Source organism: Simochromis diagramma, unplaced genomic scaffold (genome assembly GCF_900408965.1).
Source record: "Simochromis diagramma unplaced genomic scaffold, fSimDia1.1 OVJJ01000426.1, whole genome shotgun sequence".
Lineage (NCBI taxonomy): Eukaryota > Metazoa > Chordata > Actinopteri > Cichliformes > Cichlidae > Simochromis > Simochromis diagramma.
Genome location: NW_024387170.1, coordinates 2,267,445 through 2,334,926, shown reverse-complemented (window position 1 = coordinate 2,334,926; position 67,482 = coordinate 2,267,445). Strand labels below are relative to the sequence as shown.

Sequence of the window (67,482 nt, the reverse complement as noted above, 5' to 3'; positions counted from 1 at the left end):
CTGATAGCGTACCACACGGTGATGGAGGAGGTGAGGATGGACTCGATGATTGCAGTGTAGAACTGCATCATCGTCCGTGTTGGCAGGTTGAATTTCTTCAGCTGCCTCAGGAAGTACATCCTCTGCTGGGCTTTCTTGATGACGGAGGTGATGGTGGGCTCCCACTTCAGGTCCTGGGTGATGGTGGTACCCAGGAAGCGGAATGAGTCCACAGAGGTGATTAGGGTGTCAGTCAGGATGATGGGGGGGAGTGGGGCTGTGTGCTTCCTGAAGTCCACAATAATCTCCACTGTCTTCTGGGCATTCAGCACCAGGTTGTTGTGGCTGCACCAGGACACCAGACGTTCAACCTCCCTCCTGTAGGCAGACTCATCCCCGTCCGAGATGAGCCCAATAACGGTGGTGTCATCTGCAAACTTGATTAGCTTGACAGACTGGTGGGTGGAGGTGCAGCAGTTGGTGTACAGGGAGAAGAGCAGAGGAGAAAGAACACAGCCCTGAGGGGAGCCGGTGCTGATGGTCTGGGAGTCCGAGACATTCTTTCCCAGCCTCACATGCTGCTTCCTGTCCGTCAGGAAGTCAGTGATCCACCGGCAGATGGGATCAGGCACATTCATCTGGGAAAGCTTGCCTCGGAGATGGTCTGGAAGGATGGTGTTGAAGGCAGAGCTGAAGTCCACAAACAGGATCCTGGCGTAGGTTCCTGGGGAGTCCAGATGCTGCAGGATGAAGTGTAGGGCCATGTTGATGGCGTCGTCTACAGACCCGTTGGCTCTATATGCAAACTGCAGGGGGTCCAGGAGGGGGGCCGTGAGGGTCTTGAGATGGGAGAGAACTAGGCGCTCAAATGACTTCATGACCACAGATGTCAGAGCCACGGGTCTGTAGTCATTTAGTCCAGTGATCCTAGGTTTCTTGGGGACAGGGATTATGGTAGAGGACTTGAAGCAGGCAGGCACATGACATGCTTGCGAGTGGAGGAGTTGAACATAGCAAGGAAAACACTGGGGGCCAGCTCGGTTTGCACAGTTGTCTGAGGGTGGCAGGAGAGCACACCGTCTGGGCCCGGGCGCTTTTCGAGCATTCAGACTCTTAAACTGCTTCCCCCATCAATGCTTCCTGACTATGCCGAGTTGTGGTGGAGGAGGTGGTTTTGTGAATCCTCTTTTGTGTGGTTTGGAGGCGGGGGGGGTTGTAGGTGAAACAAGTTTGAAGGTGGTGATGGCTCTATGCGAGGGGGGAGCTGTGGGGGGAAAGTTAGTGTCCAAAGTGCCTCTATTGTTGGGGCCGTTGGAGGTGTGAAGGCTGCCTGATGGCTCGTCAAAACGGCAGTAGAAGTCGTTAAGGGTGTGGCCAAGAGCAAGTCATCAGTGGCGGGGGGGTTTTAGGCTTGTAGTTGGTGATATTCCTAAAACCTTCCACACAGAGGCCGAGTCATTCTCTGAGATCTGCTGCTGCATCTTCTCAGAGTGCTGATGTTTAGCAACTGTCCACTTCTTTAGTGAACCTGTACTTGGCCTCTCTGTAGCAGTCCCTGTCTCCGCTTCTGAACGCCTTTCTCTTTTCCAGCCACAGCTTTTTGAGTTTAGGAGTAAACCAGGGTTTGTCATTGTTATAACTCACCCTGGTGCGTGATGGCACAATGCTGTCCTCACAGAAGTGGATATAGGAGGTGACAATGTCCGTAAACTCGTCCAAGCTGTTAGAAGCAGCCTTCAATGTGTCCCAGTCTGTGGTCTCCAAACACGTGTGAAGCTCCTCCACAGCCTCGTTGCTCCACAGTTTTTTAGTCCTCACGACAGGTTTGGAGAGCTTCAGCCTCTGTCTGTACGCAGGGGATCAGGTGGATCATGACGTGGTCAGAAAGTCCGAGTGAAGCGCAGGGCACCGCGCGATAGGCCCCGCTGATCGTGCTGTAACAGTGGTCTAATGTCCTCTCCTCTCTGGTCGAGCATTTAATATACTGCTTGTATTTGGGAAGCTCATGGCTCAGATTGGCTTTGTTAAAGTCCCCAAGAGCAATGATGAGAGAGTCCGGGAATGTCCGCTCCATGTGGAGAATCTGCTCCGCGAGTGCGCTCTGAGCTGCCTGCGCATCTGCGTCTGGCGGGATGTAAACAGCGGCCAGGATGAATGAAGCAAACTCCCGCGGAGAATAAAACGGTTTGCAGTGGATAAAAAGATATTCCAGAGAGGAAGAGCAGTGCTGAGCAATCACTGTCACATCTGTGCACCAGCCACTATTGATGTAGAAGCAGACACCTCCACCTTTGGACTTACCGGAGAGAGCGGCCTGCCGGTCCGCGCGCAGCAGATGGAAGCCCTCCAGCTTGAGCGCGCAGTCTGGGATGTTCTCACTGAGCCACGACTCCGTAAAACATAAGACACAGGAGGAGGCAAAGTCTCTGTTCATGCTTCTCATCAGGGCCAGTTCGTCAATCTTATTCCCGAGTGAGCGTACATTAGAAAGGAAGATCCCAGGAAGAGCAGTACGCAGTCCGCGTCTCCTCAAACGCACGAGTGCGCCGGCTCGCTTCCCTCTCTTCCCACTACTAGTTACTCCTATCAAAAGTAACTCAGTTACTTCAAGTTACTCGTTACTTTCAAAGTAACTAGTTACTAGGGAATGTAACTTTGGTTTTACCCAGAATTCTCTTATTAATGTGTTGCTTCCCTAACTGGATGCCCAGCAAGGATGCCAGTCTTCTAGCTTGCTTACATGTTAGCACTATCCTGCCACAAGTACACTGTGCCACCTAATGGCCTGAACCTAAAATGGTTAAAATGGCAGTGTAGTAGTGCGAGTGCAAGTTAATGATGAAATGAATGAAACTAAATTAGAAATTAACAAAAAGCTGAAAATTTAAATTGTTAAAAGTTGAAATGTGAATAGTTGTTTTTTGTATTATATGATTTATTTATTACATTTTATGTGGAGTGAATAAATAAAAGTTATATAAAAGTTAAATAAAAGTGCATATCTTTCCCTTAGTATTTAGTATGAACACAAAGCAAAGATGATCAAACCAGCACAAAGAGATTTAAAGTGATTCTACTGTAAAAACATGAACAGGTAGAAACAGAGGCTGCAGCCTGACTGTTCATCAGTTTGTTACCTGTTGAAGTTAAGCAGTGACTGGCTTCACTGCAAATGATGGTTCACTTTATCACAGTGCTGGGCTAGGGCCAGCATTCATTCAGCTTTATCATCACTCTGGGTTCTTGGCTAGCCTAGTGTTAGCATGCTAAGTACAGGTGCTTTTACATGAACCATAACAGGGGTACCAAACATGAGGCTTAGGGGCTAGAATTGCCCCGGCAAAGACTCCTATCCACTCCAGTCCCACTGCATGGTTATGGAAAATGTAAAGGAAGACATACATTTATTCGGTAAAAAAAAAGTTGCTGTGAATTAACAAAAATGTTCTGTTTTCTAATTAATAAGCAGCTTTCACTGCTAATTACAAGCCTGTCTGGACAATAAGCTACTGAAACTTTTTCTGCAATTTTACACAATTGGTTTAAGGCCCAAAGAGTCATGCCTGACATCCTTGAAGGAGAGAGAGAGAGAAATAGACATGGAAATAGAAATAGACAACATAACAAAAACTGTTTCTTTTTTTTATTGAAAGATAATTCCTTTCTTGCCTTTTTCCTTTAGACCCTGATATGCTTACCTAAAGTGTACTCCAAAGGTCAGTTGTTAAAACGGCTCCTTTGAAACATACAGCAATAAATCAGAGAGACTTGACTCTCTGATTTATCCTAAAGAACAATTTCAAGGTATTACACTGTATAAGCAATAGTAACTTGATTTCAAAATAAACCTGCGCATTTGTTGCAGCAGTGAGTTATTGTGCTTTGAAGATCATCATTGGGAGTGACTAGGATGGACAAGGTTAGACAGGATTATTGAAGAGGAAGAATTCAGGTTGTGTGTTTTTTTTGGGATAAAATTAGAGAAGCAAGACTGAGATGGTTTAGATACCTGCAGAGGAGGGATAGTGGATATATTGGACAAAGGATATTTAATATGGAGCTGCCAGGCAGGAGGAAAAGAGAAAGATGATATTAAAGATTCATTGATGTAGTGAAAGAGGACATGCTGCTACTGACATCCTCTTGGTCCTTTTACACCAGCCCTAATCGAGCCCCACTTGTTCCAGCCACCTCTCATGTGGAGATCGGATCATCTTATAACTCCTGATCTCCATGATCTATATTTACAAAGACATCAGTATATAACTCTCCCAAGCTAATTTAGCATATTAAAGAAAGAATTAACTAAGAAAATAATTAATCTAAGCACTCGGGGCAGTGACCCCCAAACTGGGTGCGTGGCTCGAGCAGATGATCTGATCTGAAACATAGGTGTTACAAATGTGCAAAAACACGAAGCCATCAAGAATGGGGCAAACGGTTTCTAATGACACGAAGACTCCTGCACGCCTTTTGGGCAATGTTTTGAGGATGTAGAAATCCATGTTGTGAAGTGAGATTTGGGCCGGTTATAAGTCTTTTCTTCCACGTTCGGGGGACTTCCCTTGGTTGCAGTCTTTTTTCAGATCTACCCACATCTTAATGTGTTTACATTTTCTACATTTTTTACCTAAAGCACATTTAGACTAGCTTTGTCAGACAACCCAAGAAAGACTGATGAGCTGACGAGTGCCTGATGCTGTGCAGTGACACAAGCCAACGCAACCACTACCCTCGAGTTTTTCATCAATTGTCCCGCTGAGCCAACATTCAGCCAGGAGAGAAACAATCTGCACGCAGTGGAGATGAGTGCCCTAACAGATGGGATCAGATCAGGCCAGAAAGCAGTAGGATTGGTCTGAAGTCATCATTTTAGCATTTATACTTCAGAATTTGCTTTTGAGGTGATATCTGTCTTCCTAGAAGATTTGTTTTATTTCTAAAGGTTTGGGTCATTTCTAAGCTTTAGTTACAGTAACTGGACAAACTATAGCTGCAACTATAGCTGAACTTTAAAAAACACCCAACCAATAACATGATCACAGATTGTGGAAACAAGCCTTAATGAGAACTACAAGTACAGTTATTTCATTCATTGTCTGCTGAGGTCACCCCTTACAGTTAGAGCCACTTCGTGCTTCAGCATGGATGTGTCAGGTGTCATTTAGTTTGAACTATTGTCCTAGATTGAAGGAACTTCATGAACTAAAAGAAATGACAGGATACTATACTAACTGCATACTATAGCTCCTCTGAAAAGAAAGCCTCAAATCAGAAGTATTTGACTTTTTGCACCTTAAAACAGATAACTGGTGTCCTTGAGAAGAAATGGCGCCTAACTAATTTAGAAGATCATCATTATTGTTGCACTTAGTATAGAGGAAAAAATAGTTCCTCTATTTAAAAAAAAGCCCTCTGTGATGCTATATAAAGAAATAAGAACGAGTTTTTATTCAGCACGGTAGCCATGGTTTTTTATAGCTCTGTTGAGCCAAGGATTCCTTCAGTAATTACTTCCTCTTTTAGACCCCATTCCTACAAGACTGCTCAAAGAAGTCCTGCCATTAATTAATGCTTCAATCTAAAGTATGATCATTCTATCTCTATTGATAGGCTACGTAACACGGGAGTTTCAGTCAGGTTTCAGAGCTCATCACAGCACAGAAACAGCTTTAGTGAAGGTTACAAATGATCTTCTTATGGCCTCTGACAGTAGACTCATTGGCGTTTGTTACTTTTGACTATTTTATTACAGCAATTAGAGCACGCTGTAGATATTAAACATACTGTGCTGTATTGGTTTGAATCTATCTGTCTATCTAACAGACTCCAATTTGTTCATGTAAATGGAGAGACCTCTTCACACACTGAGGTTAATTTTGGAGTTCCACAGGGCTTCGTGCTAGGGCCAGTTCTGTTTGCATTATACATGCTTCCCTTAGGCAGTGTCATTAAAAGCCACAGCATAAATTTTCACTGCTATGCAGATGACACCAATCTTTATTTATCCATGAAGCCACATAACAAATACATATATTTACACCACAGGAATGTCTTAAAGTCAGAAACACTTGGATGACCTCTAATTTTCTGCGTCTGAATTGAGATAATCCTTAAAAATCTTAGAAATATGGTATCTAACCAGATGCTTAATCTGCATGGCATTACCTTGGCCTCCAGTAACATTGTGAGGAACCTTGTAGTTGTTTTGGACCAGGATATATCCTTCAAAGTGTATATTAAAAAATGATGACAGATGACCACAACTCTGTGAGCCTGGTTCTGGTGGAGGTTTCTTCCTGTTAAAAGGGAGTTTTTCCTTCCCACTGTCACTAAAAACCTGTTCATAGGGGTCATCTGACTTTTCTCTGTTTTCTCTGTGTATTGTAGGGTCTTTACCCTACAATATAAAGTACCTTGAGGCAACTGTTGTGAGTTGGTGCTTTATAAATAAAATTGAATTGAATAGCTTGCTTCATGTGACCACTTTTCCTGACTGCTGATAGTGCATCGCAAAAACAGAAACACACACTGGGTATGTTGTACTCATGTCATAGTATACGTCCCTAAATGTGGGTGTTTTTACACAAAGTGTCATTGCTTAGACAAAGTCCCACCCTTGCAGCTCAGATGTTAGTCAGGCAGTTGGGTGTAGCTCCTCATAAAGCTTGCATTTGTTGTGTAACACAGTGATCCTGGTGTGACATCTAGCATTTGGCCTCAGTGGCCACAGCAGTAGCTTCTGAAGGGAAAATCAAATCAATGCTTCATTGACTCTGTCAGAAAGTGATGGAAACCTAATTAAAGGCCCTACAGGCAAAGCTGGTCATTTTATGCAGGCAAGCAGTAGGGCTCTAAAATCAAGCTAGTAATATGCATTATTACTGCGATCTGTGTTCTATGGGAGGGAATCTGTAAGCACAAACATGTATGAGAGACAGTTAAAAGTTAATTGTCAGGGAAAGTATAGAAACCTTTCAATTTCATTTTTTGCTGTGGAATTTTCAAAAAGCTGCAGAATGTTTGTTTGCTACAACTTTTCAAATGTCCACATAACTGACTAAAGAATTCCTCACAACATGAAACAAATATGCAATATATGAGAATGTTTCTGCAGCAGCTCAAGTCAGGAGACTGCAAAGACACTGCAAAGACACTGCACCTGTCCATTTTGCAGAGACCCTTCAGTCACAAGATAATAAATCAAATAAGAATGTGAGTCATTAACTCAAAAAAGTCAGCTGGTACAACATACCTTAGCCCTTGTTGGAGATTTAAAGCACCTCTGCAGTTGCTTCACTTCAGACACTGAAGCTGGGCATCCCCATTTTTATATTGTCTATGTAATTGTGTTTTTCATAATCACTATGTGTAACACGACATACTAGTCCTATTGCACACTGCATTGACAGTGTGAGATCAGTGTTTTAATATCATCGTGACATAAATGCAAAAACATGTGCTCACTGACTGGATCTGTGGGAAATCGTTCAATAGTTAAAATATCATCTAAGCTAAATGTTAAAGTATTTTTATAAGAAATAGAATACATAGTCAAAATATGAGTGTCAGTGTGTTTTTGGCCAAAGTCATGAATATTCTTTCATTACCTTCATGTGAGAGTTTACAATAAGCCTGTATGCACTTTGTTGGATTGAATTTACACAGCAGGGTTTGTAATGTATCTAATCACATGCATAAGACAACCCCTAAAGTATAAGTTGTTTACACTGAGGCAGGTAGGACATAAGCCATAAAACCACAGTCTCTACATTAGATGAGTGAACTTTTAACTTTGACGTTAAGATGTCCATGCTGGCTCAGTTATCTTTATGTTGAGTATACCAGAAGCAGGCCCTGTGCGAAAGACCAGCCATAAACATAAACATAAACTCTCTCCACATGGAAGAATTATATTGAATGCACTGTTTGGAGTTGGAACTGTTGGCGTGGGAGAAAGGAGTAGGGTGGGGGCAATGTCCCGTCGAGAGGCAATCAATGCTTACATCCTGTGAACTCTGCATGTAACACGGGAAAGCACTCACAACAAACAACCAGCCAGAAAACGCACAGCCATATAGAACCAAAGAGAGAGGAGAGTTCTGGGATGTGGACTGGAGTTTTGGATGGGCACAAAAGAACCTCTAGATAGCTCAATGGGGTAGCCGTACAGACCCATTTGGTTCCCAGGATAAACATAAACACAATGAAGTGCATCAAGAGGCCAAGAGGGAAGCCATACCAGTGACATGTAAGTGCTTCTGAAATGGTTGATGCGTTGAAACGAAAAGATCTGTTATGTCATCCTCTCCAATGAGGCCCTGAATGACTCGCGTAAGCTAGTTTTCTCAAACGACCAAATTAGTCTTCCCATATGGAAAATAAAGAAAGAAATTTTAGTAAATGTTTATGTTTAATATATGTATTGTGTGTTTTGTAAGACCTATATTCTTTATACTGTGATTTACATTAAAATGTCACCTATTTGATTTTCTCAGGCTACATAATTATAAGAACAGGGATAACATAACATAAATTAAAAAACCTATTATTGGATTGAATGGGAAACATTTTTTCACTCATTGTATGTACAAGTTTTGCATTTTGTTGTGGTTATTGTAAAGCAACAGAACATTTTTCCAACTGAATTTATGACTTTGTAAATAATAACACGAGAGCATTTAGTTCGCGTATCTACAGACACTAACATCCAGTGTATAGTATGCATTTCTATTGCCAGTCCCTTTTTTTCTCAGGCCCTGAAGCAAACCAGGTATGGTTTAAAGAATAAAATCATTGGCTCAAAGTTATCTTGCTTTCAAACAGATGTTTCTGAGCCCTAGACTCTTGTGTGAATTTCTATGAGGATAATGATAATATTAGTGGAAATGGACTGCATTTATATAGAACTTTTCAAGTCTTACCAACCATTTAAAGTGCAACATGCAACATTAAACAATATATTCATACACACACATATATATATAACCATATATTCAACTTTTGTCTACCTTTCATCCATGCTCAATTTAGAATCCCATTTGACCTAACATACATATCTTTGGATTGTGGTAGGAAGCTGGAACACCCAGAAGAAAACTGCGCAAGCTAGTCATGGGTCTCCTCACATTCCTTATTTTTTTATGCTTATTTATGTTAACTATAAAGCTGCTGTGTTATAAAACAGCAAAGTCCCACTGTATCTTCTCTTAGCTCTTCACCCCACATTTGATGCAGTTTTGTTACTGTTTCTTTTTAGTTTATTGCTGAATTTGTACACAAACAAGTCAAAATTATATCAGCTGGGTTCATAGGCTGGAATCTTGGTTGTGCGTTGTCCTGCATATAAGGGCATTGATGTGCATGCTCTGCGGGCCAAAATCTGTGCAGAAAAGTGTGCAGGCCATTGTTTGTTTGCAACCATTCTGTCTTCTTGTGTTTTTTGTATTTTTGGCGCTATTTTAATGATTATCAGAAAATACAGTAATCACATTGGTATCTATAGAATTGTCATAAATAGTAGAATCTGTTGATACAATGAACAATATTTAAAAGTTAATTTAAAAGTTAATATTTAGAAGTTAACTGTGCATGGTTCTAGCCAACATGCACAGCGGCATGGTGATTAGCACTGTTTCCTCACAGCATGAAGGTCCTGAGTTCAATTCTGCCATCAGGCCTGCGTCTTTCTGTGTGGAGTTTGCATCGGGTACTCCAACTTCCTCCCACAGTCCAAAGACATGTAGTTAGTGGGGATAGATTTACTGTAAACTTGGATTTGCGGTAGAGAATGGATGGATATTAAAATGTATTGTGTTTTGTGTGATAATGGGTTGTATTTGCATGCTGTATCTCCACAGTTTGAGTATGTGACAGTGACATGGTGAGAAGCTGACCATGGGTGACTGGAACCTGCTGGGCAGCATCCTAGAAGAGGTCCATATACATTCCACCATTGTGGGAAAGATCTGGCTTACTATACTCTTCATCTTTCGCATGCTTATTCTGGGAGCAGCTGCTGAGGATGTATGGGATGATGAGCAGTCAGAGTTTGTCTGCAATACTGACCAACCAGGCTGTAAGGCAGTCTGCTACGATCGTGCTTTCCCCATTTCCCTAATTCGCTTCTGGGTCTTGCAAGTGATTTTTGTGTCTGCGCCTTCACTCGTCTACATGGGCCATGCTCTTTACTGCATTCGTTCATTGGAGAAGGAACGTCACCGACGACGGGCCCAGCTAAAGGAGGAGCTTGATGAGGCTGAGTTGGCGTTGGATGAACAAAAGCGGGTGGAAAGAGAGCTGAGGAGATTGGACGAGCAGAAGAAGGTAAAGAAGGCACCTCTGAGAGGCTCTCTATTGAGAACATACATCATCCATATCCTTACACGCTCCGTGGTGGAGATCTGCTTCATCCTGGGCCAGTATATACTATATGGTGTCCAGCTGGAGCCTCTCTATAAGTGTGAGAGACTGCCTTGCCCCAACAGCGTAGACTGTTACATCTCTAGGCCCACAGAGAAGACGATATTTATGGCCTTCATGATTGCCATCGCTGGTGTCTCACTTTTCCTAAACATTCTAGAAATATCCCACTTAGGTATCAGGAAAATCAAACAGGTGTTGTATGCAGAGAGGTACACAGAAGATGACAGTTTGATTTACAAGTCCAAGAGGAAGTCGTCCTTACCACATCTCTGTGTAACAAGCAATGTATCACCTCACGATGGGCCTTTAACTCAAACCTTCAAAGTGATTCCAGGGGCGGACCTGAAACCGAGTCATTACAACAGTGGGCTCAAAGCCAATCAGGACGCACCAAGACACAACAGCTTGGCTCATGTGGGGCACAGTCAAACCATCTATATCTATCCCCAAGCAAGGAATCCACCCACGTCTGCCCTGAGCTGTGCAATCCAAGCTCCCCAAACTAGTGAGGGTTCAGAGGTCCCCACAAACCTGGACCTCAGTCAAGCCTGGATCCCTGTCATGTCCACTGCAGATGGGACTCAAACAAGCCACAAGGACATTCATGAGGAAGACCATCCTCACCCCAGCCATTTGGAAGCTCTGCTGGCCAGTAGCAACGTCAGGCCCAGAGCTATTCCAAATCTTAATGAAAATGAAAGAAGGGAGTCAGTGGGGAGCGAGTTCCTGATCCCCAACACTAGGAAGACTAGCTTTATGATCAGGCCGCCATCTGAGAGCTTGTCGTCCATGACTGGCTCCACAAGTCCCTCCTTACATACATCAGAAGAGTCAGATGAACTGGGGTCCTTGCAGGGAGACATGCCGATGATGCCACCAGCCGGAGGCCGAAGAATGTCAATGGCAAGTAAACAGCAGTCTCATGTGCCTAAATAACAGAACACAATTGTCCAGAAAGTTGACCTCACCTATTCAAAGTCTAAATTAGACTGTACAGTACTATAATTATATACACACAGAACTGTATGTGTAATTGTAGATACTCTACTTGTGAATCTAGCTAAGGCCCAGTACTATCGATTCAGTATTCTGTGGAAATAATGATTAGAATTCCAAATTCCCCTAAATTATTAGAGATAAAGGCATTAAATGGCTTCTCATTTGTTTGACCTCTTGTCAGAAATTTAAGGACAAATCAGAGTTACAGAGTTGGCAAATAATTATTTCACTATAATTTTAATTGAAAAGCTCAAAATGTCAGTCCTAATGAAATATTCAAAATTGGAACATATTGTATTTTTATTTTATAAGACAAATTTCTTGCATGGTTTGCCAATGTTTAATTGTTCTGAAATTAAGAGTAATTAGAATAGATTAGAAATTAAGCATATATGTTAAGCACACATGCTTTAACAGATTTTTAAATAACACTGCATTAACCTTAAGATCCCATGTCTAACTAAACTGGTTGGTCCAAAGCTGCATAGTAGCCCTGACACAAATAAAATAAGTTTTATAATAAAAATAATATAATAAGTCATTCATCTTTTTGCTTTTTCTGAATGTGATGAAAATGTGCCAATACATTAAATGTCAGAGTTGTCTTTTTGTCTTTTCCAGAGTATGTTTCTGGATATCTCCTCAATCATGAAGAAGTGAAGAGACAAGGCTAATGTCATGGCTGTAAGAGCTGTTGTCCACAACCCAGCTAGGTCACAAACAAGGGAGAAACTGTATCAATGATCCAGCCATCAACATTGATCCACTCAAGTCACATGTGGCCCAAACCACTCAGCCATGATGAGGCAGCAGACTCAGTGCCAAAGCACCTTACAATGTCTACATGTTCACATTAATAGAAAAGGATTTTTTGAAAATGGACATCTTTCAGTGTGTTGGCCAAATTTTTGATAATTTTTAAGCAAAAAACAAAAAGAATTATTAATCATGGCGCTTAAGAGGATCTGTTTGTTTCTGTAACATGGACTTTATAAGCTTAAATACCTTTTCTAAGTCAAAGACTTCATTAGAATGTGTGTGTGAGTGTGTTCTGGTTGCTCCTACCTTGGTGCGGACCAAAATCTGAAATTTACTGTACTGGCGGGAACCAACAGCCCTCATGGAGACCAAAATCCAGGTCCCCACGGGGTTGAAGGCATTTTTTACACTCAAAATGTGGTTTTAGTGTCAGGGTTACAGTTGGGTTATGATTAGGTTTAGGGTAAGAGTTAGGTTTAGGCATTCATCTTTGATGGTTGGGGTAAGGGTAAGTGGCTAGTGAAAGCATTATGTCAATGGGATGTCCCCACGAGAATAGCAACCGCAGACGTGTGTGTGTGTGTAGTGCAGTGCAGTGATTTCATGTGGAGTTATACTTTATATTGTATTAAAATGAAATATTTATTAGCAAAACAAAACAAACAACCCCACAAAAAGCTTTTTTCAACAACTATTTAAACAAAATACACACAAACACACACACACACCACTATGGAATTTCCATGCTTTTTATTTTATTTTTCAACAACGATTGCCCAGGCAAAATGTATGTTTTTCTCATATCAAATAACCAAGGCATGGCATTGCACAATAGTTACAAAAAAAACCTAAACACTGGTCATTTGAATATTCAAAGATAAAAAAAGAAATGAAAAATACTAAATCTGTTTCTAACAGTCATGTTGCAGGTAAAATGAAAATGTAAAATGTACAAATACTATAAAAAGTTACAAACAATGCCACAGAAGCTGTCTACTTGTCTGTCCTATGGTCTTTACTCATGAAGAGGTATGCTGAAGCATGCAGGTAGATACATGTTAAAAGTGTGTTCAACTGTTTATTTTTGTTAGCTTTGTTTTCTTAAAACAACAAGTTCACAATCCAAGATTCATTCATTCTGTAAACTGGCTGGATAAAATAGGTAACGCTATTAGTCTGCTATCAGATATCAGATCATTGCAAACTGGAGGCATCTGAAACTTTAATGAATGTCAGAAAACTCTTCCCATATACCCAGTGCTGTGTGCCAAATAAACACTGTCTTCAATTTCCTGGTAATGCTGACAAATTTATCTTTCAAAATATAACATTACATAAAAGAATTTAAAGCGGCATTTCATTTTATTGTTTCAAGTACAATGATATCATTTTACCATAGTAACATATGCTGCCCCGATAGTCTCTGGCTTAAATTTACATTTGAAATGGCATTACATGCGCTACATGACTGAAAATATTTATCAAAAAGACTACTAGACATTCTACAAATGTTGTACCCTGACATTTGGATTTCTAAAATTCAGACCACCAAATGATACCTTTTACTTCACTGAAGTGAAACCTTCAATTAAACCAAAATCTTGTTAAATTTACAGCCAAAACAAGGCACAGAATCACTGCATGAAGTTTCTTCATGACTGCACAAAGCGCATGTGGTGAACAGGAGTGAAATAATATGGCAACATAATTCTATGATATGACGTTTTCCAGTCTTACAGCAGTTTTATATCACTCCTTTATTAAAATTAGGGATTAAATATTCCAAAATGTACAACAAAATTTTAATGTTGACTCAAAGGCAAGTGTAGGTGATATTATGATTGCACACACTACATCCCCAAAAAATATCAAAACCCCAAATATTTATCACATATCTTTGCAATTAGTGTTTTTTCCCCTCACAAGACATTTTCTTTTAGAAACCAGACATAAAATAGGTGGGTGTAACTGGATTAAGCATTTTATATTGACCTCTTTAAAATTTGAAGGTGTTTTGTAACAGGGAAAGTGAATATTCCGTGAGAAACAGTGTTGTAAGCTCATCAACAAATATGGATCAGATTAATTAGATCAAGTGTACATCTCCTTTATCCAGGAGGACATCTGAGAAAGCATTGGGCATATGAAAAAAACCAACACACACAAAGGAAAAGAAGTTATAGCACATAATCTTATGGATAAATACAAATAAAAACAATGATAGATGTATGATACTGTGAGATAACCCAACACATTTTCAAAACAAAGTGTTTTTAATTTTCAAAAACATCTATTTATTTCAAGTAATTTTTCCATTTCAGCACTTTTATACAAACCATGCATGTTCTGTGATTATTCCACATTTTCATAACAATGTTTTCCAGTTTAATGATGTTTCTTAATTACATAAGTTTTTAATATATTGATTGCTGGCTCTCAATATTTTCAGAGGGGAGGAAATGGAAGGTTCATCAATAATGAAACAAAATGCCTGAAATAAACTTGTGGAAATTCTACTACTAGACCCCGGTGATGACAAAATTTGATTGCCTTGTTTTGTGACACTTACAGTGCAGTTTTTTTATAAGAGCAGTGGAATTTCCAGTGAATAAAATATTACTTTGATGGTTAAGCCTATACCCTCTAGCAGCACCAGTTAGAATCCTACTCTTATCACAAAGTCTTGAAACTTTTAACCAATCTAAATAAAACATCATCATTTCTATTAAAATGAACTATCTGTGTTAATTTTATCACTACAGTTAAAAGACCATTTAATACACTACATTGTAACTGACTCACACCTCTTTATGTTAAAATATTACAACTTAAAAGTACAAGTGACTTGCAAATAAAGAACAGTGTGTGTGGCAATAGTGAGTGAGGGACCTGCTCATGTAATTGCCTGTCATTCTCATGTGTTAAAGCTGGCATGTCAAGCTCACATCCTATCCATTAAGAGTACTTTTTGAATTGAAATATCCTATCATCTTTACCACACTAATAGCTTCACATTTACATAATCACGCAGGGAAGTTTTGACTCTTTAGTTCCTGGGTTGATATCTGAGAATAAAGATGAGTGTCATATTAGACTTTCCTGTGCTAAAAGTGGCACAACCCACATTAAAATGCCATGGGCATGCTTCATCATAATGTTCACTGTGTAGCAGCAACAACACAGACACCAGCAGCACTCACCCCTGCCACGTGCCTCACCATTGACATTTCAACAGATGAATCTGGCATCCCTTTAAATCAATATGTGCCAGTGTGCTTGAAACTTTGAACCACCATGCAGTATTACAGATACTGATGCGTATGTAGAAATTCACTATTTGCTTGGAGTTTCAGCGCATTGAAATCATTTGTTAATTTGAAACTGAACATACTGCACTGAATACTTTTCAGCACAGTTGTCTTATGAACAATGCAAGATGAGTGCAATTTAATACATAATTACTACAAACACTAAAATATTACTAATACAATAAATACATGGGTCAAAAGGAAAGAAATAACAGAATATGATTTCCTTACACTTCTCCTTCTGAGCATGGAAAGTTATAAATTCTATTATCCAGTTCCACAAATAGATTCTATGTACTGGTCTTTTAAACTGTCGGTTACAGATCGTACCAGTATAACTGAATTTTAAACCCATTATAATGGTTAATGTATCCCAGTGATCCAAGACATTATGACCTCTCTCAGACAAAGCCAATGATTATTTGATTATTTTATAATTTCACATGTCAACAACTGGGATTTACTAAAATTTAAAATCCAGCAAAAACAGTGACTTCTCATTGTTAGCATGTTGCAATTGAGAGAAATGCCTAGCCTAATTTAAAGCCTAATTTTCTGGGGCTAATCAAACAGTGGTAATAGTGATAACATGGTCAGCAAACCATTTGGGAGGAGCTTCTTTGGAATCACCAATCTTTCCTGGCCAAATTCCCAAAGAGAAGAATCCAGATAAACAAACAACAAAAACATCTCTGTAGAAATGATCCATATAAGATGATCATTTTTTAACAGTGTCTATGGCAATATTGAAGTGAGGGACTAGTTCAATCAAGCACAGTAATAACATGGTCAGCAAACCATTTGGTAGGAGTTTCCTACCAATCTGGATATAAAAGGAAATTCTGCATAAAGCTTGTCAGCAGATGGAAGCATTAGGTGTCTCCTGGTAGACAGCTACACTCACGTTGGACTTTGGTGTGACTGTGTGAAACAACCATGACCAACACCAGCTGACGACGTGTTACCTCAAATCATCACAAACTTTCGAAACTTCTCATTGGACACCTTGGATTCTGTTGCTCTCCACTCTTCCTCTGGAACTTGATTTTCAAATGAATTACAAAATTTGCCTTCATCTGAAAATATGACTTTGGACCACTGAGAAACAGACCAGCTCCTTTGCTTTTTACCTTAGCTCTGGTAAGATGCTTCTGACATTGTCTTTAATTAGATGGTGAATTTATAAAAGGAGCAACATCTGTGCATGGTGCTTTTGATGCACCAGTACCAGCCTCAGTACACTCTCTGTGAAGCTCTCCCAAGTTTCCAAGTGGATATATGCTATTTATACTATTTTACTCAAGCTCAACATTATTTTTTTATGACTTCTGATTTTCAAATGTTTTGAATGTAATGAATACAGAATATATGGAAGTTGATGTTTTTTATAGGAAAAAACTTTTCGCAATATTCAAATATTCTTATATGCAGTAGTAACTGTTTTGAGTTATATGCTTTATAATCAAAGGCAGTAATTTCTTTGTAAGCTTTGTTAAAGAAGGGCCAGCAATTAATACTTCATTTTAGTTTTTGTCAGGATCAAGTGAAACAGCTCTCTCTAGAAACCCCAAACCCAGTTTGACCACCATGCAGTTTTGACAAGGATGTGCCAAGCTTACTTTTATAGTTTTTGCATTCTGATTTTTATACTAAACTCATATTAGAAAGACCAAGTGAGAAAACATTTTAAAAATCTTCAGGAGAAATATAAAGTAACCCCTTTGGAAACCATCTATTGGAAACCACTTAGTTGGCTTCATACTTAATTTTAGTGCTAAAGTCACATGTAACCAATGCCACATCTTCCCCCTCAGATGTACTCGACAGTGCTTTGACTCTGTAATGTATCTCTGCCTCTTTAGTAGAATCATTTAAAAAAAAAAAACACAGAAGAAGAAGATTAAAAAAAATACACAAAAAAGTAAAAATCAAGTCTGACATAAGGAACGCTAAATGCGTATGACAGCTCATTTATTTGTTTTTCTCCCAATGTGAAATTTTATAAATACAGAACTTTGGTAACATTTTACTTTAAAGTCCTGCATCACTTAACAGTTACTGCATCAATTTATAGAGTCAAGCCTAAACTGTTTTATATAATCAGATTTACTTCAATAGTTTAAGAGATACGTGTTTTCCTTTTTCAGGCCAATTAGCCAGTTGTTGATTACAACATTTAGATAGAATATTTGCATCATTAATTTCATTATCTGTCTAAGGTGCCATGGTCTGCAAGAGAGTGTGGATACCCATGCAAAAATATCCAGGAAAGTCAGCATGGCCTAGCTGAGCTCTCACTAAAATTAAAAACATTCAGACTTGTCCAATTATAGCTCCATTGTTTAACCCAAACACCAAAAAGATCTCTAAAAATGGCTTTAGTGGTTTTAGTGTGGATTTATGTCATCTTGGTCATGCCCCAGCCATAAGTAAAGGTGGGATTCCTTAAAATATAGATATTAGAATATTTTTTTAACAAATTCCAATTCATGGTAAAATAACTAGAGGAGCATCAACAGACTGAAGTAAAATGGGTGCATATTCAAAACAGCTTAAAGCTACTTTATATAAATAACATTAATAGAAATAATAATACTAAACTAAACTTTTCCACATTTTAGTGGTTCAAAATGAAAACTGACTTACAATATATCCAAACATTTACCACAAATCATTTTGCACATAAGTAACTGTCAAGATTAGACAGGACTGCAAAGTAAAGTTCAGGTTTATGTTAACAAGCATATTACTGTACATTCTGTAGAATTCCTGAGTTTAGCCTCCCATGATGCATGAGAGAAGAAGAGAATCCAATGGAACACAGAAAGAGAGAGAAAGCTGCCAGTGCTTTTATTTTATACCAGTCCAAAAAATACCTGCTGAACAATATTGAAAGACAATACTGGTATCATTCATTTAAAAAAACAGAAAAGAAACAAATGCTTTAAATATCAAAGTATCCACAGATCGTGTCATTTAGCCCCAAACTCTAAGCACAGTCTTGTCTGTTGTGTTCTTCTGTTGTGCATTTCACAGTCATCTCCTGACAGAAATCCACTGTTACAGTGGGGCTACATACTTCGTCAGTAGATTCAAGCACTAGTGAAAGCTCAGGATCCTCCTGCCTTAAAGGCAACATCTCCTCTGCGGGCTGCCTATCCTCTAACCCCTCCTGATTGGCATTCAAATTAGATGTACAAGCAACCTCACTTTGTTGGGTCACAGGTGACGTGGGTTGGACAGACCTGTCCTCAGTTGAAGGTGATGAGGGGTTGGATGTGAGATCAATGCTGGCAAAGTCGGGTGATGGCTGGCTGCCTTGCACCTCCCTACACACTTGCTGGGAGAGGAAAGAGAGGTTCTGCAACAGCTCGGACATACAAACCTTCAGCCTGTTTCGCTCGCTAAGCAGCTTCTCCTTCTCACGTACCTGGGTTCATAAGACAAAGCATCATCAGGTTATCATGACATTGCTGTTCCCTCATTGCTGATCACTTCATCAGGTTAACTGCAGCCCACTTCCTATCTGGCCCCACACCGATCATTACAGTTATAAGCCTGTGAAGAATCTTTTAACTCAATCTCATGTCTACACGAGCAGCCTCTTTGCTTTTCAATGAAAGTTGCAACGTCAAGTTTAGACCTAGTAAAATTTATATATCATATATTGTTACATTACTGACAAGTGCTTACAAGACTGATATTAGTGAGTTTCTTAATAGGCGTAATAGCACTGGAGCTGGGAATCAATGTAACAACTGTCAATATATTCCAACAGATATTTACGTACAGCAGGAAAAACCCCTGCAAAAGTGGACTGACAATGATCCACTATTGCTTAACATGAGAAAAATCAAGGAGGGTTTCCCTTCTGGCAGTCTTTAGTAGTGACGCCATTTTAACCATTTAATTTTCTTTCTTTTTTTTCAAATTAAGATTCCACTAAGGTGGAAGCCTTCCACCCCTTGGCTTTGCATTAAAATTCTTAGAAGAATTGGTGACCTGGAAAAGTCCAACTTCCATTGCAAACAAGTCTGCCTACTTGCCAGCAAAGCAGGAAGTCACTGCAGGTGTATGGTGTGTAACAGCAAGCTGGATATCGCATACTCCCACAGAGTTCCACAGAATTCCCACAGAATCCACAAACCAGAGGTGGACTTGTTGGGCAAACTCGCATGCACCCTGAAACAAGAGCTAGTTCAAAGTTCCATGACCAGGGTCAACACCACATAGTGTAGTGAGATATTAATAATGATGATAATCTCCTTTTCAGTATTTTGGAGTAGACTTTTCCAGTGAAGCTGACCCCATAAGTGGAGCACACCCTCCATGAGTCGCTAGTCCACACAGGAAAGTACAAATGGAGAGGGTGAGTGGAGGCACTCACACAGATTCTGTCACTACAGCATCTGTGTTAGGTCTGTTATTCCAAAAAGCCAAATATAATAAATGTGAGGTTAGTACCAGCATTTGTGGATTTAAATTATAGTTCAAGCTTATGGATCACTAAGGGTTTACAAAATGCATGTAAAAAGAAAAATACATTGCACCGGAATTCCTAAAACAAAAAGAAAAGAGGCAAAAAAATATAAAAAATACAAAAATAAATAATTTATTACTCTATATAACATATAACATACTCCGATGGACCTCAAGAGCAACTTAGTTAGTATCTTGCCCATATTTGGCATGCAGACTGGAGCAGCCAGGGATTGAACAACCAACCTTTCAATTACTAGATGACCTGTGGTACCTCCTGAGCTACAGCCACACCCATATTGTTTTCTTTCACCATATTTACAAATTCCCTGTAAAAAGTTCATACTTTTAATTGCTTTTAAATCTGTGAATACATTGTTAACACGCTCACTGGACAGACCTGTAGAGTATTAGCTTTTTCAATGTGGATACTGGAGAACATGTTATATTAAAATATGGCTTAAGAAGTGTCACATTTCCATTTTATACCCACAAACCTTTTATTATTATTATTATTTTATTTATTCGAAGTGTGTGTATGTGTATTAGTTGACCATACCAGTTTGTGAATCTCGCTCTCCAGGTTCTGGATGCAGTCTAGCTTCCTCTTGCGACAGCGCTGGGCAGCAATGCGATTTTTGCTGCGCCTGCGGATGTCATGGATGAATTCCAGCTGTTCTGAGTTCAGTTTATGCATCTTGATGAGAATCTGGAAGTCATTGCGTGGCAAGTTGGTGATCTGGTCCACAGGAAAAGGCAGCTTCACCTACAAAAACCAGGTCTTTATTGCAGTCTATTTAATTTTAAACCAAATGAATCAGGACTGTTGCCATGGAAATTAAGAAAACTATATTTTATGCTTAAGATATTTTCTATTTACATTTACAAATATAGTTTATATAAAATGCTGTTTGGAAGTCTGCGAATCCTCAAACGTTTCCTTTTTTATTTTTATTTTGCATAAATATGACCTAAAACATTAGATTTTAACCTGTCCTAAAATTAGATGAAGTGAACTCAATCAAAAAAAAAAAAAAATCAGACTCTTCACGTATTCATACAAGAAAATTATTTAACATACATATCTGCAATTTTTCTATATCTACGACTTCAGTGGGATCACACACTCTGATCTTTTCTCTGCTTTTTGCAGATGATCTGGTTTTGTTGGTGTCACCAAGTGACAACCACGAGCCTGCACTGTTGAGAAGATGTAACTGAGATGAGAAATGGCATTTCTAACTCTGGAGTCATGGCTCTCACCTGAGTGGCTGTCCCAAGTGGAGATGTTCAACTGTCTCAGGGTCTTGGTCATAAATCATTATATTAAGTGGTGCCCCCAGTAAAGTACTTTTACTCAACTATAAATTTGAATATTTTTACACTGTGAATATAAGACTTCAGCATAGAAAGATTTATTATAGACATAACTGTTATTAGTATGTGGTCAGAAATGGAAGAAGTATTCAATTGCTGCAGTTGCATGTTGTCAGATGGAGTGCACTGTGATATAAAATCCACTAGATGTCAGTATTAGTATTGCTGTTTGTGCACCAGCGCAGGCACAAAGAACAGAGATTATCGGCTTACCTTTCTATACAACTCTGCCTTATCAAAACGGTTATAGTTCTGTGTATTCTTCTTCTTTCCATGGAAACACACTGACATTTTTTTTTTATCTATTGACTGAATAAATAAAAGACTCATAAACACATTTCAATGCATCTGATTTAAAATACTAAGGCATCGACAGCATGTGTATGTTGACCACTTCTTTTTTCTCTTAGCTTTACATTGCATCAGAACAGTCCACTACAACAGCACAAACTGTTCACTTCAAACAAGCAATGCTCAGCACAACAATGCCAACATTCAAGTATGGTATCATTTATTGCGCTGACAATGGGAAGAGGCACTTATTTGCTCACAACCTGTCACAAAAATATACCATTTGCACCCATTTCTTTTGTTGAACTTAGGAAAAATATGAAAGATATCTCATTTTGACAGCTATAAAATTTAATTTTTGATCCAACAAGGTGATTCGAGCTATTATATTTTATATCGGCATGGGGTGCTATGTTTAACCTGGACAAACTGGACACGGTTTGAACTGAGGAGAAAAGAAGAAGTGACAGGCTCAAAAACAGCAAATGAATACTATCTGAAAGTCACTTTCTTTGAAAAAGACCTAACACAGGACGTCAGAGATGCATGTGGCCCTTCAGCTGATTCACAAACTGTTCGTAAATGGTCTCAGTGGAAGGGTGGCTGGAGAGAAGCCATTCCTCAGTAAAGGCTATCCGGCTGTTCAGTGATGACGCGACGAATCCTACTTCCGGGTCTAAAGTAGTCTGCGTTTAATATGGCTTTTGTGTTGTTAACATGTTTAATGTTACGTATTTTCTTCTATTTGATCTCAAAAAGCTCCTAAAACAGTCAGTGATCCCTGTTGACCTCCCTCGGCTTTTATTACCGCTAATCATTTATTTAAGCTCAGTTTTTAAAACCTTAGGATGTAACTACAGCCCAGCCCATGCAGCAGTATATGAATTACGATTACATTTGTTCCTGACCACCGACAACACTCACGTTTAACTTTTATCGAGTGGAAAAAAAGTTAGCTTGTTTATATTATGCTAACATAGCTGTGTCGCTAGCGGTCACGTAGCACATCATTATATACCAGCTAGCCCAACTTCAGTAACCCTACAAACATCACTGCTGTTTAGTTTTCTGTCTTCATTTATGCTGGAAGTGATAACAGAGCTGTACGTTTGAATTTGTTTCCAAAACCCCGCAGTCAGGACATGCTATATTGTATTTAGATAGAAGCTAGCGAGCTAACTCCCTGCTAACTTCTAACTCCATTAAATGTCATAAATTCCGTTTTCATGGATGCCTGGATGTTAAACTCAATTGTTACACCTGGTAGAGCAGAACGCTGATCATTTTATTAAAGATGAAAGACTTTAGACAGTTTTTCAACTCTCAGTAATGCCATAGTGATTGTCTGATATATGGACCTGCAGCGGAGTTTAGACCCAGACACGGCTAGTGACGTCAGACTGAACAACCGGATAGGGAGCAACGACCTAGGTATGCCACACTATACAAGAACTGGACTGAACATCAGTGCCGATGGGTCTTATACAGTGTTCAGGTTTTGATCCACACGGCAATATCATCTGGAAAGAGTCTGTTTAGCAAAAGCTTCATTTGTCAGTATGAAACCATCCCAAACACACTGCCAATGTAGTAAAAGCATAACTGGCTAGAAAAACACACAGTCGGCCCATCAGTCACGGACTGGCCTCTAACATTTGCTCAGTACTGTATATATTCATAACCTGCATAACTGGAGCTTGGGTCAGCACATGGGAGATGTGGGCAGCACATCCATGGACATCCTGCCTGCACTCTCTTCTTTGCCTTTTTGTGCAGTTTGGTATTTAAATTCATCAAACTTCACTATCTCTACTTCTGCTCTTGACATCGTCAGTTTTACACCTGCCTCCCTCTCAACATGTATTCTGTCTCGCTTCTACTGACTTTCATTCCTCTTCTTTTCTGCTGCAAACCAAATATATACAGTTCTGCTTTAACACAGTTCTCATGCCAGAAAGACAGTTCCCAGATGACCTCAATGCCAACACACTGACATTTTAGCCAATGGAGTATAATAAAGAGCCATACTAACCTCAGGTCCAGAGATTCGAGAGGTGCCACTTTCACTGTCTCCCTCTGAGAAAGAGCCTGATTCATCACTGGAGTTCCCACCACTAGCACTAAATGTCTTTTCAGATTTAATCTTTGTGTAGTCTTGAGTGAGGACTACTTCATTGTGGGGATTCCTGTGCTCCACCATCCCAGCCAGGCAGTGAGGAAGTCCAGAAATTGAGCCTGACTGTGACGATGAGGAAAAGTCAAACTGGGACGAAGTAGAAGATGAGCTACCAATGGTTGCATCCTCTGGGTAAGAGTATGAGGCACGGGGGCTGGAAATCTGGTTGCATGATGTAGAAGTAGTAGGAGAGTCCACTGATGTTTTCGTTGAAACGGGGCAGCTGGTAATAAGGAATGACTGACTAGAGGGAAGGGATTCCTCCTGCATCAAGGTTGAGATGGCCTCATCAACATATGTATGGGACAGCATATGTTGCTTGATAGGCACAGAAGAGAAAATGACACTGCGTCTGTCCAGCTTCCCTTCATGCTTAGACACCGAATTTTCAAGGTTTCTACTTATACCAGTAAGTGCTGCTGGTATCACATTGGCAATGCCAGTGTTGAGGTCAACTTCATCCAGAGATTCCCTCTTGGTTTGTGGTCTCTGTATGACCAGTTCTTTGTAATGGTTGAGAGACAGTTGGTTGCTTAGTAGCTGCTGAATGGTGGTGCTTGGCATGCTGCTGAGACCACCTCTCTGGAGGTATGAATGCAAACAGGAAGAGTATGATACTTGGCTGGAAGATTGCACATCTTCTACTGGAACCCCTTCTACCTCTAACTCCATCTCCAATACCTCCTCAGTACACAAGTCTGAGTTGCTGTCATTCCTTTCATCTCCTTCTTCCTCAAATAAACAGGGTTCTTCTTTGATCCTGGAGGGAGTAAGACGTGTTTGTGGAACAGCGCTACTGTCGGTGAAGTGTGAGCTCAGAGGGCTAATTGAGGTATGGTTAACCAAAATGATGTCATTACTAATATGATGGTTCTCTACATTGTGCTTGTTGTCACAAACTGCATCCTGATATTTCTTATATTTTGGGCACTGCGGCAGGTCAGCAAGAACATGACTGTCCTGCTGCCTTATGTCTGCAGAATCATAACAGGATATTTCCTCAGAAAAGATTGGATTCTCTGTTGTGATATGATCATCGTATTCCACCGTGCCATTATGGTTAGGTTGGCTGTCATTCTTAAGCTGGGCTTGAAGGAACCGGAAGCAAGAGTCCTCCAAATTATGGATACCTAGGACGTCCGCGCACACAATTACTTCATGGATGTTTTCCTGACTTAAAACCAGCTTGGCGGTGTAGGCAAACTGAAGCAGTGGAGCGAAACCTTTGGCTGTCACCTGTGGAACAGAATTGAGGAGTCAAATTAAAGAATGAAAAACATCTATTTAAAAATTAGATCATATTATATCGATGCAAATTTCTTTTGGAAGACCAGATCACAGCTAACAGCAAAAGCTGAGCTAGCAAACCTCAACACCTCCCCTTAATATGGACTGAAGTCAAATCTTCAGTATCACTACACTAATTACTGTCACTCCCTCCCTCAGTTACTTGCCATATACAAGCAGTGACCTTACATCAGGACAAGCAAGCCAAACACTGCTTGTCAAGTGAAATCCTAAAATTTAACATAAATTATAACCAAATCAGAAGTGAAGCACCATTTCTTTTCAATTACTGTGGCCACAGTTAGCTTTTGTCTTTGGAAGCACATTTAAGTGTGTTTGACTTGAATCTACTGGAAACTCTTGCATTTATTGTTTTTATAGGCGTGTCCATGCCCTGTTTACCATCTTATTAATATTTTTTGATTTTCCTGTAGATATAGAACTCTTTTAAGTCAGCTCTGTTATCTTCTGCTTCTAAATTCAGGTAAAATAGAGGTTATTGTACTTGGCCCTAAAAAATATGTGTTTATACACCACTTTCCATTTAATCGTTACTTATTATTAATATCTGTCTCTCTTCCACAGCATGTTTGTTCTGTCTTCCTCACTTCACCCCAAATCGGTCATGGCAGATGGCCGCCACTCTCTGAGCCTTGTTCTGCCAAAGTTTTCTTCCTGTTAAAAGGGAGTTTTTTTCTTCCCACTGTCCCCAAAGCACTTGCTCACAGGGAGTTATCTGATTGTTGGGGTTTTTCTGTCTTCTCTGTATCATCGCAGCGCCTTGAAGCAACTGTGATTTGGTTCTATATAAATAAAACTGAATTACATTTTTGTTATCAATATTTTAATATACAGTGAAAAAATTCCCAGCACTTCACTTATACCACGTTTTGTCATATTACAGCCTTATTCCAAAGTACACCACATTGCCAAAGGTATTCATGTTTGCAGACAAGCTAGTTCCTGGTGACCATACAGGAGCAGTAATGATAGCCAGAGGCCTCAGGAAAGCACTTGCATGACTGTGTGGGGTCATCTAATGTGTGTCACTACGGTATAACGTCAGGTAAGGCCTATAAAACAACTGGAGCACTGTTATTACTTTCCGGATGCACTGCATAGTACTTATTTCAGTGGAAATGTGGCCTGTTTTTTTGAGTAAATCTGTGTTTTTAGAGATATGTAGAAAAGTGATCACACACCACAGTACACAAGTGTACTATATTACACATCTCCAACTACTGCATAAGCTTTGCTGAAAATACCAAGTGCTATAATTGAAGGGCACTTACAAACTATATTCTTTGCTATAGGACAAACACTGGCATAAGAATCACAGAGTACAGGGGGACACTAACAGCACTATGTAAATAAAACATTTTTCCAAAGAAAAAATAAATTTTCCAAAATGATGTAACAACTGTAACGATGGAGTGCAGATCATCATCCTATTATATCCACTAATTTCAGACAACTTTTAACATCACATTTGACTAGAATACTATAGGAGTTCATGGTCAGCTCAGTTACTTCAACGTGTCCAAGTCGTGTGGCTGAAAAACAATGAGGTACAATGCTTGCAGCTGTGAGAGACCAAGAACAGTGTACTATATGTACACACGGGCTGATGTAATATTTAGCAGCTATAAACTTATAATACATAATAAATCTATTAATTTAGTCACAGAGTGCTTATGAAACTGGAAGAGATCAATTACAACACTCTTCCTCATAGTAAAAGAAGAAAAAGGAGATGGCACATAACAGTTGGGGGTTAGATATTGTGAGCTGATAATTGTGCCCCATAAGTGACCAATCAACCACTGTCATGGTTATTTTTTCACATTTCTGATTTACTCATTCTTGTCTGGATCCCTTCACTTCTTACTGTTATTCATCCTTCAACTCTTTTGCATTAGGTTTACTTTAGAGTGGAGTTGTTAAGTGTGAATGTGATGGACAGGGTTTTTGACACCGTTACAAAATGTATACGTTTACTCTATGTGGGTGTGTGTATGTGCTTGTTCAGTAAAATGTATGTATAATGGTATGCATATAATATAAGTCTATTGTGAGCTATCATCGTCTACAGCTCTCTATTGTTGAGTTAGGTGGGAAAGTGTATTACCTGTCATCACATCTTCAGAGAAGGTAAAAGGTCTTAACATCCAGCCTTTTAGGTTAAAATACAGAGTGCTAAAACAGAGTTTATCTATACATGCTCTTGCTAATAATAAATCATCTTTATTCTTAGTTAACAATATAATGAAAGTAGAAGTCTGATTAATATTTTGAACGAGAAATGCATTTTAAATAATGACAGTGTCTGTTTTAATGCTTTAAGGGATTTTGTGTGCACCGACATGACCTTGGCAGATTAGTGTCTGTGTGTAGCTGCAGGAATGTGGAAAGTTAAAAAAAAAGTGTTTCTAACCCATCATTATTCATGATTTTGAATATAAGAAATCTCACTGAAGAATCTGTTTGTGTGTGTGTGTGTGTGAGTGTGTATGAGAGAGAGAGAGAGAGAGTAGCCACTAATCTAAAAAGAATGTCTGACCATAAACTGTATGATTTACCATCATAAGTATATCGTGATCAATATACTCAATACTTGTACATGAATAGTAAAAAGAAGAATTATTCTTATGGACAATGTCAGTACTGCAGACATCCACGGCACTCTACACTGTTACACTGTTGTGTCTTGTGTAAATGTTTTCAGGTTCTCAGAACATCACACTTCTCTTTTTCTCATGCCCATTTATACCAGTTGTTGTCACTCTTACAAATAGAAGTTGTCATGAAATTCTCTGTTAATAAAGTCTGCAATGCGATCAGCTGTGGCCAAGGCATAGTGACAAATGAATGTCCTTCACCTGGGAAATAAAAGGCTATACAACATTCTACAGTAAAATTCTGAGCACCTGAATCTAAATGTGAGCATAAACCACAAAACTTCCATCACAAAGTGAAGGGCCTTTTTTGTTTCAGCTTTTTGTGCACTTGGCAGTTTACTAGGGTATGACATGGGGTGTGAAATGTTAATGGCTTGTCAATGACATAACCGTTCCAAGATTCGAGAGTAGGAGATGGTGCAACAGCTTAAAGTTATGATTTCTTTGTGGAGGGAAAAGTTTGTTTCAAATTTGTTACTTCAATGCTGATGTGGAGGTTTGTCTGAGTGTTGGTGACCTTGTGCTGTGTCCACTGAGGTTGAGGAAACGTGGTTAGGAGACAGGAGGTAACTTTTAGGGCTATTTAACCTTATCCCTTAGTGACTCAATGGAGGAAACTTCTGGAGGAAAAGTTGCTTAAAAAGTGTTGCCAATGCTTATCTACACTGAAAGCAAGTCAAGCCCCCTCAACCCCCTCATTGAGATCATTAACAAGACTGGCTATGGATATTGTCTATGGAATAGTGCAATCATTAGCCACCTCCTCTACATTGATGACACCAAGCTGTATGCCAGGAGTGACCAAGATATCAATTTACTGATGCATACCATTAGAATCTACAGCAATGAGCTGGATAATAAAGTGTCCAAAGGAGGAAACAGAAGCCACTGACATCAAGACACAGAAGCTCCTCACCATGCATGGAGGGTTTCACCCCAAGTCCAGCACCCTGAGACTATACGCTAAGCAGAAGGAAGGAGGCTTAAAACTAGTGAATGTCACAACCACTATCCAGGATTAAACAACGAAGATCCATGAGGGAGAGTACCTGAGCTTGAAGGTTAAAGACCGACCGACTACAGGGCACGTGGGGAATTATATACACGCATTCACGCACACACATATATATAAATCAACTCCACACTATGTGCCTATATTTTAATTAAACAACAAACAAACAAAAAAAAAAACAATTCAATGACAAAGTTCAGGCATGCTCATGGGTGTTGGTTGCCACAACAACAAAGAGACAACTGCAAATACTGATTGGTTTTGTTGTATACATGCTGTATTTCCTTACCAAAGCATTTCAGTACAGTACAACATTCATGTTGTATTACATGCCTCAGTGCAACATGGAGGCATGTAAGACAGATTGCAATCACATAACTATATTCATCATTATGACAGATCTGGGGCATTACAGTGCTAGCCAGTGGTTCCCTAATGAGCATAGGAGTGGCAGTAACTAGGAGACTACTTCCATTAATACTCTTGCCTTATGTGCCAAAAAAATAGCTAAATTTCTGCCAACCCTACCGTTCCATCCATTCTCCCTACCCCTCTTGAGCAAGAAAGGTTATGTTTTCTCCATGTTTTTTATCTGGTATACTCTTGAACATCAACCGGCATAGACGCGCAGCTCCACCGTCTCCTTTTCATGCTTTGTTTCTCCAAAACATGAAATGGTAATCCATTCCTGCATGCAGAAATTGCATTACCAGCAGAGGGAGATAATGTATTTAAAGCCCCGAAGTCAGTAGTGAGCAAAAAACATAGCAAGTACATTTGAGGGTCCTTAATCGTCAGAATCTATTAACCTAGGCAGCTAATATGTGTGTGCATGTAAATGTGTTGATAATGTCTGTGATTATTTTCCTGTTGGCCACCTCCATCTGTTGTTACTGCAGATTACTGCAACTTCTATATATATGTGTATATTTTATGTTTTAGAAAGGCAAAGTGGGAAATGAACACCGTGGACCATAATAGCGTCCACTGTTTGTAACAGAAGCAGGAATTTCTCTGTCCATCTACTGTTAAATTTTACATTTTACAGGATTCAGGATGTGTTAAAACCCAAATTGCTGTGTATCAAGTGTATCCCCACATGCTTGCTGTTAAAAGCCATTTTAGTCTTATAATTGTTTTTTCACAAACACATCTATGTTTATGTTGTCTATTAACTTGCAGTTGTTTACAAAAATCAATTCATTATGAAAATCTCAAATAACTATGAGAAAAACTGAATGTTCACCTGCGTATGTTCTTTTCCCACTGTTATTCTTGTATATGTACTGCTGTGTGCTGTGGTGCATGGGGAAGCTGTACTCTCTCAGAGATAACAGTACATTAAAAAAAAAGAGTGACCTGAAACCAAGAGGAGAAAAATCATTCTTTATTTTAAAACAAGATTAATATAATCATCGATTAAAACAACAACAAATACAGCAAATCATATTCAAGTAATAAATATTTTTTCTTACAAACAAAGCCCAAAATACTGGCAAATATAGTGTTCGCTTCATAAGCTTGAAACACTCAGGGATATGAGTCTTATGGTCAGGGTGCTGTCTTAGTGCAAAGTTTTCAGGCTGAATTATCCTGAGATACCTGAGCTGGCAGAGTTAAGAGAGAGAAAGAAAATGTTAGACATACCAGTGTAGACCTGGACGGGTAAATGCATCAGGAGATAAGGTGTGATTTCTAACAACCAATTTGAATGATGTAAATGAATTAGTTGTTGATGGTAAACGGTGTGTCATCAGTTACTATGAATTTGTGTGCTCAATATACACTAAAAAAAAGTGTGTGGTAACATACGTAATACAGCTGTATAAAACTGCTTTATTAGATGATTCTTCTTTTCAGAGCTGGTGTCATATTTTAAACTTACCTTGTCGTTTTAGTCTCATTCTGAATCCTTCGCCTTCCCTCTGTTTCTGTCATCAGCTGAGCTGTAAAGTCACACAGATGCTAACAGTCAACTGTATACAAAACTTCTCAAAAATACTGTTTTTTTATTTAAAGCCATATATCAGAAAAATAGCTATCAGTTTCCCTGATTGTTGTGCAGTTATCATACCAGTTTGTACATAGCAGAGGATAAATGACTTTAAACAGACCAGACAGCTTAATTCCTCAATGCTAATATTTCACTTGGTCAACACAGCAAAAAATCACAACTGAAAGCTTTTCTTTCTGATTTCATAACATTTAAAAAACCTGAGCTCAAACTTCTTACCTTCTAAAAGTGCATCTGAAACTTCGGTGCTGGCACAGCTGTTACTAACTTCCAGGAACTATTTGCGAGGCTCCATGATCCACCATTGCTGTAAAAAAATGGTCCATTGGAGTGAATCGAGATGACAAGACTGTAGTTTCAACAGCTTTGCTATGTATGGCTTTCTGCATTTGAACTGAAACAATGCTGCCCCTTAATCGCCTGGCTGGTGTTTCAGTGCCTGTAACTTCTTATAACTAAAGTACCTGGACCTTTCACCCAGGAACATAAGAAAATGTTTTTTCAGATTGCTGGGTAGCTATTTTGACATATTTGACTTTATTTTTTAAAATAAGACAGAAAGAAAAAGAAAAGAGAGAAAGAAGGAAGCTGTGTACTTTAAAGTAAGCAAACAGATTTTACTTATCTACCTGTAGGTTTATGTTTAGTCCTGTTAAGCCACATCTGTAAGCTGTCACTTTTATTTGTTTTTAACTCACTCAGATCTTTATTGCTTTATAATGAGTCTTTTGACAATATTTTAACCGACCAGTTAATAAAACATTATTAACCAGTTATTAAGTTATTTCTTTCAATACTTTTCCAAATAATTTTGGAATGAGAAAAAGATAGAGAGGGAGATAACTAAGTTCTCAAAAGGCAGATGCCATGTAAAGGTAAATGCACTGGTTCTTGAATAGCACTTTTTTTTTTTTTTTTTACTGTACTTGAGCACTCAAATCACTATATACAACACAGCTCATTCACCTATTCTTACAAGCACTTGTATGTACGCAGGCAGCACGATGGTACAGTGGTTAGCACTGTTGCCTCACAGACAAAGACATGCACTTTGTGGGGATAGGTTAATTGAAAAGTCTAAATTGCCCATAGGAGTGAATGTGAGTGCGAATGGTTGTCTGTCCCTGTGTGTTGGCCCTGCGACAGACTGGCGACCTGTCCAGGGTGTACCCCACCTCCCACCCTATGACAGCTGGGATAGACTCCAGCATCCCCCTGCGACCCTGAAAAGGATAAGCGGAAGCAAATGGATGGATGGATGATAGATGCATCAGAGAGCCACTTGAGATTCAGTATCTTGTCAAATTAAACTTGAAAGCAACAAACCATCTGATTAGTAGATAATCTACTTCCTGAGCTACAACCACCCCTGTGTACTACAATACTGCTGTAATACAACATTACTTTTTAGTACATTTAAATTTGCTATATTTGTCCTTCAAAACATTTTAAAATGAAGAAAGAATCTACTGCTGGCATAAGACCCGTTCATTGCTGCACTTAAAACCACACTGTGGTTAAATGACAAATTACCGAATGATGCGAGTTACTTTTAAAATGACAACGCACTTCCTGTATCTCAAGATTTAATTCTGTTAACAAACAAACCAAAAGAGAAAACTTCTGAAATAAAAATGTTACCTGCCAAATTACTTTTAATGAGTCATACAAACAAAGCAGAACAACAAATAAAAGCATTTAAACCAAGACTATCCTAAATTTAGAGTCTCAGTGAGCATGCAAAGTTCTGTTGGTCAAAGATGTTTGGACATTTGTAGACACCTACCTCTCCTTTTTGCTGTGGTCTTGGCCAACACCGTATTACACACTCAATACCATTTTTAATACTGCAGAGAAAATTCTGACCCCATCCTGCAAAACCATAAGTGACAGTGAAGAAGTCACATTAAGTTTACTTCTTACTTCTTCTTCTTTAATTAATTTCCCCAATTATTTAAATAAATATTTAAGATTAAGTTCACAAATTATTGTGATAATTATTATTTAGATAAATATAATTATTTACATAATTCCATTACACTGGGGTAAAATATATTTTAGAACTTAACAAAGGGTAAAACTGTAAAATTCCTTTAAATTTTAATAATTAAATGCATCTGTCTGGAGCAGTGCTATGCATTTCTGATCTGTCAGGAAGCGCGGGATGAGGCAAATACAGCACTCAGAACCCAGCAGACTAAAGTGAAAACTAACCTTTAATAAAGTTGTATACAGATGTCAATGATACAGTAAAACACAGGTTCGCAGAGGGAAAAAAATCCAGCAAACACTAAATTTCTTCAGACTACAGGGATTATATGACAGAAGGTTCACAAACAATCTGAAAAAAAAAATCCAAAGAAAATAGGTTCTAAATACACACAAGGGAATTAAGGTAAGTAGAGATGGGAAATAAAGTACAGCTAAAACTAATTAACACAGTGATACAAATGGAAGAAAACTGAATGCAACATACTGAAGACAGTTGACTAACAAAATAAAACAGGAAGGGAGAAACAATCATTTCAAACAGGGAGGAACGGACTACAGATTGAATAATAATAAGGGCTGCACATATGCATTTTGGAATAAAAACACTGTGGTATAATAGCTAGCTAATGCTACTGAATTTAGGTTTGGAATACTTGCCTTGCAGATGCATTACGTTCCGCCGTGGTGCCCACTGCTGACTGTGAATGGTCCTTTTTTCTCACTCTAAACTCACTATTGTTATTTTTATAAAAACATTTTTAAAATGTTCCCCCGTTCATGCTGCTTATCTGAAAAAACGCTATAAGATGACACTAAATTATATTGTATTTTTAATAATGCAAGCCTGTAATTTTGCAGGCATCTTATATGTATTGCTCAAATTCATTAAACTTGCAGATTCATTAAGAATAATATAGAATATGCATGCTATTGCAATAGTATTAGAAAGGCAATGCATTTCTATTATTATTACTTAATAGAAAATAATATAATAATACTATATTATTTTAAGATAGGCAAGTAAAATTAAATACACCATTTGTGATATTACCATACCTTTTAACAATTTACTAATCCTTGCAGACATTATGTCCTAATGATCGTAGCGTATGTATATATGTATGTTTGTATATTCCCCATCTCCTTTTAGACTAGTTGACCAAGCTTGATGAAACTTTGCTTAAACAATGCCTAAAGCAATGTGAATGCCAACATCTATATGACGTATATAAGTATTTCATACACATCACAAAAATATATTTGACAGCTCAACTGAGCACCAAATGGAATACCATAGTATAAAGAGGAATGTCAGAATACAGAATGAAATTTGAGATTGGAGTAGTGCCCCAATAATATGTATCATAGCATCATACTATAATGATTTATATGCAAGTTGTTTAAACTTAAGATGAAGAAAAACTACAATATCTACAGTTACGCCATTATAAATAAGGATAAGTTGAGTTCATGGAGTTTTGTGATTTCTTTGTGTTGTAATTGTAACCCAGTGAGTTTACACGACTCAGTAATGCACTACAACATTGTTATTGTTAATTGTGATTCATCGTTACTCTGTTAATCACTGAGTTGAGCTAAAGTAAATCAAGACACAATATTGAAAAGTGATGACGAAGATGAGGATGACGAAGATAAGAATGCCCAGGCCTATGCAGAGTTAATACAGTTCCTGGATGATAAGAGTTTATCGCTCGTGATGAGAGAAGCTGAAAATCACTGAAAATTTTAAGACTATTATGCGGGAAAAGGTAAACCAAGAATTATCAGCCTTTATACCGAACTGACTTCTCTGAAGAAAGCAAACAGTGAGGGCATCACGGAGTACATCATACACGCAGAGACATTTATTACAGCCCTGAGAAATGCTGGAGAGACACTGAGTGATGGTCTGCTCGTAGAAATGGTGTTAAAAGGTTTACCAGAAGCATTTAAACCTTTTTCTCTTCACATTACGCAAAGTGAATCAGAAATCAAGTTTGCGGAATTTAAAACAAAACTCCGCAGCTATGAGGACACTGAGAAAATGCGCTTAGTGGAACAAGAGGATAACATCATGAAGGCGAGAGTGCAACCCAACGCGAGACCCGCAGCAGCTGCTAGTGACCACAGGAGAGACATGTCAGACATAGTCTGTTTTAAGTGTGGCCAGCGGGGACACAAGGCCAGAGCTACAAACAGTGGTGCGGTCACTGTAGAAGCAACACCCATCGAGAGTCGACTTGCAGGAGACGACAACGGAATGATGAAGCGCGCACAGCCTCGGAGGAGGGCGGCAACACAGAGAGCGACGACACCTATGTCTTCCGGATGAGCGATGACTACACGGAACCTCAACAGCGACAGGACATCAGGACCAAAGGCCTGATGGTGGATACTGGCGCAACATCACACATCCTGAATGATAAAACAGCGTTCAAGAAATTTAACGACGACTTCCAGCCGGGAACACACTGTGTGGAATTAGCTAATGGCACCAGGTGTAAAGGAGTGGCTGAAGGCAGAGGAGATGCAGAGGTGTGCTTGATTGACAGCAGAGGGAGACAGTGTAAAACAACACTGAAAGACGCTCTATACATTCCCTCATTTCCACAGAATATCTTCTCTGTGAGAGCGGCCACCGCGAACGGAGCTACTATCATCTTTAAGAAAGGAAGGAACGTCCTTCAACACAGAGACGGTACAAAGTTCTACATCCATGAGCACAACAGACTTTATTACCTTGAAACTGTAAGTGAGTATGATGATAAGTATAATAATTGTTTTGATGTGCAGACATGGCACGAAATTTTGGGACATTGCAATCATAGTGACATTCTGAAGTTACAAAATGTGGTTGAAGGTATGAAAATCAAGGGGAAAACAGACAACCAAAGTTTGAACTGTGAGGTGTGTATCCAGGTAAAATTTGTCCAGACTAGGAATAGAAACCCTGACAGAAGAGCTGAGAAACCTCTCGAGCTGGTACATACGGATCTAGCAGGGCCGATAGATCCAGAATCACGAGATGGACACAGATATGCAGATATGCATTATTGTTTACCGATGACTTTTCCGGTGCAGTATTTGTATATTTTCTCAAAAACAAAAGTAAAAAAATGCAGCAACTGAAATCTTTTTGGCCGATACAGCCCCACACGGGAAGGTAAAGTGTATCAGGTCAGACAACGGCACAGAGTTCATGGCAAAGAGTTACCAGGCATTGTTAAACAAACATGGAATAAGACATGAAACTTCAGCCCCATATTCCCCTCACCAGAATGGTACAGCAGAACGTGGCTGGAGAACACTTTTTGATATGGGAAGGTGCATGCTTATTGAGAGTGCCGTACCAAAGGAATTATGGACGTATGCAGTTCAAACAGCAGCTATTGTGAGAAACAGGTGCTTTAACAACCGGACAGGACAGACACCTTACTTTTTGCTGACTGGGGGGAAGCCCAATCTATCCAGAATGTGAACGTTTGGGTGTGAGTGTTATGCTTACAAGCAAGACAAGGGTAAGCTGGATTCTAGGTGTACAAAAGGGATTTTTGTAGGCTACGACAAAAACAGTCCAGCATACAAGGTTTATTTCCCAGACAGCGCTAAAGTGCAAAAGTTTAGGCTGGTTAAGTTTTTAACCAAACACAATGAGGAAAAGCAAACACAAACTGATACAACATCTGAGGATGAGGACATACAGGTGAGGGAGAGACCAAACATGAACAGGGAAAGCCCCAGTACCAGTTCACAGGAACCAGGTACTGACAACCAACCAGAAGTGAACAGTCCACTTAGTGATGAGACTGAAAACTCCAGAAGGTATCCTTCTAGAACAAGAAAGAAACCAGATTATCTAAATGAATATGAGTCAGGAGAAGACATTGATGATCAAGTGCTGACTAACATAGACTACCTAACATAGACTACTGTTACGGACTGATAAGTAACTCACCCGTGACATTCAGTGAAGCTGTAAAGTCACCCAACTCTAAAGAGTGGAAAGCAGCTATGGATGAGGAAATGCAATCCTTAAAAGAGAACAACACCTTTACCCTAACAATCTTACCTGAGGGAAAGAAAGCAGTGGGGGGTAGATGGGTATATGTGAAGAAAAACAGTGGTGATGGATCAAAAAAATATAAAGCACGGTACATAGCTAAAGGTTACAACCAGTGTTTTGGGATAGACAATGATGAAACTTTTTCTCCGACTGCTAACCTGACAAGCATAAGAGTATTGATGCGGTGTGCAATACAAGAAAACCTGATTTTGCATCAGATGGATGTAAAAACTGCATACTTGCATGCACCAATAGACTTTGAAGTTTATATTGAGCAGCCAGAAGGCTATGAAGTAAAAGGAAAAACAGATGAGAAACTGGTCTATAAGCTGGAAGAGTCACTTTATGGGCTTAAACAGTCAGGCCGAAACTGGAACAGGACATTACATGACTATGACTATTTGATAGAGAACGGCTTCATGCAGAGTCCTGTAGATCATTGTGTTTACACAAGGAAAACAGGAAAAGACAAAGTGATCATGATTATATGGGTTGATGATATTATTATTGCAGCCAGTGATGAAAGTGTTTTGAAAACTGTGAAGGGAATGCTAACTGCAAGGTTCAAAATGAAACATATGGAGAAACTCAAACATTTTCTTGGTATTGATTTTGAGCAAACCAAAGATTGTGTAAAAATGTCACAAGAGAGATATGTAGAAAACATACTGGAAAGATTTCAAATGCAAGACTGTAAACTAAGATCAACTCCTTGTGAACAAAAGTTGAACTACAATGATGATGCTGAGAAAATGAACAATGTCAGAATGTACAGAGAGGCAGTAGGTAGCCTTATTTACTTGACCTCTTGCACACGACCAGATTTGAGTTTTGTTGTAAGTAAGCTGTCACAGCACTTCAAAGAACCAGCTGTGGAACATTGGACTACTGTGAAACATGTTCTAAGGTATTTGAAACAATCAAAAGACATGGGCATGTCATAGCCGTGTCTTATGGGAGTGGCTACATGCTTATCTAAATTCTCACTCTCACCTAGACTCTTGGTCCACTTTACCTTATTCCCTTTGGAGCTTAGCTGTCTGTGACAAAAAAAACAATATTACAAATGGGGATTAAGAATAACCCAATCATTTATAATTAGGGCTGTCAAATGATTAAAATTTTTAATCAGATTAATCACAGCCTAAAAATTAATTAATCATGATTAATCGCAACTCGAAATATGACCAAAATGTGTGCAAACATACGGACAGATAGCGGATTTTTACACACTTGTTAGTGTTATTTAATGCTAAGACCACGCTGAGTGGCCTGCGTTCACTCAGCGTGGTCTGACGTAGGCTGGGTGTTGTGCTGGAAGCGAATTAATCACAGCCTAAAATGGATTTAATCGCAACTCGAAATATATGGTGCAACGTACACAAAATCACGGTCGTTCGGTCGAACTTGGGTCACGTTCGATATTTTTCGTACAAAAAAATGTCATCCTTTTAATTTGTCATTTATTAAATATAATAATATTTTACTCAAAAGTACGTTTTTAAATTACCCTAACCCTGTCACGTTTTTATTTGACAGCGAATCGCACCTGCGGACCACTTAGGACCCTGGTATTTAGCTCATTCGCAGCACAGAAATTCTTTGTCATGAAACCATAAGCTCACTTTCTTTTGCCTTATAGTCGTTTGTAAGCTTGGTAGCGTTTTTGGTAAGCTTTTCTTGCTGTCTTCTTCTCAGCGATTCTCTGCGCGATCAACCTCTCACATGTTTAAGCTTGCTGCGGGAGATTTCACTTGTCATGTTTGCATAGTAAGCTAACGATTAATAAGACGATGTCAGAGGAATTGGTGCACAAATTATCATCACTCACAGATCAGTGCTGTCGCTCTCTATACACAGTTCGCACGATTGCAAAGTGAAAGCAAAAAAACAAGCGCAAATTCAAACGCGACTTCAATATGTCACATATTGACAGTGGCTCACCGATGCCAATGACATAATTACCCAGCTACATTTCCGAAAGAATGCAAAAGCATTGACATATATTTTTCCTACAATAGCCCGACGGGCAGGGAAGAGATAGATTTTGGTAGCCCGACTGAAAAAATCGCTAGCTCCGGGACGTCGGGCTAGCGATATTGCAAGCCCTGTATCTGATTGAGGAATCACTCATCTTTGGAAAAGAGAGTTTATTACAGAGAAATGGCCCTTTCCAAAATAAAAGCTATACTATCCGCTTCTTCTGGGCTATATTCTCAGCAGCATAAGGAGAATCATGTGCTAACAGCTGTCTAAATGACTCGGCTAAAGTTAGTAGCATGCTTGCTTTTTTTTGTCTGCTTCCACTTGTCTTTGCACTAGGATGATGTCGGCGTAAATGTGCAGTCATATTCGTTGTGTTCCCACTAGTGCTTTCAGGTTAATCTCGTTGAAATGACCTTAACGCCACAACACGGCAAATCTCCGTTAACGAGCTACCGCCGATCGCTCCGTGCATGGGGCTAGACGGCAAACACGTTAACGAGCTAACTGCGCTAACACACTAGTTCACACCAATGTAATTGAGCATTGCGTGGCACATCCAACATACTGTTTTACTTTAGTCCATGACTCGCTTACCTTCAGGGTCATACGTCACATGAAAACCAAAATAATTCCAAACGCCAGATCTGAATGTTGCAAGTAGAGCTTAACTTCTGTCTCGCTAGCTTGCCCTGCGCTCTTCCTTCTGACTATGCTGTCTGTGTTGAGCGCTCAGTGGATCTGCGCTCGACAGTGCAGCCTAGGCGGAGTAGTCGAACACAGATTCACTGAGCGCTCAACACAGACAGCATCGTCAGAAGGAAAATTGATCAAATAAATTACAAATGTTGTATTGTTCGATACATATGCGTACCGAACCGAAAGCACTGTATCGAACGGTTCAATATCGATACGAATATCGTTGCACCCCTAGTATATATGTGTAAAAATCGGGACAGATAGTGGTTTTTAACACACTTGTTTGTTTTATTTATTATTAATTGTGAGTACAAGCAGTACAAGCAGAACAGGGCTTCAAATAATTGTGAGGGATTTTTACTGAATGTTTTCCACCCGTTTAAATCTAGCACATTGTTTTATCCATATACATCTTCAAGTTCACAGAACATAGGCCTAATTCAACAGGCAAAATAGAAAAAATCTCCAATCATCCTTTTGGGTAAGGTAGATTAGTGCAAAAAAATATGAACAACAGTGAAAAGTATTGTTTAAATCACATTCAACCATAGAACAAGCTCTAAACACACGGTCCTCTGGTCTACTCATCCTTCAGCCAGTTGCTGAGACAAACCAACTTGTCCACGTTCTCTGAGTGCAGAGCAGACCTCTTCTTGTTCACAATGTGCCCTGCTACAGAGAACAGCCTCTCACAGGGCACTGTGGAGGCAGGAGTGGCCAGGTATCTGCGAGCAAGGCGGGCCAGCTGGCTGTGGGCTCCTGCATGAGCTGCCCACCACTGTAAGGGACAGTCCTCTAAGGCAGTGCAGGGCTCTGCTCTGTAGCGCTGTATGGCTCTGTCCTGCTGTACCTCCTCCTCTGACTCAGAGTCAGAGTCCATCTGCAGCAGGCTCAGCCTCTTCTTGGCTGGACCTTCTTCTGCAGTGTGTGATCTTCTAGGAGAGTCTTCATGCAGCATGCCTGCCAGTGTGGTCCACACTGCTTCTCTGTCAGTCTTGGGCACACTGCGTAGGTCTTTAAAACGTGGGTCCAGTGCAGTTGCGACCTGGAGCCATGCATAGTTGGTATGTTCCTGGCGGGAAGCAAGGTCTTCCTTAAACTTCTCTTTAAACCTCACCACATATGCAGGGTCCTCATCAGTTACTTCCATGACACGGCGCAGGTGGCAGAAGGCTGGTAGAACTACAGAGCAGGAGACGTAGGCCTCTCCTCCCAGCAGTTCAGTCACATATCTGCAGTGGAATACACACACACACACACACACACACACACACACACACACACACACACACACACACAGATAAGACAGCAAATTAAAAAAAAAGCTTTTTAATACTAGGTAATATTAATAAAATATTTGATTTCATTTATTTTTTAAATAAGACATTTTCATAATAACAAAACTGATTTAAGATGTATGTTTGATACATTTAATCTAAACCTACAATTATGGTCACAATGACAGGCTCACCTGCAGGGCTCTAGAAGTGTCTCCAGTCTCTGGAGTTTGTCCCACTCTGGAGGCGTCAGGAGGACAAGTTTATGCTTTTGTTTATCCAGAGTCGCGGTTACTGCAGTTTGGTTGCGGATCAAGCGCTTCACCATCTCCAGCGTGGAGTTCCAGCGCGTAGGCACGTCCTGGGCCAACTGCTCCTGCTTGCGCCCCAGTGACACCTGCTCTGCGTTCAGCTCTGCTGTGTTTGCTGGTCTGTGCTTAAAATGGCCAACAATTTTGCGGCATTTGGCCAGCGCAGTGACAAAGCCACTGTCTGCGAGACTCACTGTGATGCATCTCTGTAGAATGTGCGCGGTACACGGCATGTGATTGAATGGCATGATGCGAGCCGCGGCGATCATATTGCGCGCACTGTCCGTGCCTACTGTTGTCACCTTCTCCTCAATTCTCCACCTGCGAGCAACAGTCTGGAACTGCTCTGCACAAGCCTCCGCAAAGTGCCGCTCTTCCGTTTTCATTATAGTCAGCGCAAAGGATGTCAGACCCCAGGCTTCAATGATTAAATGCGCAGTAACTCCCAGGTAATTGTCATTACTCAATGATGTCCAGTGGTCTCCTGTCAGAGCCACGCATTCTGTGTGAACTAAAGCCTCTTCTTTTTTCTTTTTCTCCGTTTCATACAGTTCATGGATTCGAATTGTTATTGTGCTTCTCGCTGGGGGCTTGTAGGACGCGTCCTGAGATGCAACCTTTAAAACATCCGCAAAGCCCTTGTCCTCCACAATGCTTAGCGGTCTACAGTCCTTTGCTATCCATTTGGCTATATTGTCGGTCAGTTTGTCCAAAGAAGACTTACCGAGTGGCCTGCGTTCACTAAGAGTGGTCTGACGCAGGCCGGGTGAAGCTGCTGCCCCGACAAACGCGTGTTTGGCATTAAGGTGGTATTTTAAGGTCGAATTTGAACTGTGAAATTGAAACTCTTTACTACAGTGAGTGCAAATTACAACGCGTTTGTTTATTGTCCCATCTATGTTCTTCTTGTATTTAAATTCCCCATCCAGAAGGCCATCCTGTTCCTGCTTCTCCATTTTCAGTGGCGCGGTAAACAAATCAAGTGGAGGGTCACCTGCCCCTCCCTTCCTTCCCTCCCCATCTCCAGCTGCCTCCCTCTTCCCGCTCCACCACAACCACCCACACATGCAGGGCCTTGGAGTAGGGGTATGTCACCAGGGTGCAGAGGAGGCTACCCCCCCCCCGTCCCCTTCTGGCTGCCTCTGCCTCAATTTTATCCCACAACTTAGACATTCACATTACTCACACTCTCATTACACATACATATAGGATCTTGGGGGTGGGCACGATACACGGAGTCCAAATTACCATCAGGTTGTACACCTCACCCCTGGCGTCGTTGCCCACCTCTCAATTTTGAATACACGAAGACATTGAGGGCTAGCTGGAGGGACTATGCGCTTACCTGCTGCTCTCTGGCAGGTAGCTCCATGCCCTCCTGGGTTTTAATTGCACCTTAGAACACACATGCATCAACACTACAATGAGCGGGTGGAGGGAGGTTTGGAGTCTTCTCTCACCCCCGTTCTCTGCGGCCTGCTGGAGCTGGGGGGCTAGGAGGAGTTGGCCGTCCGACTGCGGTCTGGAGTGTGGGGCCTCCCTGCTGCTGCGGAGTCGGGGCGGTCTGACTCTCCCCACCGCAGGGAAAAGGGTGACACCACCTGGGTCTGGGTGCAGTTCCCCCCTCCAGGGGCAAGGGTACCTAGACCCGGTTCATAGAGTACGCTTGGGGAGTGTGATCGCGTGTACAGCATCTCTTTATGTCTGTCTCCACGTTGGTTGAGTGTGGAGTAAGTGCATATGAGAGCATGAGGGTGGGAATGGATGTTTGTATCTGTGTGTGCCTGTATGTCTGTGTCTATATGTCAGGTTGGGTATCAGACGCCACCTCTCTGGGGACATCTCAGGCCCTCCAAGGTTTGGAGGCCTATCTCCACCCACCACCACTTCCCCTGCCAGTGGCGGACTCCCTCAGGTGTCGGTGCGTTGGTGGTTCTTTGTGTCTGGGGGTGGGCGTCCGGGTACACACCGGCTCACTCCTTGGCGGCCACTTATCGAGGCCTGGAACCTGGGGCTCGCTCGGGCCACCTCGGAGGTGGGGTGCCCCCGGCCTCTCGGCCTGGGGCTCGGTCACTCTGGCACAGCTGGCTGCCGGCGGAGCTCACGGGCGCGTCACTGCAACTCCCCCTAGCTTCTGCTCCACGGCTGCTGAGTGAGCCCTCATCTGGGACTCTCCTCAGCTCTTACTGGGACAGTGGCGCGGCTGCCCCTCTGTTGGTCTTCCTTGGTCTCTTGTGTTCTGGGGGCCTCTGGATGGCTGGAGTTTTGATCTCCTCCATACCTGCTTCATACCCTGGAGGACGGGGCTGTGGCTCCCCACACTCCGTAGCAGATCGTTACATGGAGAAACCTTTGGAATGCAAGCATGCTGATCCACACAGGTATGCACACAGGTGTACACACGGGTATTCACAGACGCGGACTACACGTTTCTTGGCTGCTGCCTCAAAGCACATTGTGCGCTGTCTATCTTGCGTGCTGCACAATATCGTTTATTATTTAGTATCTACTGATATCTACTGCTAGCTAGTTTATTGTGATGGTGCCGTTTTTTTTTTATGTTGCTCTTTGTTGTTTGCTTTCTCTTCTGTTTTTTTTTTCTCCATACAGGTGATCCAGGTGTTTTTTTTTTGTTTTTTTTTTCTTTCTTCCCCCCCTTCTCACCGTCTCTTCTCCCCTTTGGTTTTCTTTCTCTCCCTCTCTTTCTTTCATTCTTTCTCCCTGTCCTATCCCCCAGTCATGTCTGTCCCGTTTGTAGCAACTGAAAATAAAATAAATTCATAATTATAATAAAGGTCAATCAAATGGACCAATATGGCAAGGCAATGATGATCCACTTGGTAAAATAAATCCGCTTGGCATCTTTCTTGGCCTTAAGACAACAATTCTGATGGCTAAAGATCCAAACGGGACACAAAAAAAAAAAAAAAAAAAAAAAAAAAAAGACTTTGATTGTGACTGGGGAAATCGATTGTAGGCCAAAAGACTGACAATGACTGAAATTTAGTTTGTGCTCTTATTGTCCCGCCACAAAGTTTGCACTAAATCTCTCCTAACACTGCGCAGACAGCAGCAGAAAACCAGCATGGTTAAACAGACACTGACAGCTCTGTCCACGAGAGCCTGCGAGTGCTTACTTCAGGACTTCTGATGGTTTTATGTTGCGTCTAGGACTTTAATAAGTGGTTGTGTTTAAAAAAAAAAAAAAAAAAAAAAAAAAAAATCAAGTGGAATTATGGGAGCGACTTATCTGCGTGTTGCGCTAAATAGTTAAATATTCTAACGTAATTAATTCCAAAATTTAATTATCGCAATTAACGCATTAATTTCGACAGCTATATTTATAATACAATAAGGGTCTGGGGGGAAATGCATAAAATGTTGGGTAGAGAAGATTGCACTTCATTCTTGACTCCTTTACTGAGAAACAAAGATTTTGTTCCAGGAATGTCTCGTAGTATGTTCGATACGTGGCACAAAAAGGGATTAAGGGTAATTGGCAATTTGTATCAAAACAACACACTGATGAACTCTGAGCAATTGCAGTCAAATTTTAATATTCCTAGAGACCATTTTTTTGGCTTTCTCCAGGTTCGTAACTTCGTTCATTCTAGAATTCCACAGTCTTCAGAAATAGTTATATATGATGATATTGAGACATTTCTTATTAAGTGAAAAGACAGAACTCATTTTATCTCAGCTTTTTATTCTCTCTTATATACTCTTAGTAGCAACACACTGAGCGCTATTTATAAATGGGAGAGAGATCTTAATAATCAATATACCGAAGAGGAGTGGAAAGGAGCCATTAACATGAGTAGTTCCACTTTTACTTGCAACCGCTTGCGAGAAACCCAATACAAAATCATACATCGCCTTTATACAGGTACTGCACTGCAGTGGTTTGTATCATATCTATCTAATAGACTCCAATTTGTGCATGTACCATCCCTTACCAAGATGGCGCCGCGTATGGATGCCCTGGTGCTTCAGTGCGTTACTTTTGTTTTGTTTTTGTGCATTTCTTCTGTGTCTGGGCACTCCTCTGGATATTCGTACACCAGAGAAGAGCTCCTTAACTACAGGACTACAACGCCTGTGGATTTATTTCCAATATTTGTCGCATCTGCGGCAGATTTACTGCTGACTCTGACCAGGAAAGCGAGACGCCGAAAGAGAGGGAAGCGAGCCGGCGCACTCGTGCGTTTGAGGAGACGCGGACTGCGAACTGCTCTTCCTGGGATCTTCCTTTCTAATGTACGCTCACTCGGGAATAAGATTGACGAACTGGCCCTGATGAGAAGCATGAACAGAGACTTTGCCTCCTCCTGTGTCTTATGTTTTACGGAGTCGTGGCTCAGTGAGAACATCCCAGACTGCGCGCTCAAGCTGGAGGGCTTCCATCTGCTGCGCGCGGACCGGCAGGCCGCTCTCTCCGGTAAGTCCAAAGGTGGAGGTGTCTGCTTCTACATCAATAGTGGCTGGTGCACAGATGTGACAGTGATTGCTCAGCACTGCTCTTCCTCTCTGGAATATCTTTTTATCCACTGCAAACCGTTTTATTCTCCGCGGGAGTTTGCTTCATTCATCCTGGCCGCTGTTTACATCCCGCCAGACGCAGATGCGCAGGCAGCTCAGTGCGCACTCGCGGAGCAGATTCTCCACATGGAGCGGACATTCCCGGACTCTCTCATCATTGCTCTTGGGGACTTTAATAAAGCCAATCTGAGCCATGAGCTTCCGAAATATAAGCAGTATATTAAATGCCCGACCAGAGAGGAGAGGACATTAGACCACTGTTACAGCACGATCAGCGGGGCCTATCGCGCGGTGCCCCCGCGCTTCACTCGGACTTTCTGACCACGTCATGATCCACCTGATCCCCGCGTACAGACAGAGGCTGAAGCTCTCCAAACCTGTCGTGAGGACTAAAAAACTGTGGAGCAACGAGGCTGTGGAGGAGCTTCGCACGTGTTTGGAGACCACAGACTGGGACACATTGAAGGCTGCTTCTAACAGCTTGGACGAGTTTACGGACACTGTCACCTCCTATATCCACTTCTGTGAGGACAGCATTGTGCCATCACGCACCAGGGTGAGTTATAACAATGACAAACCCTGGTTTACTCCTAAACTCAAAAAGCTGTGGCTGGAAAAGAGAAAGGCGTTCAGAAGCGGAGACAGGGACTGCTACAGAGAGGCCAAGTACAAGTTCACTAAAGAAGTGGACATTGCTAAACACCAGCACTCTGAGAAGATGCAGCAGCAGATCTCAGAGAATGACTTGGCCTCTGTGTGGAAAGGTTTTAGGAATATCACCAACTACAAGCCTAAAACCCCCCACTCCACTGACGACTTGCTCTTGGCCAACACCCTTAACGACTTCTACTGCCGTTTTGACGAGCCATCAGGCAGCCTTCACACCTCCAACGGCCCCAACAATAGAGGCACTTTGGACACTAATTCCCCCACCTCTCCCCCCTCCATAGAGCCATCACCACCTTCAAACTGTTCACCTACAACACCCCCCTCCTCACCCCACACAAAAGAGGATTTCACACCACCTCCTCCCACCACAACTCTTCATATTCATGAAGCAGATGTGAGGAAGCAGTTTAAGAACCTGAATGCTCGGAAAGCTCCCGGCCCAGACGGCGTGTCTCCTGCCACCCTCAGACACTGTGCAAACGAGCTGGCCCCAGTGTTTTCTGGCATTTTCAACTCCTCACTGCAGGCATGTCATGTGCCTGCCTGCTTCAAGTCCTCTACCATAATCCCTGTCCCCAAGAAACCTAGGATCACTGGACTAAATGACTACAGACCCGTGGCTCTGACATCTGTGGTCATGAAGTCATTTGAGCGCCTAGTTCTCTCCCATCTCAAGACCCTCACGGCCCCCCTCCTGGACCCCCTGCAGTTTGCATATAGAGCCAACAGGTCTGTAGATGACGCCATCAACATGGCCCTACACTTCATCCTGCAGCATCTGGACTCCCCAGGAACCTACGCCAGGATCCTGTTTGTGGACTTCAGCTCTGCCTTCAACACCATCCTTCCAGACCATCTCCGAGGCAAGCTTTCCCAGATGAATGTGCCTGATCCCATCTGCCGGTGGATCACTGACTTCCTGACGGACAGGAAGCAGCATGTGAGGCTGGGAAAGAATGTCTCGGACTCCCGGACCATCAGCACCGGCTCCCCTCAGGGCTGTGTTCTTTCTCCTCTGCTCTTCTCCCTGTACACCAACTGCTGCACCTCCACCCACCAGTCTGTCAAGCTAATCAAGTTTGCAGATGACACCACCGTTATTGGGCTCATCTCGGACGGGGATGAGTCTGCCTACAGGAGGGAGGTTGAACGTCTGGTGTCCTGGTGCAGCCACAACAACCTGGTGCTGAATGCCCAGAAGACAGTGGAGATTATTGTGGACTTCAGGAAGCACACAGCCCCACTCCCCCCCATCATCCTGACTGACACCCCCATCACCTCTGTGGACTCATTCCGCTTCCTGGGTACCACCATCACCCAGGACCTGAAGTGGGAGCCCACCATCACCTCCGTCATCAAGAAAGCCCAGCAGAGGATGTACTTCCTGAGGCAGCTGAAGAAATTCAACCTGCCAACACGGACGATGATGCAGTTCTACACTGCAATCATCGAGTCCATCCTCACCTCCTCCATCACCGTGTGGTACGCTGGAGCCACTATCAGGGACAAACAGAGACTGCAGCGTGTTGTGCGCTCTGCTGAGAAGGTGATTGGCTGCAGACTCCCATCTTTGCAGGACCTGTACACCTCCAGGACATTGCGGCGTGCAGCTCGGATCTCAGCTGACCCTTCTCACCCTGGACACAGTCTGTTTGACCTGCTACCCTCAGGCAGGAGGCTCCGGTCCATTCGCACCAGAACCTCTCGCCATAAGAACAGTTTCTTCCCCTCTGCTGTTGGACACATGAACAATAACCATATGACTGTCCCCGCCACTAACACATGACCCTACGCTGTGTCACTGCATCATTCCATGTTTGGCACTGATCACCACCTGCACTCATGTATATATCTTTCTACGTAGCACTCTTAATTCTTATTCTCATGTATATATCTCATGTATATCTCATGCACATATCTTTCTACGTAGCACTTTTAATTCTTATTCCTACTTTTATTTTTTCATGTCTATTTAAGTGCTATTTATGACACTATGTTTGCACTGAAGCACCGCAGCAATTTCCTAATGTTGTAAACCTGCTCAACATTTGGCAATAAACCCCTTTCTGATTCTGATTCTGATTCTGATGTAAATGGAGAGTCCTCTTCACACACTGAGGTTAATTATGGAGTTCCACAGGGTTCAGTGCTAGGACCAATTCTGTTTACATTATACATGCTTCCCTTAGGCAGCATCATTAGAAGACATAGCATACATTTTCACTGCTATGCTGATGACACCCAGCTCTATCTGTCCATGAAGCCAGATAACACACACCAATTAGTTAAACTGCAGGAATGTCTTAAAGACATAAAGACCTGGATGGCCGCTAACTTTCTGCTTCTTAATTCAGATAAAACTGAGGTTATTGTACTCGGCCCTGAAAAGCTTAGAAATATGGTATCTAACCAGATTCTTACTCTGGATGGCATTACCTTGGCCTCCAGTAATGCTGTGAGGAACCTTGGAGTCATTTTTGACCAGGACATGTCCTTCAACGCACATATTAAACAAATATGTAAGACTGCTTTCTTCCATTTGCGCAACATCTCTAAAATTAGAAATATCCTGTCTCAGAGTGACGCTGAAAAACTACTTCATGCATTTATTACTTCCAGGCTGGACGACTGTAATTCATTATCAGGATGTCCAAAAAAACTCACTGAAAAGCCTTCAGTTAATCCAAAATGCTGCAGCAAGAGTCCTGACAGGGACTAGAAAGAGAGAGCAGATTTCTCCTGTTTTGGCTTCCCTTCATTGGCTTCCTGTTAAGTCCAGAATTGAATTCAAAATCCTGCTCCTCACATACAAGGTCTTAAATAATCAGGCCCCATCTTATCTTAATGACCTTGTAGTACCATATCACCCTATTAGAGCACTTCGCTCTCGCTCTGCAGGCCTACTTGTTGTTCCTAGAGTATTTAAAAGTAGAATGGGAGGGAGAGCCTTCAGTCTTCAGGCCCCTCTTCTGTGGAACCAGCTTCCAGTTTGGATTCGGGAGACAGACACTATCTCTACTTTTAAGATTAGGCTTCAAACTTTCCTTTTTGCTAAAGCATATAGTTAGGGCTGGACCAGGTGACCCTGAATCCTCCCTTAGTTATGCTGCAATAGATGTAGGCTGCCGGGGGATTCCCATGATGCATTGAGTTTTTCCTTTCCAGTGACCTTTCTCACTCACTATGTATTAACAGACCTCTCTGCATTGAATCATATCTGTTATTAACCTCTGTCTCTCTTCCACAGCATGTCTTTTATCCTGTCTTCCTTCTCTCACCCCAACCGGTCGCAGCAGATGGCCGCCCCTCCCTGAGCCTGGTTCTGCCGGAGGTTTCTTCCTGTTAAAAGGGAGTTTCTCCTTCCCACTGTCGCCAAAGTGCTTGCTCATAGGGGGTCATATGATTGTTGGATTTTTCTCTGTATCTATGAAGCGCCTTGAGGCGACTTTTGTTGTGATTTGGCGCTATATAAATAAAATTGAATTGAATTGAATTGAATATAGCTTCTAATGTCTTGCATAAGATTGTACCTCATATTTCCCATTTTTGTAGTAAATGTCAAAAAGAAACTGGCACTTTTTTTCATTACTTTTGGGAATGTAAATTAATCAAAAGATTTTGGAGCTTCATATCTCAAGAACTAAGTAATATTTTTAACAATCTGATTCAAAGGGACCCCGGGTATTTTCTTCTTGGCCTAGCCTCAAAAGAAGTAACATTGAATCACTTGCAGCGCAAATTATGTGACAAACTATTGCTGGTAGCTAGTAAATGTATTCTCATTAATTGGGTTAAGGATAAACCTCCCTCTGTGACGTTGTGGTACAGAGAATTATTTAAAGTTATTCCTCACGAAAGAACTGCTGCTATTTTAGAAGGAAATGAGGGTCTCTTTCTCAATGTTTGGTCCCCTTTGCTTTCTTATTTGCCAAATGATTTGTCCCAACTGTTGAGGGGGGGTGGTTGCGATTAAGATGCTCTCAGTTAAATAGGAAGTAAGTGTAAAGGACAATTCATTCTTGGAGTTTATCTTTTTCTCTTTCTATATCTGTGGGTAATTGAGTGAAAATATGTTTTGTGTGTGTGTGTGTGTGTAAATTGTGTGTTTTCTTTCTTTCTTTTCTGTTTGGTTGTTATGTTTTATGCTATTCTTGATAACGAATAAAAATTGTTTAACGAGAAACAATCAAAAGACAAGACATTGTGCTACAAGAAAAGTGACAAAGATTTGAGAGTACAAGGTCACAGTGACTCAGACTGGGCTGCAGATGTGATTGACAGGAGGAGTACTACAGGTTACTGCATAAGCCTGAATGAAGAAGGTACTTTGGTGTCATGGCGAACAAAGAAGCAGCCAACTGTTGCCTTGTCAACTTGTGAAGCAGAGTACATAGCTTTGGCAGCAACAACACAAGAATGTTTGTACATGACACAACTGTTGCAAAGCATGTATGAGCATCAAAAGGGACCACCAAAGAATTTTGAGGACAATCAAGGGACTATTGCATTGGCAAAGAATCCTGTTAACAGACAGAGGTGTAAGCATATCGATATCAAGTATCATTTTGTGAGCTCAACAGTTAATGCTGGAAATTTGATATTGGAATATTGTTCGACAGGTCCGATGGTGGCCGATGTTATGACAAAGCCAGCAACAAAGGGGAAGTTATTGAAGTTTGAGAAATATATGTTTGGAGTGTAAACAAATAGTAAAGAAAAACAGTTTCTTTTGGAATGCATGTAAAGCTGACAACGTGAGTGCAAGTGGGGGTGTTGAGCTACTTAATAGGTATGCCCTCATTGTCATCTGTTGTGATTTTATTTTGAAAGGATGCTTCCTGTTATGCTGCGGAGTATACGCGAGAGTTCAATAAACAAAGTCACCTTTTGGTGTGAATGTTCCGGTAAAAGCCGATGCCCCACGTGTGATTATTCCTCCGTCTAGACAATAAGTATCTTCAATATTCATGCAGATTCTGCTGGAAGACCCGTCTCTGCTAACATGTATGTTTATATATAAATACTAGGGGTGCAACGATACTCGAATCGATATTGAACCGTTTGATACAGTGCTTTCGGTTCGGTAAGCATATGTATTGAACAATACAAAAATGTAATTTATTTTATCAACTTTTCTTCTAACGATGCTGTCTGTGTTGAGCGCTCAGTGGATCTGCGTTCGACCAGTCCGCCTAGGCTGCACTGTCGAGCGCAGATCCACTGAGCGCAGCGCAAGCTAGCAAGACAGGAGCTAAGCTTGTTGCAACATGGCAATTTGAACCTCCCCCACCCTCATTCAGATCTGGCCTTTGGAACTATTTTGGTCTTCATGTGAAGTATGACCCTGAAAGTAAGCGCGTCATCGACAAAAGTAAAACAGTATGCCGGATGTGCCACGCAATGCTCAATTACATGGGCCGACATACATTACACCTGACCCCTACAGCGCCTCCTACAGGGTCCATGGACTAAGACCCAGACACCAGACACTCACCCTCAGGCACCATCCCCATGCCTGGCTCCAGGGTGGGGCCCCGGTAACCCAATCCTGGGCAGTGTGAACTGTTCCCTTGATTGTAAACTCATAGAGGTCTTTTCAATCGCTCTTTGTCTGGTACCTCACTCAGGACCAGTTTGTCATTGGGACACCCTAACAAACTCCTCCACCATGATAAGGTAGCGATTAATAGAGGGTGTATTCCAACTAAAGGGGGATCACACTCCTCAGCCTCCCTGGGAAAGTCTATGATAGGGTGCTGGAAAGGAGAGTCCGTCCATTAGTTGAACCTCGGATACAGGAGTAAAAATGCGGTTTTCCCCCTGGTCGTGGAACACTGGACCAGCTCTTTACCCTCTCGAGGATCCTGGAGTGTGCATGGGAGTTTGCCCAACCAGTCTATATGTGTTTTGTGGACTTGGAGAGGACATTCGACCATGTCCCTCGGAGTGACCTGCTTGGGGAGTATAAGGGTTTCTGGCCCATTGCTACGGGCCATTCTATCCTTATACAACCGCATAGCTTGGTCTGCATAGCCAACATCAAGTCAGACTTGTTTCCGGTGGGTGATGGACTCCGCTAGGGCTGCCCTTTGCCACCGATTCCGTTTGTAATTTTTAAAAATGAGACCACGCAAGCTTGTGGGTGGTCTCAGAATCTCATGTCTGCTTTTCGTAGATGAAGTGTGTAGAAAACCCCTGTGATTTGTGTATATAGACTGTTCCACGGACCCCCTCTAACCACTGCTAAGATGGTACATTCCTCCCATCCTTTGTTTGTGTTTGCGCTGGTTCACTGTGATAGCGCTGGTGGAGCTGGGCTGTTGTACTGAACATGTGTCGTGCGTGTGCGTGAATGATAAGTAAGTGCCTTGTATTTGTTTGTTCTATGGTTGTAACTTATCATACACTTGCCTATGTACATTGTGTGATGCCTTTATAGAGTTTTCCAGCGGTTTGTGTAGCCACGAGACATTGTATATTCACGCTGATTTGACCAAAATGGCGCTACCCTTGTGAACTGAGCTGCCCAAAGTAAAGATGGAGTCTACCCCTGTGCAGCAGCCCATTTGTGTCCACCAGGGGGTGGTGTTTAGTCATTTTCGAATTAGACTTTCTGTTCAACCCTTTCTGTATTATTTAGACCAGCTTGGTTGACTTTAATTGTTTGCTAATTGTAATTTCTGTTATTTTACAGAACCACACACATATACATATACTCACACGAATTCACTTCTGGAGATGTTTGGATTAAAGGAACCCTAATTCTCATTGCTGTGGACCCTCTCTTTCGTCATATAAGTCACCTGTGCCTTCTGACGGAGGATAGGAAAATCCTGCTGTAATTTGCCAGTTTATTAAGCACACACATGTCCAGTTCAAGTGGTCCTTCGAGCCGGATTAATTACAGCATTTCCTAACATGGCGACATCCCGATATGATGAAGAACAACAAGGTGCCCGGCAAAGGAGACCACATAGGGCTCCAAGATATCTGGATGACTTCATCTGGACCTATCCCCCACAGCCGACTAACCCAGTTCCACCGAATACTAACGCAGCTACTCCAATACACCAAACCGCTGGCATCGACGGCTCACCAGAGATGGAGAGAATAAGGAGGATGGAGCAGTGTGTTACTCAGGTACAGGAGCAGATGAGGGAGATACAGAGCGCTATACAAGTGTCTTTGAACTTTGGCCAAAGAACCCCCCAAGTACAGTTACAAACCCAAGTCCGGAGCCATAGTATGCCTTTACTAACTGTGGATAATAATCCTACGCAAGCTCCTCCTATGGGCGGACTAGAAAACATCCCTCCCATATCTCCAGTAATACCTGGCCCTCAGCCTCATACTGTACAGCAGACCTCCCCTTCCACAGCTCATCATGTTGATAACGCTCAAATACTACAGTCAACAGCTCCTACTCTCCCTGTTAACCGACCTATTCCTCAGCCCCCTCTATACGCCCACTCTTCTATGCCATCAGCTGCTCAGCCAACACCAGTGGTACCCCGGTCTGCATCTACAGCAACAGATCAGCCACATCCTCCCTGGCATCAACAAAGAGACCTGAATTGGCAGTCATCAACCCCACAGTGGTCTGTGCCACACAGTGCTGCTCAGTTTAGTATCCCTGGCACTATGCAGTACCCTGTCACGCTGCCGCCTGGCATGCCCTCTCCAGGTTATCCGCCTTGGACTTCAGGCCCACCTCTCAGTCAGCCATATGTTACACCAGTGCTGCCACCTGCTGTTAGCTCACAGTATACCTATCAGCATCCTGCTCCAGCTGCACCGCCACCTGTCAGTTCACAGCATGATGTAATTCAGAGCAGCCCACAACACTCCTCATCTCTGCTTTCCTCTCAGAGACCGAACTTGATGGAGATGGCTATTTCCTCTTCTTATGGCATCCCAAAACCCAACCTGATCCGCTTCACCACAGGAAAAGAAAGTGATTTCCTGCTACTGAAGAAAGGTCTGGATGGAGTTTTGGGACCACACCCACATCTGTCTGAGGATTACAAATTCCAAGTACTTCTGGATCATCTAAAGTTTCCTCCTGCGTTTCAGCTCGCAAAGAGGTATGTGCATGACACTATGCCCTTCACTAAAGCAATGCAGGCTCTACAGCAGCGCTATGGACAACCACGCCAATTAGTCCAAGGTGAAATTAACAACATTTTGAGAGCTCCTACAGTGAAAGCTGGAGATGCACAAGGGTTTGAAGACTTTGCTCTATCAGTTAGTAGTTTGGTGGGACTACTAAACTCCATGGAAGGAGCCGCTAAGAGCGAACTAGAGTGTGGCTCCCATGTGGACAGGCTTTTGAGTAAACTCCCCTTCTCCTATCAAGACAGTTTTGCTGAATATTGTCTTGCAAAGGGCATCTTGCGGAGTGACTCAGCTAACACCTATACTCTCCCTGACTTTGCACAGTGGTTGGAGAGGAAGTCACAGGCCATACAGATATCACGAAGGGCTACAGAAAGCTACATATCTGATAAACCCCACTCAGATCGTAGAGACAAGTCATCACGACCATTAAAGACATCCTCATCAGTCTACTATGGCACTGACAAGCCTACAACACCAACGGCTAATACGACTTCAGCCCCTACTGACAGTAAAGAACCTATGAAAGGGAAGAAAAGAGAGAAATTTAAGCCCTACTGCCCCTTCTGTAGCAGTACAGAACATTACTTGAGTTCCTGTTCTGACTTCAGTAAGCTGAGTACTACACAGATTATTACATGGATTAATGACAATAAGAGATGCTGGAGATGCGGTCGGAGTCACCAGCCTGACAGTTGCAATCTGAAGAAACCTTGTGCCACCTGTGGAGAACAACACCTGCAGATCCTTCATGAAGCTGCCTCTCGCTCAAACAAGAGTATCCTGACATTGAGTACAGCCTCCAGCATGGTGTATTTGGACCAAGTCACTCATTCAGGCAGAGTCATGCTTAAAGTGGTCCCAGTTACCCTCCACAACAATGGGCGATCTCTGTCCACCTATGCCATTCTTGATGATGGATCAGAGCGGACTATTGTTTTATCTGCAGCGGTTCATTACCTGCAATTAAATATCACAGAGGAGTCCCTCAAACTACGAACCATCAGGCAGGAGGTGTCACAGTTACAAGGCGCATCGGTTTCTTTTGAACTAAGTGCACCCAGCTCTCCCCAAATCAAACATCACATCAGACGTGTCTTCACTGCTAAAGAACTTAATCTGGCAAAACAATCCTGCCCAGTGGACATACTCCGTCAGAGATATCCACATCTGGCCGACGTTCCCATCAAAGCATTTAAGGATGTGCAGCCTATGCTTCTTATAGGCTCAGATAATGTCCAGCTCATCACCCCTCTGTCACCTGTCAAAGTTGGTCCACTAGGCAGCCCTGTTGCTGTCAACACTAACCTCGGTTGGGCCATCCAGGGACCGGCTACCTTTCTACATCTACCTACTGAAGCTTCATGTCTGCACACATCCCTGTTACCAACTCCTTCTCAAGCGCTAAGACAGAACGTTGAGAAGTTGTGGCAGTTAGATGTGCTCCCCTTTCGATCAGAGAAAGAGGTAACTCGCTCTAAACAAGACAAAGAAGCACTGGAGTTACTGCAGAAAACCACAGAACGTGTACAGGTGGATGGAGTAGCTCGTTATGCTACTCCTCTGCTCCGCCGCAGAGACTCCACTAAACTACGAACTGACCATGACACAGTGATGGCTCTCCTTCGGTCCACAGAGAAGCGCCTGATTAAAGATCCTGATCTAGCGGCTGTGTACAATGCAGAAATACACAAACTGGAACAAGCAGGTTATGTAAGAAAACTCACTCCTGAAGAGGCAAACCTCACAGATGAATCCTGGTTCATTCCCCATCATATTGTGCATCATAACAATAAGCCTAGGATAGTTTTCAACTGTTCCTTCCAATACAGGCAAGATTGCCTTAACGATCAGCTGCTACCAGGTCCAACTCTCAGTCCATCCTTAATAGGTGTCCTGTTGAGATTTAGGGAGCACCCTGTTGCTGTGAGCGGGGACATACGAGGTATGTTCCATCAGGTGCGGCTTCTTCCGCATGACCGGCCCCTGCTGAGATTCGTGTGGAGAGATATGGAAAGAGATCGGAGCCCGGACATTTATGAGTGGTGTGTCCTGCCCTTTGGAACCACATGCAGCCCCTGTTGTGCCACGTATGCCCTTCAGCGCCATGTGCAGGATCATAAAGATGGCAATGAACAAGTACTAGACTCAGTGTTGCGCTCATTTTATGTTGATAACTGTTTGCAATCTCTGCCCTTTGCTTTGCAGGCACGACCACTTGTCGATAACATCAGAGAGTTGCTATCTACTGGTGGTTTCGAAATCCGACAGTGGGCCAGTAACTACCCAGAGGCCATTGCTCATCTCCCCTCTGAAGCAAAGTCCCCTACCTGCGAGCTGTGGTTGACTGAACACCAACCAGATCCCCAAGAACCAACCTTAGGCTTGGCATGGCACTGCTCCACAGACCAGATCGCCTACAGATGTCGGCCAGTGGTTCCTCAGGAGTCAACCATGAGAAACATCTACAGCATCCTCGCCTCTCAATACGACCCACTGGGTTTCATCATCCCCTTCACGACCCGGGCAAAGGTTATTGTTCAACATCTGTGGCAGAACAACAGGAACTGGGATGATCCCATCGAGGGCGAGTTACTCCAGCGGTGGCAAGAGTGGGTGAGTGAGCTACAGTATCTACAAGAAATCTGTCTGCCTAGATGCTACACAGCCCCAGCAACCCAAGAGGGAACTTTCCAGCTGCATGTATTCTGTGATGCGTCAGAGAGTGTTTACGGAGCAGTGGCATATTTGAGATTTAAATCGGCAGAACATGAGGTCCACACTGCCTTTATCATGGCCAGATCACGTGTAGCTCCCCGCAAGAAACTGTCAATTCCCCGTTTAGAGCTGTGTGCCGTACTTGCTGGGGCACAACTGTCTAGACTCCTCCTCAGTGAGCTTACTCTGCCCATTAGTGAGACTACTTTATGGACCGATTCTACCACTGTGTTGAACTGGATCCAGTCTGAGTCCTGCCACTATAAAGTGTTTGTAGGTACTCGTATTGCCGAAATACAGGAGCTGACTGAGGCCGCCAGCTGGAGGTATGTCCCCTCGGCTTTGAACCCAGCAGATGACATCACCCGGGGAAAACCATTACGTGAGCTGTCAAAACCTAGCCAGTGGATGGATGGGCCCCCCTTCCTGAGACAAGCACCTGAGCAGTGGCCAGCACGACCTACTGTGAGTACAGATACTGGAGATAATACTGAGTTAAAGAAATCAGCTTTCTGTGCCTATGTCACTACAGATTTGGCACAGTCTGATCCTGCATATGACACCTGGGCTGATTTGGTGCAGGCCACCTACCTGTCTTCTCACGGGGCGGCTGTCCTCCCTATGTCAGCGGCACAACGACTAGAGACAGAAGTTCAAATTCTCAAACAGGCGCAACAAGAAAGCTTCCCTGTTGAAGTACACACCCTTAAATCTGGGAAAGAGGTGTACAAAGACAGCAGACTGAACAACCTTTCTCCCGAATATGACAGTCAGCTTGGCCTCATACGAGTAGGTGGACGTCTCCGGCGAGCAGAGCAGATGGATGTTGACACTCTGCATCCTATCGTTTTGTCACCAGACCATCCTACTACTCAGCTCATCATCAAAGACTATGATACACGTCTCCTGCATCCTGGCCCAGAACGTGTCTTTGCCGAATTGAGACGCAGGTATTGGATTTTAAGAGGCAGACAGGCCATAAGGAAGCATCAGTATCGCTGTTTGGAGTGTAAGAAGTGGAGAGCCAAGCCTGTTTCACCGAAGATGTCTGATCTCCCTGCTACCCGCTTGCGATTAAATCAGCCGCCATTCTGGTCCACAGGAATTGACTGTTTTGGCCCTTTCATTATAAAGATAGGCAGGAGACAAGAGAAACGGTGGGGCATTATATTTAAATGCCTTACGACCCGCTGCATTCACCTCGACCTTCTCACTGGTATGGACACTGACTCCTTTCTCATGGCTCTGCGCAGATTTATTGCTCGAAGAGGAAAACCCTTTGAAATACTGAGTGATCAGGGCACCAATTTCAGAGGAGGAGACAGAGAGCTGCAGGAGGCATTCAAAGTGATGGAGCCACGACTGCAGGAGAAGCTCAGTGAACAGAGCATCACTTTCCACTTCAACCCTCCGCATGCTCCACATTTTGGGGGAGCCTGGGAACGGGAGATCCGTTCAGTCAAATCTGCACTTCAAGTTGCCCTCAAAGGTCAAGCGGTGCCAGAGGATTTGTTGCTTACTGTTCTTATTGAAGTAGAGGGCATACTTAATTCCAAGCCACTGGGATACGTTTCCTCGGATATTGCAGATGTTGACCCGATCACGCCAAATATGTTGCTCATGGGGCGGCGCGATGCTTCCCTTCCCCAGGCAGTATATGGCACCAGAGAAGAACTTGGAAGGCGAAAATGGCGTCACAGCCAAGTCATAGCGGACCGGTTCTGGACTCAGTTCATTCAGCGCTACCTGCCTGGACTGCAGCCTCGCCAGAAGTGGAACCAGACTACTCCACCTTTGAGAGTGGGACAGACTGTCATGGTGGTGGACTATCAGCTCCCACGGGCTTCCTGGCCCGTAGGACAGGTAACACAGGTATTTCCCAGCCCGGATGGACAGGTGCGAGTAGCTGAAGTCGCCATTGGGGAACATAAATACCAACGGCCTGTGTCAAAACTTATCATGTTACCTGAACTGTCAGCTGAATGTCCTTAGTTATATTCACATGGGTTTTTGATGTTTACTAATGTGCTATGCACATTAGGGGGCGGCTGTAGAAAACCCCTGTGATTTGTGTATATAGACTGTTCCACGGACCCCCTCTAACCACTGCTAAGATGGTACATTCCTCCCATCCTTTGTTTGTGTTTGCGCTGGTTCACTGTGATAGCGCTGGTGGAGCTGGGCTGTTGTACTGAACATGTGTCGTGCGTGTGCGTGAATGATAAGTAAGTGCCTTGTATTTGTTTGTTCTATGGTTGTAACTTATCATACACTTGCCTATGTACATTGTGTGATGCCTTTATAGAGTTTTCCAGCGGTTTGTGTAGCCACGAGACATTGTATATTCACGCTGATTTGACCAAAATGGCGCTACCCTTGTGAACTGAGCTGCCCAAAGTAAAGATGGAGTCTACCCCTGTGCAGCAGCCCATTTGTGTCCACCAGGGGGTGGTGTTTAGTCATTTTCGAATTAGACTTTCTGTTCAACCCTTTCTGTATTATTTAGACCAGCTTGGTTGACTTTAATTGTTTGCTAATTGTAATTTCTGTTATTTTACAGAACCACACACATATACATATACTCACACGAATTCACTTCTGGAGATGTTTGGATTAAAGGAACCCTAATTCTCATTGCTGTGGACCCTCTCTTTCGTCATATAAGTCACCTGTGCCTTCTGACCGAGGATAGGAAAATCCTGCTGTAATTTGCCAGTTTATTAAGCACACACATGTCCAGTTCAAAGTGCTTCTGTTGGCTTCATCGGGTGATGGCCTCCAGCTTGCACCGGAATGGTTCTCAGCTGAGTGTGAAGCGGTGGAAATGAGAAATCACCACCTCCAAATATGAGGCCATTGTCCTCAGGTGGGGTGCTAACTCCAGGTTAGGGACGAGTTCCTGCCCCAAGTGGAGAAGTTTAAGTATCTTGGGGTCTTGTTCACGAGTGACAGGAGTGGGTGACAACAGTCGGATTGGTGCAGTGATGTGGACGGTGTACCAGTCCGTTGTGGTGAAGAGAGAGCTGAGTGTAAAAGCGAAACTCTCAATTTACCGGTCGATCTACGTCCCTACCCTCACCCTATGGCCACGAGCTGTGGATAGTAGGGATGGGTACCGGTATCCGGTGCCATCATGGCACCGGTTCTGACATAAACGGTAGCAACCAGACCAAAAAGCAGTGCACATTTCAGTGCTTTATTTCGGTGCTTTTGTTTTTCCTGAGCTGTGATACACTTTAGATTCTAGCCGATCATTTTACGTTTCCGAGGATAGTAGGCGGGGCCAGGTACGTACGTTCTTTTAGAGCAGAGCTACAGATTAAAAATGCCCAAGGTGAAGCGGTCAAAAGTCTGGCTGTACTTCACAGCAAAATATGCAAACTCAGCAGCCTGCAATAAGTGCTTTAAGGTGATACTGTGATACGGTCAAAGGAGGTAACACCTCAAATCCGATGAAACACCTGGCGGCGCATAGCGTTTTTTTAAAAAGCCGAGAAATGCACCGTATTTGATAGCTTGCTGCCTGTTATCGGACCTGGAGTTAGCAACATCCCCCAAAAACCCGAAGAGGAGAGTCCTGGCCCCTAGTCCTGCCAGTATAGCAGAAATGATGACTGATGATGATGGCAGCAGCAGCCGTTCTTCTCTGCGTGAGTAGCTTAATGTTGTTCGTGTGTAATTTACGTTGAGTATGCTAACCACGTTATTCAATTAATGCATGTAAGGTGAACTAGCAAACATCATCATAGCTACATTGTGGCTGTCTCCTTGTTTGATGGCAGATACTCCCTTCACCCTGGCCAAAAAGGCTAAAATGACCAAAGAAAAAGTGGAAAACAGTTAAACATGAGAGGTTTTTGGACAAAGTTTGTGTTTTTTCCATTGTTTAAGCACTGCTTCCAGCCAAGAGTGATACCATATATGCCCCATAGCTGCAGAAAAGGCTAACATTGTTATTTTTTTTTACAAAAAAAAACAGCTGAACATGAGAGGTTTTTGGACCAATTTTGTGTTCTCCATTCTTTAAGCACCGGTTTGAGCACCGTTTAAGCACCGGCACTGTTTCAAAAGTACCGGTTTGGCACCGGTATCAGATAAAACCTAAACGATACCCATCCCTAGTGGATAGTGACCGAAAGAACGAGATCGTGGATACAAGCGGCGAAAATTAACTTCCTCTGAAGGGTGGCTGGCCTCTCCCTTAGAGATAGGGTGAGAAGTTCAGCCTCAGAGTGCATCTGACAAAGATGCCTCCTGGGCGCCTCCTGGGTGAGGTGTTCCCGGCATGTCCCACCGGGAGGAGGCCCTGGAGCAGACCCAGGACACGCTGGAGAGATTATATCTCTCGGCTGGCCTGGGAATGCCTTGGTGTTCCCCCGGATAAGCTAGAGGAGGTGGTTCAGTCAGTCAAAGGCCCAACTCACGAACGCAATCATACCCTGGATGTCGTACTTTCTTGCGGCCTATCACTCCTTGACACTAAAATTTGTAACATAAATCTTTCGGACCACATGTCTTATTTGAGTGTCTCTTTTCAGGTCAGCCTGGTAAATCAAATGTGCTGCTCCTATAAAAATCTAAATCAGGCATCACCTGTTAACAAGTCCACTCATTCGACAACTAATAGTCTGCTTTCTCTGTTCAATTAAGCTTGTCTGGAAAGCAGTACTGCTTTCCAGACAAGCAGACATTGCTCCTTTTACCACCAGGTATCTAAAACCTAAAACCCACCATGGTTGAATAATGACACCAGGGAACGCAGACAGGTATGTAGTAAAGCGGAATGAAAGTGGAAAAAGGACTGTCTCCAGGTGTCGTTTGAGGCACTTAGAGAATCCCTGTCAACTTACCAGAAAGCTGTAAGAGCAGCAAAAACAAAAAACTTTTCCAAGATCGTGTCCAACAATTACCATAAACCTTTGATTTTATTTGGTATTATAAATTCAGTTCTTAATCCTCCTACTACTGATCCTCATATAGCAGTGAACATAACATGTGAGAATCTACTGAAATTCTTCATTAATAAAATTGTAGACATCAGGTCTCACATTATTCCTCCCATTTCTGACCCATGTGTTTATACTCCAACTTTGGCCGTTTTTGACCACTCCGAGCCAGTATCCCTTACATTACTTAATAAAGTAGTCAGAAACTTGGAAGCTTCAAAATGTACCTTGGATATCATTCCACCTAGCTTACTGATAGATGTTTTTGACACTGTTGGTACATGTTTGCTTTCCATTGACAATAACAGTCTTCAGTCTGGGTCTGTTCCCTCTGACTTTAAACATGATGTGGTGGAACCCATCCTTAAAAACCAGAATCTGGACTCAACAGTTCTATCAAATTACCGTCCAATCTCTAAATTGTCCTTTTTGTCAAAAGTTCTGGAGAAAATTGTCCTTCTGCAGCTTCAGACCTTTTTAGATCAACACGACATTGGTTAACTATTCCAGACTGGTTTTGAAACGCACCACAGCACTGAAACTGCTCTTTTAAAAGTTTCTAATGACCTTTTAACTTTTACTGACTTGGGAGATTCTGCTATTTTAATATTATTAGACCACAGTGCTGCTTTTGACACAATAGATGACAGTATTCTTATCTGTCGACTGGAGCAATGTGTCAGAATTAAAGGGCTTGTTTTGGAATGGTTTAAATCCTACTTATCTAATCTTACTTTTCTGTTAGATTCAGACACATTGTCTCCAAGGACCGTGCTTTTTTGCGGGGTCCTCTTTTAAATTTACATGCTCTCGTTGGGATCAATTTTTTAAAAAAATACGGTATTTCGTTTCATTGCTGCGCAGACGATTTTCAGATTTACAGTGGGGCAAAAAAGTATTTAGTCAGCCACCGATTGTGCAAGTTCCCCCACCTAAAATGATGACAGAGGTCAGTAATTTGCACCAGAGGTACACTTCAACTGTGAGAGACAGAATGTGAAAAAAAAATCCATGAATCCACATGGTAGGTAGAAAAGACACATTTTGTCATAAAAAAAAAATCAGATCTATCTCTCTAGATAGATTTAGCTAAAAAGCATGGAAGTAAAATTCTGTTTACTATGCGAATGCTGATAACAACTGCAACACGGTAGCCCAAACTGATGTTATGTGTTTTTTTTTTCCAGACCTCCCCTGTAACATTTATTTATTTATTTATTTAAACTAATGACATGAGTCAAATCTTTAAAATCAGTGAATGTTGCCATTCTTATGTGCTGTCATGGTGCTCCTTTACCTTGTCTGGCAAGCTAATGATGAGTTCTGCATCACCAGGTGACCAGCTGTGTCTCAGCAGAGTTTGCAGGAAGTAGTGGCTACAAGCTGCAAGGACAGCCCTGTGTGCTCGTAGCTCCCTGCCCTCTACAAGTACAGTCACATCGCACAGGATGCCCTGCCGCCGTTGATCCTCCAGGCACAACATCATATTGGCACAGTGGACTTTGGATTCATATACGTACAGAGGCGTTGCCGCCTCACTATCTTGCTGCTTGCCTGTCGACATCACTCTGTGTAGCACCCTGCACAGAGAAAAGACACATGTCAGGACACAATATCAGTTAAGCTTAAACTACTTGTATGAGTAACATTTTCTTTTTCAAAACACCAAAAAGAAGTAAATAAGTAAATAATTAAATTGGGATTAGTGTTGTTCAATACGAGTGATTTCCTTTACAATCTTAAGGACATACCAAGAACTATTTAGCCTGGTATTAAAAATACTGATCCGATACAGATACTTTGTACATAAACTTAATGTGTTTGGGGAAAAAAAAAGTAGTCCATCCATCTTCTTCCGGTTATCTAGGGCCAGGTCTTGGGGCAGCAGCCCAAGCAGAGAAGCCCAGATCCCCCTCTCCCCGGCCACCTCCTCCAGCTTGGGGAACATCAAGGCGTTCCCAGACAAGCCGAGAGATAATCTCTTCAGCATCTCCTGGGTCTGCCCCGGGGCTCCTCCCAGTGGGACATGCCCGAAACACCTCACCCAGTAGGCGCCCAGGAGGCATCCTTGTCAGATGCCCGAACCACCTCAACAGGCTCCTTTTGATTTGGATGGCTGAACTCCTCAACCTAACGGAGAGGCCAGCCACCCTTTGGAGGAAGCTAATTTTCGCCGCTTGTATCCGCGATCTCGTTCTTTTGGTCACTACCCACAGCTTGTGACCATAGATAAGGGTAGGGAAGTAGATCGACCACTAAATTAAGAGCTTTGCTTTTACACTCAGCTCTCTCTTCACCACAACAGACCGGTACAGCGTCAGCATCAGCATCACTGCAGCTGCAGCACTAATCCATCTTTCCATCTCCTACTCCCTTTTCGCATCACTCGTGAACAAGACCCCGAGATACCTAAATTCCTCCACTTGGAGCAGAAACTCCTCCCTGACCTGGAGTGGGCACTCCACCTTTTTCCGACTGAAGACAATGGCCACAGATTTGGAGGTGCTGAATCTCATTCTCACCATTTCACACTCGGCTGCAAACCATTCCAGTGCAAGCTGGAGGCTGTCACCTGATGAAGTCAACAGAATCACATCATCTGCAATGTGATGAATAAAAGTAGTGTATTTCAAATTATACCTTTATAGTGAATACAAGACCTCAGACTATTTGTTGTAATAGTTTAATTCTGAACAATTATCATGCAAAAAATTAAAAAACGGAAACATCAGTACCTACATTTTAAAATATGCAATTAACAGGCAAAAACAAATGTATACCTCCACACAATTGGTCATGTATGGAACTATTAGGAACAAACTTTCCACTGTACTCAAAAGTTGTTACAATTTTTGTCAGCAGAATAATATAGTGAATAAAGTGAACTTTACCAACTAAGACATCTTAAATATGTCATTCTAGTACATTATTAATAGTTCAAGGTCCAGCAAAGAACCTCAGGTAACCTTCAGTAAATGTGAGTCAGCATTATTTATTTGTACATTCTGATATCGTTGATTTAAGTAACTGTTTAATCAATAACTATCCCTCTAATACAATGTCTCTCCAGCTTTTTAATCAGTAATCCAAGCTCTATTGTGTCAAATGGTTTTTACTTCAATAAACACTACCAAAGTATATTTTCTGTTATCCAATGCATTTGCTATGTCTTCTGATAGCTGCCATACAGCTAAAGCTATTAACTATAGCAGACATATTTGCTCTAAACCAGTAATGTCAGTCAGTTAATAGACATTTATTGTTTTTTCTAGGAAACATGTTTCAACTGCAGACACATTTCAGTAGTTTTACTATACATTCTATTTCTATTTTTCTTACTAGCCACATTTTAGTTCCAGTCCAATCAGTGGACTTTTGTAATTACATTTTATATCAATTATTTCTTTTTCATTAACTCTTATAATAAAAAAGGAGTACTCCCTCCTTTAATAGTTTAAAAAAAAGTTTGGTGTTCTAGACTTACATGTATTAAAACCAAACTGCAAACTGCTTTACTGCTGCACATTTTCCTGCACCCTTTGACAAACACCTGGTCTATTCATGCATACAGGCACTTTAAAAAGGTTTTTTCAGTGCACTCTCTGAACACTTAGATGGCACACTTGTTCTTGGAGGCGACCTCAACCTTGGACTAAATGAAGAAATGGATAGGCTCAATACAGCAGGAACTCAGCGTAATTGGCAGTCCACAAATATAATCAAACAGTATATGAGCGACTTTGGCCTTTGCGATGCATGGCGCTCCCTTCACCCCAACAGTAAGGAATATACTTTTTTCTCACATGTCCATCACTCCTACTCTCGTCTGGATTATTTTTTGGTCAGCAGCTCACTGCTGAGTGACATTTCAGACACTGAGATTCACCCTATAGCTGTCAGCGATCATGCTCCTGTATCTTTAACACTAATGCACAAGAATAATACTACGCCAAGTAAAAACTGGAGATTTAATACATCATTGCTTAAAGATGAAGACTTTATTAAATATTTAAAAAAAGAATGGACTTCATATTTAGATTATAATGACACTCCCGTAACATCAGCATCTGTTCTATGGGAAGCAGGGAAAGCTGTGATGAGAGGTAAACTAATTTCTTTCTCATCACATAAAAAGAAAGAAGAAAACAAAAATATTCAGGAATTAGAAAAAAACCATCAAATCCCTAGAAGAAGCCTACGTGTCCCACCAAGATCAGGAAACATTGAACAAAATACGCAAAACAAAACGAGAATTAAATGAGATAATTGATAAAAAACAAACAAACAGAATTCTTAGTACAAAGACTACGCCTACAAAATTATGAACATAAATTATGAAGATGGTAATAAATCCAGTCAATTTCTAGAAAACCAGCTAAAAATAAAGAAAGAAAAAACAACTATATGTGCTGTTCAAGATTCATCTGGGAACACAATACATGACCCAAAACAAATAAACAACATTTTCAGAGATTTCTATAAAACGTTGTATTCACCACAAATAAACCCAGCTAAAAATGAAATTGATCAGTTTTTGGACAACATAACTCTTCCAAAATTATTAGAAACTCAAGCAATGGCAGTGGATTCGCCACTGACATCAGGTGAACTCCAGGAAGCCCTGATAAGTATGCCCAATAATAAGGCTCCAGGTCCAGACGGCTTTCCTGCAGAATTCTACAAAGAATTCTGGACGATTCTAGCACCAGTTTTTTACAGAACGTTGTTGAAATCAAAGAAAAGGGCAGACTTCCATCAAATATGAATTCTGCAAACATTAATCTCCTGCTAAAACCAGACAAAGACCCTGTATATCCCTCAAGCTATCGTCCAATATCCCTTATAAATGTAGACCTCAAAATAATCTGCAAAGCTCTCTCAAAGAGACTGGAGAAAATAACCCCCCTCTTAATTCATCCTGACCAAACTGGTTTCATAAAAGGTAGGCACTCATCAACAAATACACGTAGATTACTTAACTTGATAGACTACTCATACAGTAAAAACCTTGAAACTACAATATTTTCTTTAGATGCAGAAAAAGCGTTTGACAGAGTTAACTGGAAATTTCTATTTGCAACTTTACACAAATTTGGTTTTGGATCCTCTTTCATAAACTGGTTAAAAATATTATATAATTCCCCAACAGCTTGTGTTAGAACAAATGACCAGACATCCTCCAGCTTCTGTCTCCTGAGGGGCACCAGGCAGGGATGCCCACTCTCCCCTTCACTGTTTGCAATTTTTATTGAACCACTAGCAGCAGCAATTAGACAGAATTCAGTAATTAAGGGCATAAAATGCAAGAACGTGGAACATAAAATCAGCCTTTATGCGGATGATGTGCTACTTTTTCTCCAAAACTCACAAACCAATGTCTCTGGGG

At 41.8% G+C, this 67,482-nt stretch overlaps 3 protein-coding genes and 1 long non-coding RNA gene across 5 annotated transcripts; 2 read left to right on the top strand and 2 right to left on the bottom strand.

Moving 5' to 3' along the window:
- Positions 1-9,439: 9,439 nt before the first annotated feature.
- gja10a (gap junction protein alpha 10 a) lies at positions 9,440-11,340 on the top strand. The gene has a single exon (XM_040049118.1). It carries the CDS (start codon positions 9,877-9,879, stop codon positions 11,338-11,340), a length of 1,464 nt encoding a protein of 487 aa, XP_039905052.1. The 5' UTR covers positions 9,440-9,876.
- A 6,268-nt stretch (positions 11,341-17,608) lies between these two features.
- Positions 17,609-65,769, bottom strand: bach2a (BTB and CNC homology 1, basic leucine zipper transcription factor 2a). 2 transcript variants are annotated; one of them, XM_040049141.1, is made up of 4 exons: positions 63,394-65,769; positions 23,650-25,029; positions 20,509-20,715; positions 17,609-18,900 (listed from the first exon to the last, which is right to left on the bottom strand). In XM_040049141.1, the coding sequence occupies exons 1-4, from the start codon at positions 63,658-63,660 to the stop codon at positions 18,460-18,462; spliced, it is 2,295 nt and encodes a 764-aa protein (XP_039905075.1). In that variant the 5' UTR covers positions 63,661-65,769; the 3' UTR covers positions 17,609-18,459. The 2 variants fall into 2 exon arrangements, with proteins under 2 accessions (XP_039905075.1, XP_039905076.1); XM_040049142.1 differs by having other exon boundaries at positions 20,509-20,658.
- Positions 25,679-31,878, bottom strand: LOC120744648. The gene is made up of 2 exons (XR_005698418.1): positions 30,656-31,878; positions 25,679-30,377 (listed from the first exon to the last, which is right to left on the bottom strand). It is a non-coding gene; the product is annotated as an uncharacterized LOC120744648 (long non-coding RNA).
- On the top strand, positions 58,278-59,784 carry LOC120744641. The gene is made up of 2 exons (XM_040049157.1): positions 58,278-59,111; positions 59,205-59,784. The coding sequence occupies exons 1-2, from the start codon at positions 58,369-58,371 to the stop codon at positions 59,215-59,217; spliced, it is 756 nt and encodes a 251-aa protein (XP_039905091.1). The 5' UTR covers positions 58,278-58,368; the 3' UTR covers positions 59,218-59,784.
- Positions 65,770-67,482: the final 1,713 nt, after the last annotated feature.

What these genes read in the sequence shown, in the direction of transcription:
- gja10a (XM_040049118.1), top strand. Translation starts at nt 9,877, where the DNA reads ATGGGTGACTGGAACCTGCTGGGCAGCATCCTAGAAGAGGTCCATATA.
- LOC120744641 (XM_040049157.1), top strand. Translation starts at nt 58,369, where the DNA reads ATGGACACTGACTCCTTTCTCATGGCTCTGCGCAGATTTATTGCTCGA.
- bach2a (XM_040049141.1), bottom strand. Translation starts at nt 63,660, where the DNA reads ATGTCGACAGGCAAGCAGCAAGATAGTGAGGCGGCAACGCCTCTGTAC. An exon ending in TCATTAGCTTGCCAGACAAG is followed by an intron (nt 25,030 to 63,393) that starts GTAAAGGAGCAC and finishes TCTGTTCCACAG; the next exon opens with GTGACAGCCAAAGGTTTCGC. An exon ending in CTCGAATCTCTGGACCTGAG is followed by an intron (nt 20,716 to 23,649) that starts GTTAGTATGGCT and finishes TGGTTTTTGTAG; the next exon opens with GTGAAGCTGCCTTTTCCTGT.